The 72,089-nt window shown below is 41.9% G+C and overlaps 3 protein-coding genes across 3 annotated transcripts; all 3 read left to right on the top strand.

Moving 5' to 3' along the window:
* Window positions 1-13,443: 13,443 nt before the first annotated feature.
* bdkrb2 (bradykinin receptor B2) lies at window positions 13,444-20,783 on the top strand (the record flags this gene model as incomplete). Its single annotated transcript, XM_079574203.1, has 2 exons — window positions 13,444-13,487; window positions 19,757-20,783. 2 exons carry the CDS (start codon window positions 13,444-13,446, stop codon window positions 20,781-20,783), a joined length of 1,071 nt encoding a protein of 356 aa, XP_079430329.1.
* A 31,786-nt stretch (window positions 20,784-52,569) lies between these two features.
* On the top strand, window positions 52,570-53,634 carry bdkrb1 (bradykinin receptor B1; the record flags this gene model as incomplete). The annotated part of the gene is made up of 1 exon (XM_079574249.1): window positions 52,570-53,634. One exon carries the CDS (start codon window positions 52,570-52,572, stop codon window positions 53,632-53,634), a length of 1,065 nt encoding a protein of 354 aa, XP_079430375.1.
* Window positions 53,635-59,253: 5,619 nt separating this feature from the next.
* LOC306976327 (uncharacterized protein) lies at window positions 59,254-60,457 on the top strand (the record flags this gene model as incomplete). The annotated part of the gene is made up of 6 exons (XM_079574247.1): window positions 59,254-59,263; window positions 59,308-59,568; window positions 59,655-59,727; window positions 59,799-59,859; window positions 60,103-60,168; window positions 60,248-60,457. 6 exons carry the CDS (start codon window positions 59,254-59,256, stop codon window positions 60,395-60,397), a joined length of 621 nt encoding a protein of 206 aa, XP_079430373.1. The 3' UTR covers window positions 60,398-60,457.
* Between the last annotated feature and the right edge of the window lie 11,632 nt (window positions 60,458-72,089).

Genomic DNA, 72,089 nt, shown 5'->3' with positions numbered 1-72,089 from the left:
GAAGCCTGACGGATCCATAAATGAAATCCTTGGAACCTTTTCAGTGGAACGTGAGCCTTTCCCAGAAAACAATTCTTACAATATTTATATGCTGAAAAATGTACAATGTTGGTTCATCTCCAATGTAAAAAAAAATCCCTTCAAAAACATTGTTAAGTCCGAGACTGGAAAGTTTGGAGTTACTAAAGTGGTGAGATGGTTGAGAGAGTAGAATGAAATCCTTATTTGGAGAAACACGGCCCTAAAGTTTGGTCACAGGTTTTCACAGAACCTATGGACACAAAATATGTCAATAATTGCGAATGAATGAATAAGCGCGGTCAAAAAGGTTGTTGCCACACAATGTTGCAGTTACTTCTTGGAAATCTTGGAATTTAGGTCTTAAATGTCATGATAAATCCACTAGAGCAGGGGTGCCCAAAGTGGGGCCGCAGGCCAAAGTGACCTACTTTTGCACTGTGTGTGGTTAATACGCAGAGCCGGTGCTGGCCCTTCTGGGGCCCTAAGCAAAAATCCACACGGGGCCCTACAGTAGCTATTCGATGAAGAGAGAATCCATTTATGGTCAAAACAGTTCCACTGTTCCAGGGCAGAAGCAGAACATACAGACCTCAATTCAGGCCCTGCCCCCTGTGTGAGAGCCACTAACCACTAAGCCACTGTGAGACTGGTATTTAGGACGACTACTAGTCTATTTCCCTTTTTAAAATAGTAAATGGCAAATGGTCCCATTCTCTCACCTCTGGTCCCTGACCCACAGTTTGGGAACCGCTGATTTAAAACTAACTGAAACCTGCTCCTGGCGGTTGTTTCTGTCTGAGCACTGAGAATTAGTCTGTGAGTCGCCCAATTCGTTTTAGATTGTGCACATTCAGAGAACCATAGTTACTGTAAGTTACTGTGCTCATGAGAACCATGTGGATTCAACTCAACAAAAAGGCCACTGACACGCTTTACTCTCGCCTACTCGCCAAACTACTGTCCTGATGCTCCAGACTCACCAGCACAATAAGAAGAGAGTTCAACCTCTTAACTCCCGCCTGAACCGAGAGCATTTTCTCCAGTTCAGCTTTACCCAAATCCTGTAGGCCAGTGTAACACCTCATTTGAAAGCTAAGACCTACAAAACTAAATTGATCTTTTTCCTCACGTCATCAGATTTTTTTTCATCATTTTTTTTGTTGGGCAGTCTTCTCATTTTTGTCAATTTTTTGTGACTTTTTTGTCACTTTTTCGTCCAATTATTCGCATTTTTTTTGGTCAAATTCTTATCACTTTTTTGTCCATTTTTTGTCACATTTCTTTTTCAAATTTTTGTCCATTTTTGTAAATGTTTTGTCCCTTTTGTCACATTTTCATCCTTGTTTTCGTTTCAGTTTTATTGCTATTTTCACACCTTTTTTCCAGAGGCTTTTGGATTGGGGTTAAGCTGGAGAAAATGTGCTCGGTTCAGGTGGGAGTTAAGGGGTTAAATGAGAGAGAGGCCCAGAGTTGCAGCCCAGAGTCCGCGCAGAGAAAACATGAGAGCAGCGCTCGGGACACGGGTGACATGATGCAGCCGCGGAGGAGCCGCACATGAGGCGAAGCACCGGGAGACAGACGGCCGAGCGGGACACGAGCGGAGAAGCACTCGCGCTTTGGAAGAGACAGGGGGAAGGCGGTCGGGCTCTCCTGCTCATCCACTTCACCAGACTGCTCCGTGTTGATTTTATATGTGGCAAAGTAGGCGGAGAGTGAGTGCGCGCTGTCAGAGTCTGTCCCCGTAACAACGCGTTGATCAATCAGTGAAACAACACCGTAGTTTGACTGAGATGCGGGGCCCTTGCAGCCGCGGGGGCCCTACGCACCTTGCGTAGTCTGCGTATAGGAAGAACCGGCTCTGTTAATACGAACTCTCTTCCATTCATTCTCAATGGTAAATGTGGATGCAGTACAGTTTTTGACCACGAGCGTCAAATTGGGGGCGCTGTTTCACTCCTTTCGCAAAGTTAAGGAAACACTGTTGTGGTGTCTTGGTATTTATTAATCATTAGTGTTGACTTATTGACTTATAAAAGAATTGATGCTGAACTGACACTTTCAAAATAATCTAATGTGGCATTTTCTTTGAGTTAACGAATGAGGTCAAGTCACTATTGGTGCTGTAGATGCAGGTGTTTTGTTTTTTTTTGCACTAAAAATTGCTACAATTGTTAATTTTGTTCTCCTAAAACTAGGCTTTTGCCATAGTTACCATTCGTTTTAGTATGGCATGTTATTTGCATAGATAGAATCAAATGCACATGTAGGATATCGAAAAGATAAAAAGTAAATAAAATAAAGTAACTTTATAATTTGCAGTTATATGTGTTCTTTGTGCTTGACATCACCGTGTTTGGCAATGGTAAATGTGGATGCAGTACACCTTTTGACCACGAGCGTCAAATTGGGGGCGCTGTTTCACTCCTTTCGCAAAGTTAAGGAAACACTGTTGTGGTGTCTTGGTATTTATTAATCATTAGTGTTGTAGCATCAACTTTCACAGTTTTCCAACTTTTACTGCAAAGGTTGTTGACCTCAACAACAGTTTATGTTAAAAATTGACTTGTGTTTGGCCTGCGACTCACAGGCACTTTTTCATTTTGGTCCTCGGAGACAAAAAGTTTGGGCACCCATGGCCTAGAGTGAGTTAAATTGTGTGAGAAAGTCAGTTGTTGATCAGGTGTTTCAGTGAGGTCATCTCCCTGAAGCTCTATGGGAAATCACATTGATGCAGCCTCTGATTGGCCAACTCTTGAATGTACTGAGGCTCGGCATCACCGCAGAGGACGGGATGTAACACCCACCAGCTGAATTCTGATTGGCTGCCTCCGGTCTGACTGACAGCTCTTGCTCCTCCCCCTAATGCACCTACTCTGTGTCTGTGAGAGCAGCATTAGCATTAGCTTTAGGAAACTGAAGCTGCTGAGACCAACATGACAGGGGTGGACTTTATTTCCGTCATGGGCGACATGTTTTATGGAAGCTTTCAAAGGAATGCACTTTAGTGGACAAGAGACTTCTGTGGAGAGTAAAACATGTGTTCTGGCGTTAGCTCCTCCTGCTTTAGCTGTGATTAGCCACATACTGCTACGTCATGACACAAGCACAGCAGCTCAGAGTCAGCCCTAATGTGGACCTGGTTTCTTTGTTTAGTCCTAGTTTGGACCTGGTTTAGGTCTGGTTTAGTCCCAGGTTTTCTTTGTTTCGTCAAGTTACGTTTTGTTCCAGTTTAAACCCTGTTATTGTTTCCCCTAGAGTCCCCTTGAATTTTGCGTGCAGAAATGGTACCATGTTGGTACCAATGGCCGCTGGCTGCTCTGCATTTTGGTCACAACACGAGGGGCCGCCATTGCTGCAGTACCTCCATATCGCCGCTGGTCCCCCATTGAAAAGCATTGGACCTATTCCACTTCTGATAACGCTGGGTTAGTTACAATTAAGGGGACCAGGCTGGTTTTCGGAAGAAGAATTTTTGAAATCTCGTACTTAATGAGGGTCGGACTGTTAGCATTGGAGCAGCACGAGCTACACGTCACACAAGGGCGGAGTCTACAGTGAAGATCCCGCCCGTATGCCCTTTTTAGGAACATGCTTCGTCAGAGCTGGGGAGGGGGAGTCTGTAAATCTGACATGATTTCCCCCACGAGTGTGGTCATTAGAAGAGAAGACGTCTTTATATTTTATTATACAGTATATACAGTCTATTGTTGGTGTAGGATTACGCAGGTCCGTGATAAAGAACTGATAATATCGTGAGCTTCCCCGTTTGAAAGACCACCAGCCGCCGCTGCTGTGTCAGTAGTAAATAAACTTTCTGTCGCTCATTTGTCTTTTTCCTGTGCTTGAATTTGGTATTGGTATTTGGAATTGGAAACACTTCCAATCAAAGTGAATGCTGAGTGCACCAAATGTAAATCTAATAACGTGACAGTCTCAAAGGTTCAGTCTGCCCTGACCTGTGCTGCGTTCACTGCCCTGGTCAGTCCGTGTAAACAGCATTGTTGGAGCGCTGCCACTGTGAATGGAAGGTTTGTTCCATTGTTTTATCACTGGTCATGATGAGGGCCTTTGCCACACAACGCAAGACAATGCTGTGAAGGGAACTGCATCTGTTAAAGTGATCAACTGGCCTTCAAGCACTGACCGCTATTTTAAGACCTGGAAATATCTGATCTGCACACACAGATGTGGATACAACCTTTCCTGAAATGTATTGAATGGCATTTAATATTGATTAATATTGTTTACTGGACTTTGGACATGATCTACTGTATGGCAGGGGAGGGCAATAGAGGGGTCTCAAATTATGAGAGGAGAAGAATTAGAAATTGTCAGAATTTAAAGGGCCTAGACGGAGTTTAAAAATGTTAAAATCATGTATTTTCCTCCACCTACATGTTCCAGCAATGTCCTAGAATGAGCCCAGACCTGTTCACCACAACTGCCTCTAAAATCACTCAAAAAGTTTGGTCCGAAGCTCTGTCATGCACAAGTTTAATATAGAACCTGCAGTTTTTCCCCATACATGCTCCAGCCATGTCCTAATGTGTAGAATGAGCTCAGACCTGTTCACCACAACTGCCTCTAAAATCCTTTGACATTATCGTTAGGTAAGACAAAAGAACAGGCGTCCAGAGTAGGTTAAGAGCTCCTTATTCACAACCTTCAGTGCAAACATGACATCTGTTCCGACGCTCCGGGGGTGTGTTTGTTTACAGCGCTGATCTGTTTTTAATTAAAATTTTTTTTGGAAAAAGCTGTTTTCTAAATTAAATCAGGCCGTAAGGCATTACATTACAGACGTCGGGCTCTTCCTGTTTGACACTATGACGTAAAAAACGTCGAGTGTCACAAAAGAAAATCAAATTTAGTAAAATGCAACCCACACAATTGAATAAATGCATCCGTTCATACCATTCGGGGCTGCCAAAAAAAAATTCATTCTATGATTTTATCACGTATTGAATATTGTTTTACAAGTTGGTCATTAACTGGCATAAACATGCTCAAATCAATAGAATCGCTCTATACAAATTCCCTAGAAGTGTTTGATAAAAAGCCAATGTCCTTTGATATTTGTGATATTTTACAGAAACATCTGAGTCTACAGGATTTTAAACATTTTAAATGCATTTTTTTGTTTTCAAAGGCAAGGCAAGTTTATTTGTAGAGCACAATTCATACACAAGGCAATTCAAAGTGCTTCACAGTTGAAAACAAATAGAATCAATAAAAACATCAACATAAAATGAATCAATTACAGTAAAAGGCGAGAGTGCAGATAAAATACTTTCAGTCATATGCATCGGTAAAAATAACTGTTTTCAGCCTGGATTTGAACATTGTCAGAGTTGAGGCCTGTCTCACATCCTCGTGAAGACTGTTCCAGATTTTAGCTGCATGAAACTGAAACGCAGCCTCACCACGTTTATTATTGACTCTGGGAACCACCAGGAGGCCCCTCCCTGAAGTTCTCAGGGCCCGAGGTGGTTCATACGGCTGTAACATGTCAGAGATGTACTTTGGAGCTAAACCATGAAAAGACTTGTAGACAAGCAGAGCTGTTTTAAAGTCTATTCTCTGAGTGACAGGAAGCCAGTGCAGAGACCGGAGCACTGGACTAATATGGTCGTATTTCCTGGTTCTTGTCAGGACTCGAGCAGCAGCGTTCTGGATGTACTGTAGCTGTCTGATAGCTCGTTTAGAGAGGCCAGTGAGCAGGCCATTACAGTAGTCTTTTCAAAGAGTTAAATGGATTAGCCCTACCTCCCATGTTGAGCTTCTTTAAACCAGAGACTCACAGTGGTGCAAGGACACGGGCCTCCTCTAGAGGCAACAGAGGTCCATTCAGGGGGGCCTTTTCGTTGTTTCAATGCAGATTTTCATTAATGTGCATTGTCCCTATCAAATAAATACATAAAATAAACATGACAAACCTGAACTGAATCAGAGGCCGCACCAACAATAGCTGAACTTATTCTGGTCAACATAACCCAGCTGTTACATTCCACTAAATGATGTATTTTAAATGGCTGGTACTGGTATTCGGTAGAACTATAAAAACCTGTAAGTATTTAGTCACCAGAAGCAACAATGTTCAAGAAATCAGGTGGCAAAAAATGAAGGGTTTTATTTTTTGAAGAAGTCTTCAGGGCTGTGTGGACTGACTGTGTGGCACTGTTGAGCTCCTCAAAGCGTACACGGGCATGTGCCTTGACTAGATCCATTTCAAAGTTGAAAGTGATCAATCTAAAAATAAAAATTCATTATAAAAAAAAAGTTTATGCACAACATGGTTAGTCAAAAAGCTTCTTTGTATCTCAAAATATATATGCAGTAACAGCTACACTTCATATTTTATCCTCTTCTTCTATTATAAAGCTTCCCAAATGTATTGCAAATGCCCACAAGCTTGTGTTTGAATGTTGAAATAAGGAAATAAGGATTACACCATTAAAGGAAGTTTTGTCCCAGTGGGCGGCGGTGGTGATGGTGACTTCCTCATGATCTTGTGATGACCGCTCACGGGTCCAGTGGTGGTGACACAGATCCCTTTTTCCAAACATTATCATGACAGTTTGGCTAATTCCATCTATTCGCCGATATGAAACCCCAAATGTTTGCCCAATTTTAAATAAACGCGTCCATTGGGAGCATGATCTAATTTAGCTGAGCCGGCTATGAGTGGTCACTCAGTGAAATGGCCACATTCAAGTGCATTAAGTGCATTAAGCTCAGCGGTGCAGCGTGAGCCATGCTGAAAGGAAACCGCAAGGAATGGATCAGGGCAATAGGAGCAGTTTACAGTATTTGGGTTGTGCTGTTTGTAGTATTTGGGTTGTGCTGTTTGTAGTATTTGGGTTGTGCTGTTTGTAGTATTTGGGTTGTGCTGTTTGTAGTATTTTAACTTTCAAAGCAAGCACACATGGCTTTTCATGGACTTGTGAGAGGGATGCAAAATTCCAGGATTTTTTCCACTTTGGAAATAAGAAATTTATGGCAATATATGAACTGAAGGTTGTTTCTTTACAGACTAGTAGAAACTATCCATCCATCCATCTTCTTCCACTTGTCCGTTGCGCGGTCGTGGAGGCAGCTGTTGGACCTGCTCAAATCACATTGCACAAGCCCCTTATGGCTCCTCCTGCAGGTGGTGGGTCCACAGAAGGACGGCCTCATGATTCTAACCGGGCCTGTTGGTCTCTCGTAAGGGGCTTCTGAACCGCTCTTTGTCTGACCCGTCACCTAGGACCAGTTTGCCATGGGAGACCCTACCAGGGGCACAAAGCCCCCGACCACAGAGCTCCCAGGATCATTCGGGCACTCAAACCCCTTCACTAGGTTAAGGTGGTGGTTCCAGGAGGGACACACTGACATATCTATCACAGCAGAGATGAAGAGAATGATGAAGAAATCCTCTTCACCATCTAACACTGGGGTTTGAAGAGAACAGTGCTTTAGGTTGTGGTCAATACAAAAGAGCTTTTGGAAATGGAACAGACTCAGTCCATGTTTGTAATATCTATCTTGCATACATTCATGTTGTCTGTGCAGTATTACCATATTATATTGCTTTAAAAGTCCACTTTTGCCTCTTTTTGCTTTGTCTCGGCACTTCCGTTGTACAGACACTTCCGGTCGAGCGCGAAGCCCGTTCATTTAAACGGAGAACGAGGGAAAATATTCAAATCGGATGTTTAGTCGATTGATTTGTGTAAAATGGCCAATGTTCATTTGCACCAACATGTCAACACTGCACCGTTTCTCAGCGCGACCGAAAATCAGCTTTGTTTTCGTGTAGTGAGTGATTTTATGTGGACTTCTCCAGTCCCATGTTAACAGATAGGAGAAAAGGGGCGGGCACAATTAATGGCGGCGCCCGCCCGAGTCTCCGGAATAAGGTGAATGGTTTAGGTCTGTTCTGTTGAATGCAGCACTGTGTCAGAAAAAGGCCCCGCCCACTTCTCCTATTGGTCAGAATCTGTCATGGGCCATCCTGCCTTTGCACTGCCCAATCCATCAGATCCTGAAGCTCAGCAGGTAGGTCCTGGTTGGTACTTGGATGGGAGACCATTTGGGAGCACCAGGAAGCTTTGGTGAATATGGTCCTCGCTAGGGCTGTCACGGTATGAAAATTATACCTCACGGTTATTGTGACCAAAATTATCACGGTTCTCGGTATTATCGCGGTATTTTTTTTAAATGTGTGTTAATATGTTCAGAAAGCATTGATAGTCCTACACAAACTGAAATAGTTTCCAAAAAGTTTAACAGTGCTTGTTACATTAAAAAATACAGACAAAGCCTTTTCACTTCAAAGTAAAGGAACTATAACGATGTGTTGTTGATGTTTCGAGGGTATTACATGTACTATTTATAGCGTCAGAAACGAAGATAAACCGTTTACATCAGGAAAACTGTTGTTGTCCTTCCAGTGAGCTTTGGCTTTGCAGATTTGGGAAAATGCCATAATTAGTAATTCATAAAACTGCAGCAAGAGTGAATCTATTGCAATCTGCCACCGGGAGCCCCGTAACGCATTGTGCGGAGGTATCCGGACACGGCTTATGCTGGCGGTGGCGCTGCAGCCGCACTATGGGGCGACTCGTTACATTCTCCTTCAACCCAAAGTCCCACATCAGCATTTCAGCTAAAACGCTAACGTTAGCTTACTGCTATAGAGCTGTGGAGACGGTCACGCAGGTGAATCAAGAGGTTCGAAGTATTGCTGCATTTGCTGACACTTTTTCCTGCACGCTCCGCAAACTGAACTCTGAAGGCTGATAGATCCTGCGCGCTGTCGTGTTGGACATGATTCCAGCTTCGAGAAAGTTTTGTTTGGGTTGCAAACAACAAAGTGCGCATGCGCGGAAACTGCAGCAGATGAGACGGTGGCTGGTGAGGCTCACAGTGCCTACACCGCGGGTGCGGTTATTCACCGAGATAATAATAAAAACACAAAACAAGACGGTCATTTTCACCGTCAAAATTTTTACCGGGGTTTACCGCTACGCCGGTTACCGTGACATCCCTAGTCCTCACACTTCTTGCATGGGTCGGGGTGTGACATCACTCAAATGCAGGTTATCTGCCAACTTATTTTGTGAAACTGCTACTCACCTTTTTTGGACTTGCCCTTATAAGGCCACTTTCTGGAAACCCTTCGTTAAATATATACAAAGCAAGACTCTAAAAACATTCAAATTCTTCTTCAAGGATATGCTGTTCGGCTTCTACAACAAGTCAAACAAACGATTCTTCATCATCAACATGCTTATCATTTTGGCCAACCTCCACAAAGCAAAATTCCACAACAAAAAGCCTTTCTTTTCTGTCTTATCTCAATAACATTCAGTACAGTACAGAACTCAAACTGTCAAACCTTTTTGTTGTTTTTTGCTCCACATCTATGGGAAGTTGTATCTTGTACATATATGGATTGTGTTTGTACATCTATGGAAATGTGTACATACTATATGGAAGTCTGCTAAAAGAAAAATATGTACATTATATGTAAGTGTGTATCAAGGTAAACAGAAAAAGACGTTATCTTTCCTTTTGAAAGGAATAAGAAAAAAAAAATCTGCCAGTTTAGGGTTAAGAATTATCCAAATGCATAATGTGAAATCTTGTGACGAGGAAGGACATAGAACTACGCGAGCTTCCTCCAGAGGAGACTGTTCTGTGAACTTTAGATCCTCTACTTTGAACAAAATTGTTTCTCTGTGAAGCTGCAGGGATGTGGAACTCGTTGCCATTAACTGTTCGAGAGACTAGCACCTTGCAACAGTTTAAACTTAACCTGAAGAAGTGGTCAGATTTGTGATCACAAAACTGGTTGATCTGGGTAGTGTTAAAAATGTAAGAAGGTACAATAAAAAATAAAAAAAAGAGTGTAAATACTGTAAATATTGCATCTGAATGTTTGTTGACGTGATCCCTTTGCTTTTTATGTTTTTTTGTGAATGAAGTAAGATGTTGATAGGCCACTGCATAAACCTGCTGTCACTTTGCCTCTGCCCAGGGAGGACACATGAAAATGACCTGGTAGCTATCTATGGTCTGTGCAACACGCTTGTTGTGCAATGTCCTTGTCAAATAAATAAATAAATAAAATCTCAAAGTGTATTGACTGGAGAGCTTGCAGCCTGTATGCCAGTGTGATACCTCATTTGAAAGCCAAGACCTGCGTTAGTGAAACACAATTTACGTCACACTTGCTGTTCTTACCCCTAATCCCTGACCCTAACATCCTGATCAGGGGTTATGGTTCATAAATATTATTAATGGGTAGATAAAGTTCAACATTTTTTTAATTCAACAAAAAGTGGAAAACTATCATAAGCATTTTGACGGTTTTTAATTTTTTTTAAAAAATCCCAAATTTTCCAAACCTTTTTATGTTCTGTGCAACACTACGCTTGAATACACTTGAATACTATGGTCAGTCCATTATTATATATTCTTCACTCAGTAGGATGTTTGCTATGATCACATTGGGAGATCCTGAAAAGTGGTATCGAGACTATATTCATTTGAGCAGGTATCCAGGGGCGGACTGGCCATAGGTCCATTCTGGAGGAGCACAGAAGGGCTGCTGGCTCGAGGGCCACCAGCCTGCAAGGGGTGCACTGCAAAAAGTGAATATCAAGCATTGGCTTAAATGATTTGAATTGAGGAAATGTATCTTGTTTTGAGCGGTTTTCCCTCATTTAGACACTTTTCCTGATCGGACCAAGTTTACTTTGCTTGTTTGAGGACATTTCAGACTAGTTCTAAGGTAAATGTCGCTTGAAATAAGAAAGTTAAATGGCCAATGAGATAAGACCAATTTTCTTACCCCATTGGCAAAGAAAATGACCTGAAATAAGGACGTAATGTATCGAAACGAGTCAGAAACATCTCAGAACAAGTGAAATAATCTAGGACAAATGCCCAAGAACTTCTTAAATAGTCAAAACAACTAAAATTTGGATTATTATGCTCAAATTGAGATGTTTATACTGATCAGTGTGCAGTGTGCTAAGATAAGATAAGATAAGATAATCCTTTATTGATCTCACAAAGGAGAAATTCACTTGTTACAGTCGGCGTTCAAGAAGATCACTCAGAGTTAATAAAGTGCAGCTGATACAGAGATTATTGCACATGTTACTTTACAGTCTTATTGTACAGTCTGACAGCAGCTGTTACCCGGCCTTGCAATTGCACAGTGAAGCAGCAAAAAAAACAAAAAATCTCTATTCTATTTGTTTAACAGCTCCGTTGTTAATTGGTGACACAGCAATCGCGCAACAAAAATTAGGCCTATTATAAATTGATGTCAAAAGATGTCTTTGTGGACGCGTGTGTTTACACTAACTTGGGCCGGGCTGGTCAGAGTCCAGGGACATTTTTTAGTCCCAGTCCGCCCCTGCAGCCAGTGCACATGTGCATTGCAAAACGTTACCTCCAGGATTTTTATTTATTTATTTAATGTATTTATTTGACAGGGACATTGCAACAACTGTGTCACACAGACCACAGATTGCTGAATGTTTCTGAATGTTACTAAAACTCTCAATAAAGTTATAAAACAAAATGCGTTGTCGAAGTGTAACTCCTGCTTTTTTTATCAAGACTGTTGACTTGGCGAGTGTAACTGTCGTTAGTTTAGCAACCCATTCATTCCTATGCGTAGGTTCGCCTAGCGGCTCCTATTCGTCTACGTGTATCAGTTCGCATTGGATATTATGTTCTTTTCCCTCATAATTCTCAGTAAAATGAAGTGATACCAAAGCCAGATGTGTAGTTACATGTTTACTATTGTTTGGTGCTTTGAATGAATGCACTGTTCATGAAGACAGTGTTTTAAATGATGGTCCGGTCTCTAAACAGTTTATATTGCAGGTTATATTATCAGTGAGAGGCTCCTAATGGAGGGGGTCTCCTTAATCTTGAGTGTGTCATACTCATTGTTAAAGCTTCCGATCTAAAACGCAAAAGGGAAATGATGACGTCACCATGACTTGTTACTGAGACTCATTCAGTCGTATAAATATTTCCGAGGCGATTTCTGGTTTGCCATAATACGAACGTGTCCAGCACTGATGTCCTGAAGAATGTTAGCTCTCTGGAGTAAATAAAGGTTGTAGAGTTTGACGTCATGTACACGACTGTTTGGCAATCTCTTAACGATTAGTTAGGCACGAAGATCTTTAATAAAATCCTGAATAGGACATGGCCATAGTAATACGTTGGGACAAATGGCAATGCTGGCGACCATCTTGTGACTGGCCCTACTAACCCAGTGCAATGTAATCAATAATAATCAACACCACTTATTTCACCCTCAGTGCAGGACGGAGCGCTACCGCAAAGCCTTCATCCCCACTGCTGTCAGACTGTACAATAAGACTGTGAAGTAACGCCGACTGTAACAAGTGAATTTCTCCTTTGTGAGATTAATAAAGGTTTATCTTATCTTATCTTATCTTATCTTATCTTATTTCCATGATACTGTTTTGATCAATTTTGAGTTATTAAAGGAACTTGTCTAACATTCTCACTTAACCATATTAATATGACTTTATTTTTTGTAACAGTCTCTCTTCTGATGTCCCCGTGAAAGATCTCCACATGAAGTTGGTGGTGACAACTTGACCATCCTTAAATATTGGTGGGGACATGTCCCCCATGGTCCCCACACAAACTTGCACCCATGATGCCAACCACTGAACCCTGGGAATGAATGGAGAAAACGATGCTAATACAGCTAAACAGCCGGACTAAAAACAAAACGAAATCCCATCCAGACTGAGATACCTGGACTTAGAAGTAATACAACCCTGTCCCAAACAATGAGTGTATCCCACATTCTGCTCAATGTTACTCCTGGTTTTGTATTGGTTGCTAAAAGGATTAGCCTTGCCAGCCAGCCACAAGATGGCCACCACATATATATAAATGACATCAACATCATAGGTCATTAAAATGAAAAAGCCTTCTTCAACAGGTTTAAATCAAACCTATGTATATTTTCATATATATATATATATATATATATATATATATATATATATATATGCACACACACACAGATTTACTCAGTGGAAAGTGTAACTAAATGCTTTACTCCTACATTACCTACCTACTTAAGTACTGTTATTTCAATATAATATTACTCAAGGTAAAGTACAATAAAACAACAGTTCATAAAGCTACTTCAATACTAGAGCTGTGGATCGTGTGGGCAGAGAGTTATGACGGTGTCCAGGGAGGAGAAGGCTTGGTTTGAGGTTTAGGCTGACATCACAATAATTACTGTTCACATTTACGCTGCTCCCCGCACTACACACTGCACTCTGCACTCTGCGCTGGAAGCAGGGGAAACATCAGTCCACACTGTACGCTCCGCACTGACGGAGCAGCGAGCAGGGGAACATGACACATCTGCAGCCAGACATGAGCAGCCCACAGCCTGCACTGTGAGTACACGGGATACTACTGCCTAACTATATGCTATGCTATGTGCTGGACAACTCTTGAAGTTTTTCAAGAGTCGTTCGTCAGTTTATATCTGTCTATCTTTCTTTCTCATTTTTGTACTCAAACCTGAACAGTATGAATTACAAAGTGCCTCTGCAGAGAAATGTTAAGTTTTATTGATTTTGAAAACATGACTTACTTAGATGAATAACATCAGTTGTAAGTAATAATTATCTTTTATTTCAGGGAAACAGCAGTTTTAATGAAGAAATGTTAGGCAGAAAGTTATTTTTACTTGAATTTTTAAGCTACTGACAGGAAGTGAGTCAGATCGAGGTAAAGTGAGTAGTTTCCCATTGACATAACATGGTTACACTGCAACACTTTTTTTTTTTTATATCTTTATTTGAATTGGGACAGTGCACAATAATCAACATGTGTTTCTTCAACATGTAAATGTGCCCGAGTTAGCCATATAGGCTCATTTTCATCCATAGTCCCATGGCAGGTTGATGTCATGACAGATAGGACAAACACAGGCACAAACATACAGCAAAAACACCATCACAGAGACACAAAGAGACATTTAATGATGAATGACAACATTAAATATGTAAAAAATAGGTAAATTACCATAGATAAAAGATCCGAAAGGGACAATACACAAAACACCACAGTCTTCCACACAGCCAGACATGTATCAGTGGTGACTCTAGACCATGGTGTGTTCACATGTCTGATTGTCCAAAAGCCACTTCTTCACAGAGTTTCTAAAAGTGGGGAGTGAGGTCAGGTTCCTCAGTTCTGTTGGGATAAAGTTCCAGGAGTGAGCTGCACGTACTGAGAAGGCAGATTGTCCAAAAGAAGTCTTTCTAAATGGGATTTTACAGTCTCCTCTGCTTGATGAGCGTGTGTTTGTATTTACATTCAGCTGTATAAACTCCTGTAACGGGGGCGGGGCAAGTCCATTTAGGATTTTATAGACCATAATTACATCTGAATACATTAACACATTTTCCCACTTTAAAAAAAATATATTTGGTAAAGACTTTACAGTAATGATAAGAATTGTTATTTTTGTCTAATGTTTTTACTGTCTGTTACTTTAAAATTGTTTGCCTCTATCTACTGTATGTCACTTCCTGTCAGTGCCAAATAAGGAGGTGAAACTGTAAACATCACAAAAATGGTCAAACTAAAGAAGGCTCGGTCTCATTTTTCAGCAAAATCTTAAATATAATTATGTTAACTATGTTTTAACAAAAATTGTGTCATATGCACTTAAAGCATTTTATGTTGTGAATTCTTATCAGTGATGTATTTTTTTTTATTTTTTTAGTACCTGTCACTCTATCCATCTATTCAGCTATTTATCGATCTGTCTGCATTTATCGGTCTTTCTGTCTGTCTCAATCCACATATATCATATCACATATTGGCAATTATTTTGTAAACTGTCTGATGTTGCTGTACGTTTGTTTGAAGTGCCTGATGAGGAAAGGCTTAAATTCTTGTTCAAGTATAAGCCATTTCATTTGTCGAAGTTTTTGTTAAGCGCTTGGCTTACACGGAAGAAGACACTCTTTGTTTAATGCTTTTCTGATGTCTGCCTGCATTTTTGTGTCATATAAGCCCATGCGGGCTGGGCACCTTTAGGTGCACGACACCAAATAAGAAATAAACTAAACTATCAAAGCAATCCATAAAACATAAATATCTAAAAAAAATATTGATTAATTACAGTAAAAGCAACAAAACATGTTGAATAATAGGGGTCCCAGGATTGACCCCTGGGGGACTCCACATGGAAATTTCAACAAAGTACGACGTCCTCCTGTCCTCGAAATAGGACATGAACTAGTCGAGAGCTGTACCGGAGCTTCTCTCCCAGTTTTCTGACCTCTGTCAAAGTAAGATCCCGTGGTCCACTGTGACAAAGGCAGTGCTCAGATATAAGAATATCATTTGTCTCCTTGATCAGAGCTGTGCACTGCCATTATACTGCTACAACTACGTGAGGTGTGAGTTACGTAAATAGGAAGAAGTGAGCACAAGAGGTTTATTAATATGTTATGGAGTTACCACAGGCGGATTAGCTGCTGTTCTTTTAAAGTGAGACACAGCAGGTAAAAACACATCTTAGTTTTTTATGTCAGAGTATAAAACAGCAGAAGTTTCAAACTGATATCACTGAATTATTTTTTTTACCTATTCACCTGAAGTGTCTCGCCTTAAACCCTTGGTATTATTTATCTATTTAGTTAGTCTACCATACTTTGAAGGGTTCATCGTCATGAGCATACCGCTGTTTTCTGAGATCTGAAGGGACGTGTGGTTGTCGTGGTTCATCAGCCCGGCTCGTTAGCCCGTGTTTGGGTTGGATTAGTCTGATTACCGGGGCCATATGGAGATGAGAAGAGTGATTGCAGATGTGGGATGTGCCCAGGAGCGTGTGACACTCGCTAATGGAGTCATTCTTTAAAGGGGCTGGAAGCAAGTTCGCCATTTTATACTCACTACTGCCACCTCAGGCCATATGTGTAACTGCACCTTCTATATTAAGCTCGTGCATGACGGCAATTCGGGCCGAAGTGACACATTTTTGAGTGACCGTACAGGATTTTAGAGGCAGTTGTGGTGAACAGGTCTGAGCTCATTCTACACATTAGGACATGGCTGGAACATGTAGGGGGAGGAAAATACTTAATTTTAACATTTTTAAACTCCTTATAGTCCCTTTAAGTGACTCTCAGTGGGTGAAATAGGGGAAATGCTTTAGTTATGTTTTTACATTCCTTCTGAGTTTTACATTTTGCATTACCCCAAAAATAGCAGTAGGAGTATGGTAATCATTTGAAATAGCTTAACATGGAGGGTTAGAGATGATCAGGAATGGGAACGGGAGTGCCTCTAGACTCCACAGGTACCTATGTTCCCCAGCTGCATCGCTCTATGCAGTTCTGCTAACCATCCATTCATATCACGTTCTTGTTATCGTTCTTGCCATATTATTAAATGCATACATGCAAATCTTGTGTTAAAAATGACCTGTCTTGACTGCTGATCAGAGCCTGAGGCAAATTCACCAAACCTGAAGCAAAATAAGGGCCAAGTCAATACAGGTTAACACATGTCATTAAAAACTAAAATGAAACAATCTTCATTTCTATAAACCTTTTGAAATGGTAAATGGTCTCAACTTGTAAAACCTATACACCAAAGCAAAAAGACAGAAGGCCTACAAGACATTAGTACTACTGTGGGCCTGACCGTTAAACTCCATGTCAATTAATTACCCCCACATTTGCACTATAAAGACATGGCTTTTTGCAATGCAAGAAATTACAAGAAATCTGTTCAAAGCTTTTTGCAAAATTGACAGGCTGTCGACGGATTATCGCACTGATAGTCAAAATATGTTGGTTCCTTTTGTTACTTTGCTGTCATATCTTTCCAAGTTTGAGTTGATCCGTCTCAGAAAAACACTCAATATTGTGCTGTACTTGTCCCAGCACTTAGCCGACCACAGTAAACAATGTGGTCCCTTGTTATTGACACAATATTTCAATGTGTATGTGTCGTTCCTGGATTGTTATAGCACTGGCTGAGTGTGGAAAACCACAACCTGCCCGGAGTCACTCAATCAAATGGAAACGCTAACAGTGTTTACCTTACATTAGCGGCACCTGTGTCGTGGCTAATATGAAAAGCAAAGCTGCTCACACATATGTAAACTCTCAAATGAAGCCAGTGGACAGTTCTGAGCAAATGTTAACAGAGCCCGGAGTACAGTGGTCATGCCATAGGCTCTTCAGCTTCATACTTTGTGATTGCTCGAGGCATTTGCTGTTGCTCCTTTTTCCCTCATCCAACACAAATCCAATTTTAGTTGCCCCTTTTATCTGCAATGCAACTAAAAAATAAGTTTTGCTATAAGCAGAGGTGTAGACATGAAGTCACTTAATCCAAGACTAAAGCCTGTTAAGAGGATTTTAGAATCTCATGCGATTGTAAAACACCAAGAGCAGAGACTACACACTGAAGGGCATTTTTCCACAATCAATAATCTCTCAATCGAATGGACCCACAGACTAAACGATTATGATAATTGCAAGACATGATGTGAAATCTGAAAAGATTTCCATCACACGTCATGCGATCGAAGGTGAGGCTCGGACCATCAGAACGCAAATAAACATAACAGATAGCTACTGGACATGTCGTGCTCTCGTGACTCGTATCTGCAGCGTCAGGGATAAATCGGGCTCAAAATGTGGCTAAAAGTCCTCTATAGCAAAGAAGATCATGTAGATGTTTAAGTCCAGACTAAAGACTTAGTTATTTAGACAGGCGCCGGGCTCACATTGACTACTGAATTGCTTCTGCACAGTTTTCTTGTAAAGTGTGACTCACATTGGGCACAGTTTTATGTACAGCTTGTTTACGGTGTGGAGCCCTCACAGAACACGAGTCCACGAGGTATCACGTGATAACAACTTTGTACATAAAGAAAAACAAGTAAACAGAGCATTTATGTGGAAAAAAGACAGATCAAACTTACTGCTCCTGTCTAGATATCTGCCCTCAGAAATGATCCCAATACAGCGATAGTTTTAATGGTTGTCTGGGTGCACAAATATCCTCAGTGAACCTCTGCAGCTGCTCTGTGGCCTCGTGTGTCTGTTTTGCCCATTTTGCCGTATTATTTACCAAGTTAGAGCATGTGTGTTGCTCATTTTATTCTGAAATTCACCGGATTCTCCTTGCTGCACACGGCTATCGTGAGCCACCAACATTTATTTCTATGACTTTGGATTCCTTGTGATGGCTGCACTGCAACTGTTACGCATTCGATGTGGGCCTGGGGTAAAGCTTTATTTGTAGAGGCTGATGTCTCCGTTTCCCACAGTGTGACCCAACAGTGGGAACAAATAAGATACATACATATGGGCTGGCTCGAAAAGGTTGAGAACCACTGATCTAGAATCTAGCGTGGACTTTTGGAGAGCGCACCTCCAGAATGCTGCTCAGAAAATCAACGGCGTCGCAGTGGAGACTTGACTTGGACTTTTGAGTCAGGCTTTGACTTGTCTGTCCCTTGAGACTTGATTTGAACTTGTGTAAACCTCCATCTTGAGACTTCACTCACGTTTTAGGCTAACAACATGAAATGTACCTGTGACTTGAAAAACAAGGACAAAATCCTTTCTTATTGTCACCAGGAATCCATGATCTACTGCATAACAACAGTAAAGGCCTCTTCATACTCCACAAGACGCGAGAACTTTGTTCTTGTTCTTGAGGCAAAAAGAACGAGAACAAAGTTTGTCTGGGCTCTGACATTTCATACTCCACAAGACGTGTTTCTGCCGAACTGCCACGCCCCCTTTTTCCGCAGCCAAAACAAACAAGGAATGACCGAAATAAAACGAGCTACTTGAGTTTAAACTATTATAAAATGTATCAGTCACGGTAATTGCAAACATTTTGAAGATTGACTTCATGTTTAGCTGGTTTATTATGTTAGAAACGTTAGCGTTAATGTTAAAAGCTTACCTCCGTGTCACTCGGTAAAACCATGTTGTTTGACGTCTGTGTAGCTCAGTACAGGTTTTGTCCATCCCAGAACCTTCACTGAACATGTTGGTGACGTTTCCCGGTGTTTGATGAAAGGGTCTAAGATTTACAAGCCTGGTATTCCTCCGTCCACAAGCCTGAACCACTTTTTTCTTAATCACTCGCTTCTTTCACGCAGGTAGCGCCAGGCTCTTCTGTTTCCTCTTCATCCTCGCCCAAACATCCGCGTGTTTCTCCCCAGGACTTTTTTGCCATTTGCGTGTCCTTGTAATCCTTCAGCGAACTATCCATGCTGTCTCCGTTTTCCGCAGCGGTGTTAGGACGTAAACATTGGATTCTCGCTTCCCGCTTCCGCCAAAATAACCCCGCCCACTAAAAATCCAGCCAATCACAGCCAGAGTTCTCGCAGCCCTGCCGAACAAAGTTCTGCTGAGCGGATGCGTCGGCAAGAGCTGCCGAACAGGAGCTCCGAGAACAAAATGACGTAATTTTGTTCTCGCAGCTCTGGGTGCGAGAACAAAGTTCTCGCGTCTTGTGGAGTATGAATAGGCCTTAAGCCTTGCACGCACTTGTGAGGTTTGATTGAATTGGCTCTCTGGCTGTTTGGCAAATGCTTAACGCTTCCCTGTGCAACCACACAAAATCACAACTACTTGTGCATATATTAATCTTTTTTTTCTTTGTTTTTCAGCTCTAACTCCACCACCACAGCTTTCCCTAACGTCAACAACAGCGATGAGTGCCCTGACATGATTTCATGGGACATCTTCACCGAGGGCCTCCCAACCTATATATTTATAATCTCCACTTTGGGAATCCTCCTAAACGTCTTTGTTATGCTGGTCTTCTGTCTCCACAAGAAGCCCTGCACAGTGGCCGAGATCTACCTGAGCAACCTCGCCGCAGCTGATCTCCTCCTGGTCTCCTGCCTGCCGTTTTGGGCCCTCAACATCCTCAACAATTTCAACTGGCCTTTCGGATTGTTCATGTGCAAAGTGGTCAACCTGGGAATCAAGATGAACGCCTACTGCAGCATCTACTTCCTGGTCCTTGTTGGCATCGACCGCTACATAGCTCTGGTGCACGCCATGTCGCACGGGAGGATGCGCCGACCGAAGTATGCCAAACTCGGGTGCTTGCTAGTCTGGATATTCGGCTTGGTCCTGGGAAGTCCCATACTGTTTTTCCGCAAGGTGGAGTATTACGAGCAGTACAACGTGACGGCGTGCTATTTGATATACCCAAATGTCAAACTAGCTCTGTTTAGCGACGTCATGCTAGCCATACTTAGCTTCCTCATTCCGATTTCAGTCATCACGTACTGTACACTGAAGATCATCCAGGCTCTGAGGAACAAAACTATGGATCGGTTTCACGCAGAGCGCACGGAGAAGAAGGCCACCACCCTTATCTTGGCAGTGCTTGTAGCATTTTTTATTTGTTGGGTTCCCTTCCACTTGATCTCAATCCTGGATGTCCTCTTTAGAGCCAATGTGATACAGGACTGTTACACGAGCAACGTGATCGAGTTCTGCAACCAGATCGTCTCCTACTTGGCCTTCTTCAACAGCGTCCTCAACCCGGTTCTCTACGTCTTAGTGGGGAAGAACTTCAGGAAGAAAATGTGGGAGGTGTTCCACCAGTGGGCCATCGTGAGGCCAGTAACGTCCGATTCAACAAGGTCGCACCTGTCGTCTACTCTCAAGACCACAGCGTGAGGACTGGGGCTGGAAGCTTCAAAAGTTCAAGTGAGATTAAAGCTATGATAATACATGTATTTTCTTTTAGCAAAATAAACCAATGGTCTACATTGTAACTGCAACATTTGAGAAAGAAAAACAGTAGCACACTTAGCACACATTAGCATCAGCCTTGGTCACGTCTCAACTCTGTCACGTTACGAACTCTGGCTGAGGCAGGCTTTCAGTTATCTCAAGTGAAGGATGGGGTTGTGCGAGAAGGTCTGTCAGAGCTAGAAACAAGCCGAGGCAACAGCAAACAGATTTTACTCTAAAAGTCTAACTAACGGTCGCGTAAATTGTAAAGGACTGTGGCCTAATAAATAACAACGGCCTACACTTACTGTACTTCATCAGCCTGTGTCACACGTTTCTCAAAGTGCTACATAAAGTCATTCTTCATTCACTCCACTCGATGGCAGTAAGTTACTATTGTAGCCACAGCCGCCCTGAGGCAGACTGACCATTTATCAGGTGGCTATAATATGCTGTTTGTATCCTGTTCTCTGCTTATGTCAGTTCCCTCTGCTGGACACGTGTGGAATTCTTTCCTTTTTTTTTAATTTAAGCTGCCCCCTAGTGGCTGGAGTGAGCATTTAGGCTGTTTCTTTAAAAATCCGTAACTCCGCACAGGAATGGGCTAGAGACTTTTTTTTTTTTACATCCTCAGAAATTCATGCTCCACAAAGGCCCACATTAAATCATCTCGCGGGCCTTGTGTTTGACACATGTGGTCTAAATAGTCTAACGCAGAAATTCAGGTAATACAGCTTTAAGGGCAGGATGTAAATATTTACTAGAAAAATAAGTGTATCAAAAAGCTGTTGTAGGCTAACTTTTTGGTTGTTAAAAATGCAGTTTGCACTTGTCATTTATTTTTAAAGAGACGGGTTAAAGAAAGAGCAAGCCGTCTCCCCCTTGCTCCCCTTCGCTGCGCAGCTGTTTCAGTAAACAGAAAATAAAGGGGGGGAAAAGTCAGTTCGGCTCATGTGATTGTAGTGAAGCGATGCGAGTGTTTTTACTCCACAATGAGAGGATCAAGCTGAGCAAGAGATGAAGAGGTGAGGAAAGTATATCCTGGGTACGTCGGACTTGAGGAGTGAGACGGTGTTTTTGTAAATACATTGTAAATTGCGCTGCCTTCTGCGCACATGTTGCCTCCCGGGCGTGCACAGTCGTCCTTAGCACTGGATACGTAGGACGTCAGCTGTTTGTTTTCGTGAGCTGCTAAGAATAGCCACTGAAGAATGAAGAAATTACAATTGCTTACCCCATAGTCATTGATTAAAGATGAACATTTGGTTCCATGGATGTCCGCAATTATCTTTGTGATTTGTCATGTTGAAAATACTGCCTTATGCTTTATGCAGATTTGTATTTCTTGTTTTCACCTCACGACAAAGCTCTTGAGCAAGAGACAGGCTGAATATCTAGTGCTGGATCTCTGGATGAGAACTACATTAAAAGACTGAGCAAAGCGTTTGTCTGATCAGAACTTATTCAGTGCTTAGGCCTCTGTGTAACGTGCTTGACTCTGAGTGGCCAGGGAGACAGGGTAAGAACCTCAGGGACAGGTCTGGTCCCAGAGTCAGGACTAAACACGGTGAGAACCTCAGGGACAGGTCTGGTCCCAGAGTCAGGATTAGCACTAAAGGTCTTACTGAAGGCGCTGACAGGTGACTTGTGTAGCAGCTATAATCAATTGTATTTATTGCAAATGGTAACCAATACATTTTTTATGTTTTTGTTGTTAATCTTTTATTGATATTTTACTGTATTGATGTTTAAACATTGTTTGGGTGTTGCTGTAACTCACATGGGGTTGTTTTTTATCTGAAATGTGCTGTCTAAATAAAGTGGCCCTGCATTGCTTAAGTGAACACTGGTGTTTCTGAGTCACTGTCTGCAGCTAAAAACAGGACTTTCCAAAGGAGGCACAGCACACATGGCTTTGTGCTGCTGTCCCGTTATAGTGAACACTCCCAAGCCACGGCGGAGTTTATGGGCCATTGTCGACTGGGAGCGGGCTGTGGTTCAATTCTAAACCCAAGAAACCAGCCTTCGTCGTGCCAAACAGGAAACCACCGCGGTCAGCTCCACTGTAATTACCCGTGCCAAGAATCCAATGTAGAAATGGATAAATAAATGATATTCCAAGTTCATTCTCTTTAAAATGACTTCTCTAAAAAAACACCCAAACACAATCCTACTTGCTAATCACACTGAAGTTGTTTCAGCTCTGAGTTGAAGGTGCAGAGAAGCTGATGGGAGGGTCGGCGGTTCGAGTTCTGCAGGCGCACACTGGTCAAGACACTTGACCCCCCTTACCTCCAGTGTCTGACTCTGGTGTATGAGTGAGAGGTTCCTTGATGTAAATTGCTTTCATTGCCTAATGCAGGTAGAAAAGTGCTACACAATGCAATCTTTTCCAAGTAGTACGCTTCAACCCAGCACTGTTTGGTCGCAGAACCAAACACTGTAAGGTTTTTTCACATGTAGCATTTCCACTGCAAATGGACCACAGTCGTTATGGGCGGTGGTGCTCTCACCCACAATGGCTGAATTTCACATTACTGGGGGAAAAACAGAACAGCAATAAAAGGTTTTGTGAGTCGCCATGAGAACAATGTGGACAAATTCTTCCTTTTGTTGGGGTGCCAAGGCAAAGACTAGAAGACAGAAGCAGCTAAAACACAAACAACGAAGGTAAGCTAACAGAGGCTATTGATGGGGAACTGCATTATTTAAAGGGGGGGGGGGGGGGGGGGGTATTATGCAAAATCGACTTTTTCAAGCTTTACATCATGTTATTATGTCACTCCCTCATTAAAAACATGCCTGAAGTGTTGTCTTGGCACATTCACGTATTTTTGAGTAATCTGTAAAAACTCTGATGGCGGCCATTTTAGGGATAGGTTTGCCTGAGTCCTCCTAGGAACGCCCCCACCTCCTGGAGACGCCTCCGAGCTTTCGTCACCAGCCGAGTAACCAACCACTGCTCCTCAGCAGAACCCCCTCCTCACTGATGCCACAGACAGCGTGTGGAGGGGGCGTGTCTGAAAGGGTCAGAGGTTCTTAAAGAGACAGAGGCCTATTTCAAGACATTCACTACAGCCATTTTGAGAGAGCAATTTTATACAAGGCAGTTATTCTAATTTACTGCATTTACAGACCAACAGAAGGTTTCGGCATCATTGTAGTGTGATATAGACTGGTGCTATGTGATTGAAAAAAGCATAATACCCCTCTTTAAAAAACAATAATGGTCATTTAGCCTAGTCTTCTAGAATTACAATTAGGCTACAGCGAAGGCTCTGTCGCCTCTGCTCGTCCGCTTAGACCTGGAATGGTCTAGAAGTGCATTTTGTACCATCTGGAAGCGCTGAATCAAGGATTGGCTCAGACCAAAATAAAGTAAATAACAGTGGTCCAAGGGACTGGTTACAAGGGCAAGGACGACAGTTTCGATTTGGTTAGAGGGCAAGCAGCGTTCACCTTCCCAAGAAGCCTAAGATGAAAAAAGCCAGCTCTAACCACTGCGCTTAGCTGCTTTTTCAACTTAAAGAGCTATCAATAAAAACACAGAGCTTTGCCACAGGACTGAGACTTTTGCAGAGACTGAGGTTGCCAAAAACAACAATCTCTGTTTTCTCCTCGTTCAAATTTAGAAAATTAAAGGACATCCAGTCCTTCACTTCCTGAAGACATTGATGCAAACAGTTTGACATTGAGGGGAAGACACATTTGCACGTCATCTGCAAAGCAATGGAATTGAATGGCATATTTTTTTAATATGGAACCCAAAGGCAGCAAGTACAACGCAAAAATAATTGGTCCTAGAACTGAGCCTTGTGGAAAGTTAAGGGGGACCTTTTTGAACTAAAATAATCAACATACACAATGAAAGAGTACCTCATTATCCCACACAAGACTCAAGATCGGAAATCAAAATCTTGTGGTCGACAGTGTCGAAGGCTGCAGTTAAATCTAACAGCACAAGAACAGCAGAGCTGCCGGAGTCTGTTATTAAAAGATGGTTGTTAGAAACTTTTAAAAGAGCATAGTCCATAGCTGTAGTCCATTGTTGTCCTGAGCTGTTAACAGACGTAGGAAGCGGTTCATGTGTTGTGTGCAGCTCAAATGGACTGATTTTCTTTTCTGCAACTGTACACACTGATGTACTGTTGAAAGAAATTTGGAAAGAACCCTAAACTAAAACAAAATATATTCCTTTGAATAAATTATAAGTCATTTGAAATTGTTGTCCTCTTTATTTTTCAACCTACTCACCTGTGTCCTTTGTAAAACATGAGGTTGAGCTCTGACCACTACATTGACTTGTTGGCGCAAATGAACATTGGACATTTTGCACAAATCAATCTACTAACACCTGAACACAATTTTGTTGTGCACGTGCAATGACAAAGCACTTACTTACGTTTTATTATGTTATTAAACATCAGATTTTTGCTGCAAACATTTTCCCTCGTTGTCTGCTTAATGAACTAGCTTTGTGCTCTACCGGAAGTGTCAATACAATGGAAGTGCCAATCCTGAAGCAAAAAGAGGCAAAAGTGGGCGGGGCGGAATAAGGTCAATAATTACCAATGTTAGCTTCTTCTTCATGGTTCCATTAGTGTGTATTGGGGCCTCCGGGTCGGCGCAGGGAAAGCTGCAAGTGTGGTTTTCTGGCCAGAGACACCAGGGGGAGTTGAAAGACCCCCCCGAATCATCCCATTATCACTTGTATTAACCCCAGAGGGACTATGGAAAGGATGTATTATGGTAAACAAGTTACTTAGTACTAACCTGGCTAATGCCATGCTGCTGTGTGCGCTCGAATTATTTCGAACTGCACAACAGCCTGGGGACCATGGCCCAAATTTTCCGGTGGATTTGGGAACCAATCACAGAGCGAGGAGGGACGACAAGACGATGACGCGCTATTCGATATACGGAAGCTTGTAGTTTATTTACGGATAAAAAAAAAAAGTTTATTTATGGATCCAACGTGACAGCAGCAGACACGGTGGTATTTTTCGATCAAGCTTTAGACCTTGTTCTAAATAATTTAGCTCAAAAGTTTACAGCGGGTACGTCCTACGTCATCTCATACGATGATACGATTGGCCATGGCTACGTGCAGACGCATGATAGACTTTTTTTTTTTTTTCGTATCGCCCAATAAACGAGTATGGACGATCGTAAACCACACCTCTCCTACGAGAAAATGAATTGGTGGTCCCCAGACTAAATATCCCTTGTGATTTTAGTCTGGTGTTAGCCAGGCTAACTTAGTACTGCTTTAAGTTAAGTTTAAGTTCTGTAAAATAAAAACCTACATCTTTAGGCTGTACTTTACTATCTTATATCACATTTGTAATCTTGAGCTCTGTGTCATGTCTGATATGTTTATTCTTTCACTTTGTTGGAACACCCGAGCTGGGGATCATCAGTACCGGGTAACATCAAGGCGTTAATTCAACCTGGTAGACTAATTTCAGCATCACCTACCTCCAGCCAATGACTGCTTCGGAGAGGGCCACACCTCCACCTCAGCCATCAGCGTAAGAGCCGCACCTCCGTAGGAGCAAATCATCGCCCTCGGTCCCACTTTTAAGCCCCAGCAATTATAGTTTGTTTGTTTCCCAGCTGTGCTGCGACCCACCTCCACCCCATCTCCGCCCCTTCCGTCCATGGCTTCTCCCTGCTGCATCTTCACGGGTCTTCCATACCACCACCAGTGTCCAGGCTCCGGGGAAGACATCCCTAACTCCAAGATGTTCATCCATACTGACTTTCATACATCGATGTAAACCACCGAGGTCTGATCGCCCAAACAAATATACATGACAATAGATCTTCCTGATTGCTGCATGTGTCTGTTTGAGTCTATCCAGGTTGAAATAGGGTTGACCCCTTGCTATCTGGGGCAAAATATTTTTTTTCGACAGCAGTATGATGCTGTGAAACATTAAATCCGTATGACCCGTCTGTTTTTGTGAGGGCAGTCCTCTCTCCTCTGTTCATGTTAGTGTCAGTTCAACGCTAAGCTCGGTCGCAAAACTTGTACCTGTTTGGCCCTGGTCTGGCCCAGTGGAGACACTCGGCTACACGGGTCGACCTTGTACTGGACTGAGCAGGAATTGCCAGTGACTGTTGTCCATTTCTTTGTGATTTTAAAGAATAGGCCACCGTTTTTACATACAGTGACATGTTCTTACCTGAGCTTAGACGAGTTGATGCGTACCTGTCTGGTCCTTCTGTGTGAACTCAGTCACACAAAACGACCAAAGATGCTATTAGCCTTTGGCCTCTCCCAATGTTTTCCTTTAGCTCCAAACGGGGGTGAAGTGAGAAGTGACCACGCTCTTCCACGGGCACAAAGACCAGACAGGTACGTATCAACTCGTCTAAGCTCAGGTAAGAACATATCTCAGTATGGAAAAACTGTGGCCTGTTCCTTTAAGCCCCTCCACCATCAGGTCTTTTTAGGGCCATAGGTACGACTTTATTTCATTTTCATTTAACAGTGCAGAGGACGACCAGCACAAAACTCTTCCAAATCTTCCAAAATTGAAGAAAACATAAAATCCCAGGACTGATGTGTTCTTATTTGTCACGGCTGTGTCATTGCCTCCACAGTTATTAGAGTCTGTTTGTCTCGTCTGACGTGTTGCTAGGAGTCGCTGCTTTCAAACAGTTATTAGTGTGTGAGCTCAGAGATAAACAACATCTGGTCCTTTCAAAACACATCACCATGAAACCTCAAAGTGCTGCGAGCAACTCAGAGATGTGTCCAAAAAAAAAACGAAAAAAAAAAAACGTAATCACATCACCTGTTGCCGACTGACTATTCTCTTTTTAAGTTTCCTTTGCTTGTTCAGAGTCAGGTCTGTCAGTCCAAAAATGAATCGCAACATAAAGTAAGTCAGTAAGTGCTTAAATGCAACAAACAGACTCAATTCAGTGGGTGTTGTGCTTCTGTAGCCCTTTCTCTTTTGCTCACGGCCCCCCAGGTCGGGAACCACTGCATCTAAAAAGTGGATAAAAGTAGGGCTGTGCAATTAATCGAAATTCGATTACGATTTCGATTACAACAGTAAACGATTACAAAATTAGCATAAACACAAAAAATCGATTATATATATTTTTTCAATTTTTTTTTTTTTTTTTCAATTTTTTTTTTTTTACATTTTTTTTCAAATTTTTTATTTTTGGATTTTTGTCACTTTTTTGATGGATTTTTGTCACTTTTTTGATGGATTTTTTTCTTTTTTCTGCTGGATTTTTGTCTTTTTTTTAAATGGATTTTTGTCTTTTTTTTGATGGATTTTTGTCACTTTTTTAATGGATTTTTGTCATTTTTTGGATGGATTTTTGTCACTTTTTTAATGGATTTTTGTATTTTTTTTGATGGATTTTTGTCATTTTTTTGATGGATTTTTGTCATTTTTTTGATGGATTTTTGTCATTTTTTTGATGGATTTTTGTCATTTTTTTGATGGATTTTTGTCACTTTTTTGCTGGATTTTTGACACTTTTTTAATGGATTTTTGTATTTTTTTGCTGGATTTTTGTCACTTTTTTGCTGGATTTTTGTCACCTTTTTGCTGGATTTTTGTCACTTTTTTGATGGATTTTTTTAAAGGCAACAAATAATCGTTTGAATAATCGTGATTTCAATTATGACAAAAATAATCGTGATTATTATTTTTTCAATAATCGAGCAGCCCTAGATAAAAGCGTCAGCCGTGACAAGGAGCATCCTGAATCAGTGCAGTTAGGAGGGAGTTAAAGGAGGCGCATGTTTCCTTTAATACCTCATACAAGGAGCTAAGAACAATCCCACAATTCACTGCTGCCTCTTGAAGGTTCTGGCCGATCTCCTCATGAGTGACAGTTTTGCTTCGTGACATTTCATGAAATTAAAACAAATAAATGTATGAAAGTATAAAGCAGGTCAAGCAGCGTCTGAAAGTTTTATTACAGGAAATCTATGAACTTCTGGCAACGTTACTCACTTTTGTTTACATTTTACAAGAGCAAAACGTAATCCTGCATGGCTCATTTGTAGTAGATGATTCCTCAAAGTATCTGTCACACACTTTCAAACTTGTATCACACTGTGTTGGCAGGCTCATAGGCGCCATCTGGTGGTGAAAAAGCATTGCAGCAGTGAGTCTAAAAATACAGAACTCAACACTTACTGAGCTCATTTAAGGTTCAGAAATGTGAACCAAATCATCAGGACTGAGCTGTGTAAGAGCTGAGAGTGGTGATGTAGAAAGAGGAAAACTGCTCAGGATTATGAGAATAGAAACTATCCAAGAGTTAAAGCTGTCCTAAGTGATGTCTTTTTGATTGATTGATTTTTTTCATCAGTAGGTGGAGTAGTGAATCCTGCTCTGCTCCACCACCACCACCCTCCCCTCACCTGGCTTTCTCCGTCACCCATCACTCCCCTCCACACTGTTTAGACCACACACTGCTCTGATTGCATTCAGTGAGATCCGGAAATCACAATAATCATTCATCAGCATAAATAAGATATGTAGTAAAAAAAAAACATTTTGAGACTTACAATTATTAACTTAATTATAAACTGCATCTGCTTTTTTTTTTGCATTTAGAACATAATACTTCCATTAAGAACTAAGTTTACAGTGCAGAACTTTTTTTTTCCCCCGACCCTTGAACGCCTCAACCAAATCAGTATGAAGCATGTCATTGGAGTTCTTGCCACACATCAGTCAGCCTGAGTAATCCTGCTGTGTCTGGAGAGAGTCCGCCTCACTGTCTTAAATCTCCACTCAGAGTCTCGTCACTATGTAGTAGTGAGGGCGTTGCACACAAGCAAAGCTCCCCTGTCTTTTAATGATCTGTTTACTTCTCTCTGTCGCCAGCAGAGGGCCACACACTCAAACATTTAATAGAGCAATGACAGACAACATTATGCAAACAACCCTACAGACACGTTAGTTTACCTTAAAGGAGACGTATAACAAAAATTCAGAAAACTTAATTTATCCCAGGAGGACAAGTAAGTTTGCTACTGCCACTTTTAGAAAGAAAAAATACTTCTATTGTAGTCATCACCAAAACGCTGCATCCCAAATTAAGCCAACGAAAAACTAAGGCACCACCTGTCGCTATGACTGTGAAACATGAAGAAAACATATGACGGAGAATAAAGCACTGCCCTGTTTTCTGACAAAACACCGACATGAGGAGGGTTTTGTAGCTGTCAAGCTGTAACTGTAACTGTGCGGTTCCTCTGCTCGACAAGAATGAGCAACGCTTCTGGAGAATTTTAACTGGAATTAACTGGAACTTTCATTTTCAATATACCAATCAACCTTAAACAAAAGAACTAGAGGTGGGCCGTTATCGGCGTTAATGTGCTGCGTTAACGCGAGACTGTTATCAGCGATAAAAAAATATCGCCGTTAATCTATTCTCAAAGCTGGGTTGGGAGCTGGGTCTATACTCTGCATGCTATGACGACTTTCACCGAGATATTTTTTGGTCAGCACACATTACACGACTTTTATGCCCAATTTCGGACGCACAGGAGAAACGTGAGTGAATATAGCGTCTCCAAAGCGACACACAGAAGCAGCGGCCAATGACATAGTGAAAACAAGACAGAAAAACACCGCAGCGCCTCCATGTTCACTTCTCTTTCAAAACAGCGACATAAACATCTCATTTCATGGCCACAGCGAAACAGCCCCACGCGAAACAGCCCCACGCGAACCAGCCCCACGCGAACCAGCCCCACACGAAACAGCCCCACACGAAACAGCCCCACCCAAACCAGCCCCACGCGAACCAGCCCCACGCGAACCAGCCCCATGCGAACCAGCCCCACGCGAACCAGCCCCACACGAAACAGCGCAACTTTATCACCAAAAGTTCACGAGAGCCTTTTCCAGCTACATTTCAACCGCGAGCAGAGTTTAACCGCGGCACTTACGGAGTTTGGAGACGAACTTTCCTGCTCCTTTTCTCCGAGTCCGTTAGCTTCTCTTTCTCCGCTCCGCCCGTTTCCTTTTCTTATCAAATCCAAAGAAATACGTCCCGCATCTTCATGTTGTCGACGTTTATCTCCATTTTGACAGAACTATCGCCTGGTTGAAGCTCGTAGTAGCAGCAGCTGCAGCAGCATGAGCTGCGTTGTTGTGACAGTGATCACGTGACACTGTTGACCAATCAGGAGACGCGCACATGTTTCCCACGCTCACAAACAGAGGCCTATATTTTCTGATCTGGTAAGATGGCCCACATTACCCGTAGATAAATACTTGGGGACTCCTGCCACAACTGTCCCATGTTCTTTAGCAGGTCATAGTTGCAGAAGAGGAGATTTAGTTTGTCACCAGAAAATTGATAGACACAAAGCTACTGACTGTAAACCGTTCATCAGGACCTCTAATGTCAGCCTACAGTTCAAAATTCATGTTTAACTGAATAAACAGTTAGTAAACACAAGTGCATCTTCTTGAACATGAATTATTATCATCACCAATTATCATAGTAGAACGTTCTCAAGCAGTTTGTGATGCATTTTGGAAACAGGAGATGAGCCCCTGGTCTAACGCACCACCTGACTTTAGTCATTATTTGGGTAGCAGACATTCTGAATGGCTTCTGCAGAATTCAAGCGAGCCATATTAATCTAGATTAATCTAGATTAAAAAAAATAATCTATGCCCACCTCTAAAAAGAACACAAAACACCAGTGCAAGTATGCACCGATACACAATATTACTGTGCACAATTCAACCAAATACGTGCTCTCCGCTAGCATTAGCCGATGCTAAACATGTTGCTGTTGGTCGTCGTCAGGAAGCAATGTGTTGGAAAACTTTGTAGCGTTTCTGTGTTAAACGTGTTAAATAAAACGGAATCGAAATACCAAAAATAAAAATAAATAACCGCAGAGATCCTGGTCGCCAAGTGCATTATGGTTCCCTTTCTCTCTAAAACAGTCAAAGGTTCCATTTTCAGTGTAGTTGCTGACAACCTTGGTGCTCATTCATTGTCAGGCTTTGTGGAAAGTTTTTTCTGGCTCGTACATCTGTGGATTTTGTTTAGGAGAAAGGTCAGAATTCCAACAAAAGGAAGTACGGTCAGGTGCTTTCCCCATACGTACTAAAGGCATTTATTCATCTCATGTCCAGGCAATACAGGAAAACCCTGCTCTAAACAATGTCTATGGTGTGAAAAAAACATGTCCATTAACAGCAAGATTGAGCCATTTTCACGTGGTTGAAGGGTATCCCCCAGATATCTTACACAACCTTTTTGAGGGGATTATTCCAAAGGAGTTAGCACTGTGCTTTTACGACTTCATAACCAAAGGATACGTCACATTTGAAGAGTTGAACAGCACAATAGCATCATTTCCATACAAGTGGGGTGATAAAACAGACAGCCCTCAGACCATTCCCCGTACATATGCAACTCGGGGAAATATCGGAGGCAACGCCCATGAGAACTGGCTTCTCATCCGATTGGTCCCAGTCCTGGTTGGGCACAAAATCCCTGAAAATGATTCAGCCTGGAATGTTTTAATGTGCTTGAAGGATAGTTGTTGACATTGTGGTGGCCCCAGTTCAGAGTGAAGCAAGTATAATGTTCCTTGACTCCAAGATCTCTGAGCACAGACGAAGCGTTCCCTCATGTGAAGTTGATTCCCAAACACCATTTTTTGGAACATTACCCCACCCTCATGAAAGCTTATTCACTTTTGGACCATGCGTTTTGAAGCGAAACACCTTTACTTTAAACAAATTGTGAGGCGCACTGGCAATTTCCGAAACATAATGAAATCACTTGCAGAAAAACACCAGTTAATGATTGGACACCTTTTGATTAGTCTGACCAGTACTCCTGTAAACATCTCAAGAGTAGCAGATGTTCCAGTTGATGTGCTACATCCAAATGTACAAGAAGCCATAGAACAGGTGTCACCAGGTCAGACAGAAGTACATGTGTCAAACACCGTGTCGGTCTTGGGAACAACATATACCAAAGGCATGATCTTGCCTTTTGGGTCCACAGGAGGCCTCCCAGATTTTGTTCAAGTTCTTCAAATAGCAATCTTGAGAGAGTAAGTGTATTTTATTGCGAAAAAGTGTATTTCTTGGTATGATGAGCACTTGAGAAGATTTGAATTGGAGCTTACAGAGCAGGTGATATTTGTGGAACATCAACAGCTTACTGACTCTTGCCCATTGGCTCTTTATAAGGTTCGAGGAAGACTGATGGTGATCCTGAAAAGACACATCTGCTTGGAATAGTGAGTATGGCTGGGTCGCACGGGACATCACTACATTTTATAGTCTGCTTACTAGTTATGGGGCTGTCACACCTTGACGATCAAGCCAGCGTATGCCGAGCGCTGCAAAGGCTGAACTTTGTATTTCAGTTTTGGGCATATGCATAGAGTTTTCATAACGAGTCCACAACTACAGCCTAATTTATGCATAACACACGGCAGCGTAATGCGACAAGCCAGTGTAGAGACAGACGCAGAGAGACAGACGCAGAGAGACAGACGCAGAGACACAGACGCAGAGAGACAGACAGAGACACAGACAGACACAGAGAGACAGACACAGAGAGACAGATGCAGAGAGACAGACGCAGAGAGACAGACGCAGAGAGACAGACGCAGAGAGACAGACAGAGACACAGACAGAGACACAGACAGACACAGAGAGACAGACACAGAGAGACAGACGCAGAGAGACAGACAGAGACACAGACAGAGACACAGACAGACACAGAGAGACAGACACAGAGAGACAGATGCAGAGAGACAGACGCAGAGAGACAGACGCAGAGAGATAGACACAGAGAGACAGACAGACACAGAGAGACAGACGCAGAGAGATAGACACAGAGAGACAGACGCAGAGAGACAGACAGAGACACAGACAGACACAGAGAGACAGACACAGAGAGACAGACAGAGACACAGAGACACAGACAGACACAGAGAGACAGACACAGAGAGACAGACAGAGACACAGACAGAGACACAGACAGACACAGAGAGACAGACGCAGAGAGACAGACGCAGAGAGACAGACAGAGACACAGACAGAGACACAGACAGACAGATACACAGACAGACAGAGAAACAGGGATAGGGATGTGGACAGGAAAATAACTTTAATTGACTGATTTCACTGAGAGAAACACAGAATAAGACACTTCGTCCTCATTTCAATTAACATAATTTCATAAACATTTCATAAACTACAGTTAAAAAGCCATTATTCAGCTTATTAAGTGGAAGAAAAAAAAACACGTTTTTTGTGCATATTTGACCTTTTTAGTGACTGAGTGGCTTTTGTGTTACTTTGTAAGTTTAAAATTCGAATCAGGAATTGAGTGAATCCTTCCACTCTTTGAAAAGTGTGGTCTGAGCCTGCGCATATCTCATCACTGATGTGTGCACTGCTTATAGCATTGTGATCATGGTGTCGCAGGGAGGCATGCAGAGACTACTCTCAACCTAGGTGTTTAAGTGTTTAAGTCTATTAATGTTACTCATGTCATTTCATTTCTTGTCTCAACAGATCATAGCAACTATGGATGCACATGTCAAGTTTCGTGTCTTATTGGACCATATCGCAAAAAAGGTGTCTTTTCCTGAAATGCCTACTCTCCAAGAGTTAATAAAAGGAGTACAGGAAACCTTTGCAGTTTCAGAAGACACAAGCCTTCAATACAAAGACGCAGATTTTGATGATTTCTTTACATTGACTTCGACTGATGACCTCAAAGACAAAGACACACTAAAGATAATATATGTCGAGCCACCAACATTGATTCTCTCCAACATTAATCGTGACTCAACTCTCAATAGCTCACTTGTAGAAATGGCGTTCGAAAAATCATCCCAGTGCTCTTCCTCGGCTGAGTCAGATGATACAGTAATTTTACCACCACCTCATCCAACCACATCAATGCACCAGCCATGGCCCAGAGAGTTTCCCCTACCATCTTTTCCCTACACCATAGAGATGGCGCTTAAACAAGCGATGATAGAATATGAAAAAGATGGAACCCTTCTGTGTCACAATCAATGCTTTCCTCGCCTGAAAACAAACATTCTTGAGTGCTTAGCGGACGCAATGTATACGCACACAGCCTACGCCAGTGATGCCCAGCGGTATGTTGTTGCTGACGCCCTCGTGAAGAAATACCCATGCTTGAAAGAACCAGGTTCCTTTAATGGCATTTATGGATGGCAGCAGAGTTTAAAATATAAAGTTGGAAATTACAGGACGAAACTGCGTGCACTTGGTGTTCCTGAAGTCATGATTAATACTCTAAAACAAAAGTCATCAGACAAACCAGCAAAAAATGTCAAAAAGGCAAAAAAGTGTGAAACGAATTACTTTCCACCTGTACCTGCTGGGGAGACACCAGATTCGCTTGAAATCATAAGAGTTCAGCTTGTAGAAGAGACAAAGAAGAAAAACAATGACCAAGTGATAAATGGTGTTAAAGAATTATATTTCTGGGCCCCTTTCAAATTGGGGCCTCTCAGCAAATGCCCAGTTGTCCCCCTTCATCGCTACAGCCCTGCCAAAAGGTACAGTGACACAATGTCTCACTCATTCCAATTATTACCAACAAAAAGCAGCATAAGCTTTAGAAAATATGAACATTTGATCCCTGTATTTTGCAGCATGTTAGAGCATGTTTGATGATTAAACTTTGAATAGGATTATTTAATGTAAGAACTACTTTTTCTCTGCCTATCTCTCCCTTGCGCAAAAGGGGGAAAAAAAACTTAAGTTAGAAGCTAGACCTCTTTGGTCTAGCTTCAACTGCAACCGTTGTTTATTATGTCAATAGGACTTTTATTTCTCAAACTCGTTGCCTTATGCTGCTCACTTTGAGCTCCTCGTGGGGCAGCAGCAGCGGCGGCGGAGGTGACCGGGGCGGAGGAGGAGGCAGTGGGCGGTGATGTCGCTTCGGAGGCCGCCTCGTCACTCCCGGAACCCACGCGCCTTTTTCTCTCCCATGACCCGGGAGAGCTGGCGCCAGTGGGGGTGTCCGCCCCCTTTACTCTGAAATGAGTACGTGCTAGTGGCAGGCCGTGGTATTGCAGCCAGCAGCCCAAAAAGCCCTTTTTGTCATAGACACTCATGTAAAAGGAGCAGCCTGTAAAATGGTCCACAGGCATCTGGAGTTTCAGACTGAGGCAAATATATTTCTTTAACATTACTATTTTTAGGATATGGACTTTTTTTTGTAAAGCATCAAAAATACATTTTTAAAAGTGTTCTAATGACGTGACGTCACCAGGGCCGCAGACGTGCGCGAGCGTGTGCGTGATGACTCATGAACGAGCAGATTCTCCCTCGTGTGATTTAGCGGCTGAAGTCTGAGCAAAACAAATGAACGGACTGGACTAAAAACAAGGATAAACGCGAAATAACAAACATCTCAAGTAAGTTTATGTTTCTCTATTTAGCCCAAAACTAAATACGTTTGTATGATGAATATAGCATGTGTTTATAGCATTGGATTATGGTTATTAAGAAACAACTACATGTTATTGGAAACTCATTTCTGAAAATTAAATAATGACACTAATAATTTTCATTTATTTATTCATTTGAGCAGAAAAAGTATGTCAACATTTTACAGAACAAAGTTAATAACCTGTAACTGTTAGATTAATTAAAAAAATACTAGCAGCATTTAATGTACTTGGTAAGTTTACTACTTACATTATTTGTGTAAGTAGACTAAGTAATCTTTATAGCACCTTTCACAGACAAGATCCACAAAGTGCTTCACAACACAGTTTAAAATCTGAAAAATACACACAATAAAAGGCCAACGACAATACAAAAATCATAACGGCCCAAGAAAAACTAATTAAATGCCTGAAAAAATATGTGCGTCTAAAGTTCGCTCTTAAAGACGGTTGTAAATCAAAGTGTAAATCACTCATTTGTTTGGCTCCTAACGTCAAAACCTGTTGACTAACATGAAGCTCCTCAATCTCTGCAGGTCCAGCCTGAAGCTCCTCCTGATGTTCACACTTCTCTGTAGGATATTAGCGCTGCTTCCCAGCACCACAAAGAAATCATTGGATATAAGGAATATTGCACATTAAGGACTCTCACGTCCTTATTATGTCTGATGCTAACAGGGCTCACACAAGGTTGTTGTTCTTTTATAGACTTTTGCAAATAGACATGTTATTTTACAAGTCCATTAGTGTTAAGATTCCAAACCACACTGCTATGATTGTGACAAAAAAATGTGATTTATAGGATTTTGATGCAAAAAAAATCATTTCATCTTTTTTTTTTTTTGGAACAGCTGAGCATTCAGCTCATAACATGACAAAACAAATGTAACATGCCCAAACATTATAACCTTGATTTCTGTTGTACTAGATTTGTGTTGCCAAATAAAAGTAGATTTTTAATATCTTTGTATTGAATTGCTTCATAACTACATAAAGGGTTTGTACACTTCTAAATATTGTTTAATATTCATGTTGGTATAGGAGAACATGAATGATAGTACTAAAATGATCAATAAACTGTAACCAACAAGGCAATATTACGCGACTCCTACTGATGCTGCTGCTTAAGGCAGAGAAACAAAACCACACAACGGTGCAGTCGTTTAATTAATACAGTAATGTCATTTACACCAACGCCAATGAGGATGTACCTTGCAGATAAGCAAATTTACAAAACTCTGGATAATTTAACACAAACCAATAATGTCATTCATATTCTTTCACCCAGTTTAAAACAAGATTCCTGGAATATTAGCCAGAAATACTGAGTCATTAATAATATGAGAAAATAATTATTAGAAAGTCTAAAGGCCCTTTTATGGTCAAGCGGCTGGTCCCGCCCACCACAACTCCATCCGCTCGACGCAAGCGAGAATCGTCTCTTATGCAGACACTGATGGTGGTGGTCAGTCCTCCAGTGCAGGCCCTGATGGTGGTGGTCAGTCCTCCTGTACAGACACAAAGGACATGCACATATCAGAAGAAGTGCCACAGGCAGTGGTTTTGTTGGGGATAATTTCTCTCTGTCATTTTGACAGACAGGGTGTAAAAAAAAAGTCCACCATGAGCTATTGTTATGTATCACGTCACATGTCCATGACCCACCTCTGTTCATTTAAAGCTCTCCTCACTGATTACTGAAGGATCCTCTTTGGTCATCAGGACGGTGAGCCCAAACAGTCAACATGACACCAGTTAAACCTTCAGTGACACAAAATCCATACTAGATTACTGCAAATCAAAGGAGTAAATGTTGGAAATATTTTACAATATGTTACCTTGGACAGTGAAGCACCAGCAGCATCAGGAAAGGACTGGATCTGTACGACCCCAGAGCATACTCTTTCCGCACATGCTTCATGTCTTCTGTAAATGAATAACATATAAAAGACGTTTATAAAGTGTATTTCCAGAAACCTACTGTATAAATGTGATCCCAGTTTCCCTGGTTGTTCTGGCATAGGTCACCTGTTCATTCACCCCATCTTCTGCTCCCCACTAATATATATATATATATACTAGCTATTCTCCACATTTGATATTCTGAGATTGTGAGTGATTACAAAGAAATGTCCAACCCGTCACACAGTTCAGCTGTAGACCAGTGGTTCCCAACCCATTCCAAAAACTATGGCCACTACAAATGAGTAAAAGAATGAAGGCAAAAAACAATTTCAAACAAACTGCAGTGTTTGATGCACCCGTACTCCTTTCTTATAAACTACGACAATATTTTCGCTAAACTCGGGGAACAGGATTCAAGAGACAGTGGAATAATAATAATATATAATATATAATATATAATTATTGATAAATATTAGGGGTTCAGCTTTAACGGTTTGGTTTGGTGCAGGACCCGTGGTGTGGTCCATCACGGTAGTGTACAATAAAAAAAATAATGAGTAGGTTTTGAACTGAAATAGCCTAATGATCGTTATTAGACAGTATTTATAACCTTACAATAAAATTGGCAATGCGTTCAAAGCTGCTTTAGAATAAAATGTACCTCTGGGCTCACAATACGTGAAAGCAAAATAGAAAACAAATGGTACAGCAGCAAAGGAAAAAAAAAAAGAAAAAAACTACGCAGTGCAGGCCATGCGCTCGTGAAGTTGTAGTGTCATGTTCGCTTTTACTCACACGGAGGCTAAATCAGTCGGAGCAGCGCGTTTGATTAGAGGCTCGTGTTTGAGCAGGTTTTGGGCACGCACGCACACACATACACACACGCACACACACGCACACATCGCCCTGTTTGGATGCGCGCGCACACATACATACACACACGCACGAACACACACACACGCGCGCACACACACATCGCCCTGTTTGGATGCGCGCACACGCACGGCAGTCAGATCTCGTGCACTCGCGTTTTTGTGACAGCGGGTTGTCCTCGGACAGCAGCACCACCAACCACGCACACACTCAGTACTGTCGCCAGGCTTCCTGGTGTTCCCAAACGGTCTCCCATCCCAGTCCTAACCAGGCACTTCCCTGCTTAGCATCCGAGGAACTGTCTCCCATCCCAGTTCTAACCAGGCACTTCCCTGCTTAGCTTCAAAGTCGGTATGGGAAATAAACATGGCGGCGCCCAGACGGCGGCCATTGAGATTGCGTTTTCTATAATAGATATATATATATATATATATATATATATATATATATATATATTACATCAGCTTACCTTGGATGTTGTGTATGAACTTAAGGACCATCTCTGAACTCCCCCTGAGCAGGTCTGCCTCGTGGGGTCTCAGTCATGTCTGAGGATAATTTAAGTTACTTCAGTTTATACTTTTCTTTTCAGATAACATAACTATAGTACCAATAAAACCTATAATGAAACACATAAAATATGCATGATTTCTGATCCAGTACAGTACAGTACTGTACAGATAAATGATATATAAAAAACAATATCTCACATTTTACCAATGAAAATGTAATATCAATCACTTTTGCAGCGCTCATTCTTTGTATTTCAGCCAAACAATTCTAGTTGTGACGTTATACTAGCAAATACAGTGAAGTAATAACTCGATTTTTATCAATTCTATCACAACAACAAGACTTCCAGCACTTACGAAACTTCCCAGAAAAGTGACCGAGCGTAAGTTCATGAGCGCGGCTACGTACGTTGGAAGGGCCGCTAAGCGCCCGGTTGTTCCAAGAGCGGCTAAACTCGCTTTTTAAGCCTCGCACTTACAAACTAACCCCCAAAGTCATCGTAGCATGGCAGCTTATTCGCCTGAAATGGCCTTAAAAAAACATTTTGTGTTTAAAGAACGATGATATTAAGAGATTTGACTTACAGCGTAATGGCGTCCGCTCCGCTCTGAAGCTTCGTCGGCAGCCGTGCGCGCTCCCGCTGACTTCACCCACTTGGGCCGTAGGAGCATAGATACAGGTGACGCGTCATACGGGTACTTTGGGCCGTTATGGCAGACGAAACTGTTTTCATGCGCCACTGAGCACCTCTATGTAAAGAGATAGGAGCTGGGACAGCATGCCTTATCCAGTTTATAATAGATCCATGGCTGGAGCTGGGAGCGTTCGGGCGCGCTCTCTCGCTGTTTCCCCGGAGCCGCGCTCACGTCCCGCGGGTCGTGCATTCAAAAGAGCCGGATCGTTCACGACCGACACATCACTAGAGCCGCCGACAGACACACACACACCAGAGGAGCCTGGACAGGCACACAGACAAAATAAAGCATCTTCAGCCGCTCACTGCAAAAAGTCAGGGATATTTTTTGGTTGAGCGTGAGAGCGTGTGAAGGCACTCAAATGCGTGTGTCTCACGGTGAAAGCGTGAGAGTTGGCAGCCCTGTAGTCGCTGAATCCTGGAAAGAAATTCCAACTTCTGGCGAGTGTCCTCTTCTTTAGGATGGTTGAAAAAAGTCCTGCACCTCTCGTAGCCAAACACAGTTTTCTCTGCGACATGATCGTTAGGTAAGAATGAAGAACAGGCGTGTCCAGAATAGTTTAGAAAGAGCTCCATCTTCACATCCTTCAGTGCTAACATGACATCAGTTCAGACGCTCAGGGGTGCGTTTCTTTTGTGTTTGTTTTTAGCCCTGACCTGGAAGCGCTCCTTTTTTTTTTAAAGAATTTTTTATGAAAAAATAATAATAATAAAGCTGTTGTATAAATTAAAATCAGGCTGTAAGGCATTACATTACAGAAGTTGTGCATTTCCTGTTTGACACTATGACATAAAAAAACGTCAGAGTGTCACAACTCGGTCGTTCACCAGCAGAGGGCGGAGCAGCTGCTCAGAGGGCAGGATTCAGGAGGATTACTGAGAACTGCTAGCCTGGATGACGCCCGACTAAAATCACAAGTGTTATTTAGTCTGGGGACCACCAATTCATTTTCTCGTAGGAGAGGTGTGGTTTACGATCGTCCATAGTCGTTTATTTGGGCGATACGAATGTCTATCATGCGTCTGCACGAGGCCACAGCCAATCGGATCATCGTATCCGATGACGTATGACGTACCCGCTGTAAACTTTCGAGCTAAACTATTTAGAACAAGGTCTAAAGCTTTATAGAAAAATACCATTGCGTCTGCTGCTGTAATGTTGGATCCGTAAATAAACTTTTTCTTTTTTATCCGTAAATAATCTACAAGCTTCCGTATATAGATTTTTGAATTTTGGCCATGGTCACCAGGCTGCTGTGCCTGGAAATGATTCGAGCGCACACAGCAGTCTGGCGTTAGCCAGATTAGAGAACTGCGTGAATGAAGCCAAAAAACACTCCGGGGGTGTTTTTGATAAAGAAATATCATAACAACATGGCTAGTTGGCAAGTTCCAAAAAGTCGATTTTGCATGATATAGGACCTTTAATGTGGTTTTAAACTGTTTGTAGCTTGCTGTGTATTTTAACTTTGCATGTTTTTAATGATACTGCACCACCCACAACTATTGCTGTAACAATTAAAGGAAGTCACATGACCTCTAATGGAACCAGGAGTCACCACACCTGGGAGACAAGAGAGAGGACAGACGACAGAGCAACCAGGGAGAGCGTCAGAGCGTCAGGAGCACACACACGGGGGACCACGAGCACCCGGCCTGTCATGTGAGGATGGCTCTGGGAATATGTGATATATATGTGAAAAATGACAGGCAGATTGCTGTTTCCACTTGTTCCAGTTCACCACAGAGCCAGCCGGGGGGGATCGGGACAAGTGAAGGAATGTTGTGACGCGATATACACGCTGACATGGATCAGAGTGGAGGAACTGTACACACCACACTCTAGCCCAGTGGTAGGCAACCTCATACCCATAATGAAACCTCTGGCCCTTAAGATGATTTTGAGGAATATTATTACCCAAGTCAGAGATCAAATGCCTGTTAAAAACCTCTTCCCCCCACTTTAACTGTGCACATTTTCTCCAGTTCGGCTTTATCTAAATCTAAAAGCTTCTCGACTGGAGAGCTTGGCCAGTGTAACGCCTCATTTGAAAGCTAAGACCTGTCTTTTTAGTAGCGTTCCTGCAGCGTGTTTTGGTCATGTTTTCATCTATTTTTTATCATCTGTTATTGTGTTTTCATCAGTTTTTCATCACATATTTGTGTCTTTTATGGTGCTTTTTCATCAGTCTTTACTTTAGTCGTGTTTTTGTCACTTATTTCGGCACATTATTGTCATTTTAGATTTTAGATTTGGGTAATGCCGAACTGAAGACAATGTGCTCGGTTCAAGTGGAGGTTAAGAGGTTAAAGTTCTCTAGAAATGTGGAAAAATACTGTAAATCCCTTTCAAATGTAGGTCATAGATGATGTACAACACTGGCATCTGTAGAAATTGATACTTTGGTCTTTTGGCGGTGAAGAAAATCGGCCATCCACCGAGCAAACTTGCCGACCCCTGCTCTAGCCCCTGCCCCTGGATGGTACCATTGTTTTGTAATAACTTTTTCTATTAAGTATTGAATGATTAAATGCCCTGGTCTTGTCATTCCTTGACAATACAAAGTGTGCTCTCACCTGGTCGTCTCACAATTTTTGCAACAACCTCTCATAGCCCCCACTGCTAACATTCATCTTCATACTTTTGCTTTCAGTCCTGTATCCTGAATCTAGCTTAACTAAACACTGATAAGACCATTCGTCCGCTATGTGCCTCCTGATTATAACTTGTTTTTACAGACCATTGCCCAAAATCGAGTGTATCAGCCACGGCTTCCTGCTGCAAAGAAATATCTAAAGCAGAAATAGGACAAAGCTGCATATGTGTTACACAGGCATACAGTTTGTGAAGTAGTATCTAATTTATTACTTATTTGCACGCCACACTTTAGCCCCTGCCCTTGGATGCTGCCATTTTTTACTTTCAGAACTTTCAACAGTTTGTAGCATTTTAAACCTTTTTAGCCCACTTGATATTTTACAGTCATTCTCCACTGGTTTGGCTCATTCCTTGAAACAGAAATGACAGTCTTAAAACTCTAAGATCATTTGGCAAAACAGTCTTACAGTTCAGCACAACACTATAGCTCACTTGCAAAAGCTCCTATCTCTCCCAAAACATATCACTCATGCTTCAAAACTGAAGTTCCTTCTCATTTAAACAATCAGTGACCACAAAATGGCAAAGATCCTTCTCAATTGCTTTGGCTCATTTCTTGAAACAGACCGGACGTTCTCAACACTCTTGGTGCTTTTGCCAAAATAACGTGAATGGTCCGGCACAACACCATGGTTCACCTGCAAAAGCTCATACCTCTCATTTTGTCACTATGGCGTGGTCGAACCATCATTCCTACACCATGCCAATTCGACGCACCGCCATTGCTACATCCCTCCATTGCGACATCCCGTCAATCCGACACTTTTGATGCCGCTATTCCGACAGTTGGTCCTTAAGTCCTCCACTATCCTTAAGGTTAGGGCTAAGGTAAGGTTAGCTTTAGTTTGTAAACTCCACTATCCTTAAGGTTAGGGCTAAGGTAAGGTTAGCTTTAGTTTGTAAACTCCACTATCCTTAAAGGTCCTATATCATGCAAAATCGACTTTTTGGAGCTTTTAGCCATGTTGTTATGCTATTTCCTTATCAAAAACACCCCCAGAGTGGTTTGTGGCTTCATTCACGCAGCTCTCAGTAATCCTCCTGAATCCTGCTCTCTGAGCAGCTGCTCCTCCCTCTCCTGGTGAACGACTGAGTGTTCAGTTGTGTCGTAACAGCGGAACGAACGGAAGTGCTCGACGTCTGTAATGTAATGTCTTAATTCTATGCTTACGGCCTGATTTTAATTTGTAAAACAGCGTTTTCATTATTTCTGTCGTAAGAGAGAAACAAAGAGAAAAAAAAAAGAAAAAAGGATGTGCCCGAGGTGCTTCCAGGTCAGCTGAGGCCAAAACAAACACATCGCGTCTGAACAGATCAGTCATGTTTGCGCTGCAGCTGATGATGGAGCTCGTTGCCTATTCTGGACACACCTGTTTTTTATTCTTAACTAACGATAATGTCACATACGGAGAAAAAGAAGCGCGTTTGGCTACGAGGACGAGGAGTTTATATTCAACCTTTTTCAGGAAGAGGCCACTCGTCTAGCTGTTTTTTTTCTCCGGGATTCAGCGACTATCAGCCAAAATATTGTTTTTCTGTGATTGTCTCTGATGGATGTTTGTGAACCTTCGCCAGAACCAAAGTGGATTAACTTTTATAACCAACGCAAGTCCAGTCATGTAAACAGCGATGGACCAGAGCGGTGAGTCAGTCCAAACGCGGGTTAGCTTGTGTGTTAGCATATTAGCATGTGTGTTAGCCATTTATGAAGCTGTGTTGCAGATGTCAACTCCGTATAACTGCATCGTGAAGCAATTTCACTTATTGCTGTTTATTTATATTACGGTAAAGTTGTATGTGCGGAGAGAGGGGGCGGAGTTAACTGAATCGAAGCATTTGTCTTCCGGGTTTGAAAAATACCTCCTGAAAACACTTATATTTATCACAGAAATGAGTGCTCCATAGTGGTAGAGGTAAAATATATCATATAAATGCCTATACTTAACTTTGGAATGGCTAAAATAGCATGATATAGCTCCTTTAAGGTTAGGGCTAAGGGAAGGTTAGCTTTAGTTTGTAAATTCCACTAACCTTAAGGTTAGGGCTAAGGTAAGGTTACGGTTCGTCAACTAACAACTAACGTATGTCGGAATGGCGGGACGTTGCACAAAAGATAAAAGTGTCAGCACTCCGACAACGGGGGAAAAAAATGTCGGAGTGCTGGGACGTTTGATAACAATTGGAAACACCCGTATTCCAACAATTAGACCTCAATGTCAGAGTGGAAGTGAAATCTGAAGTGGAATATGGAGTTATAGCAGACACTTGCCTTGGGTTGTAGGTGAGTGCGTGTGCCAAAGGGAATCCGAGGTTCCGATGCAGTTTTTCTCCATTGGTTTGGCTCATTTCTTGAAACAGTAATGACATTCTCAAAACAACATGGACAAATCTCCAAACCACTTGGCAAATGTTCACAACAGCATTGAATTTCTCATTCATTTCATCAAATTGCAAATGTCTAAGTCCATGTCTCAATGTGTCAGTACATCTTTGCAAATGATTAAGTAGGTGTAGCTATTAATGTAGCTATTAAACAAGTAGCACAATTTCCAAGTGAACAGATCTTGTTGATCTAAACTGATTGTTGATTCTCAGTTTAATTTTTTGCTCCAAAACGTGTCAGCGTCATTTCATTGTATAAGTTATCACATGCACAATAGTTTGTTTAATTATCAAAATTAGTGAAGAACACAATACCATGAATACTATATATGACAATTTATTACAGCAATTAACAGTCAAGTGAAACTAGAACTTGACTAACACATCTTTGTGTGAAGATATTACAGGAGATCAGTGTAGGGGATGGTTGTGACGGGCACACAGTTTCTTCCCTCGTTGCATCGCAAGGAAGAACATACCACATGTGATGTGGACGAGAATCTTTGGCCAGACAGACAGCAGCATGTGGATGGCCAGGATGGCCAGGTTGTTTGGAGTGAACAACCATTAGACTGAGAATCAACAATCAGTTTAGATCAACAAGATCTGTTCTCAAGAATTGTGCTAATTGTTGGCTACATGTGCTTAATCATTTGCAAAGATTTACTGAGACATTGAGACATGGACGAAGACATTTGCAATTTGACTAAATGAATGAGAAATTCAATTCTCTTGTGAACAATTGCCAAGTGGTTTGGAGATTTGTCCATGTTGTTTTGAGAATGTCATTTCTGTTTCAAGAAATGAGCCAAACCAATGGAGGAACACTGTAATAACCTTAGTCCGCTGTGTGGTTCCTGATTAATGGCGCCTCAATGAACCCCATATCAACTCAATCCGTCCACAGTCTCCTCGATTAGCCATAAAAGGTAAAAGAGCGAAACTGACAAAGCTTTCAAGGGAAAATGAAAATGACTGCAAATTCAACAGAGGCTCCATCCACAGTTGTGTAATCGCCCGTCCTTCCAAGAATCACACAGAAAAGGCAAGAGGTCAGCGTCTGCGCGGCTACATCACGTCTGGACACGTGACACATTTACAATAACAAAGTCGGACAGGAAGAGCTCATGAGAAAGATTTTTTTTTTTTTTTAAACACTGTCTTTGAGTGACGTCCCCATGCGAGCGCATCTGTGTTTTTGGGTAGACAGTGGAGTGTTGGCAGGCCCACAGGCTGCACATTTGGCCTGTAAACACGCGGGCCCCTGTGAGTGCCGTGGGGTGTGGTGGAATGCCGTCTGTTTATACTGGGGTCCCTCTCTCCTAAATGTACCGAGGACCTGCTGCAGACATGTGAGCGTCCACAGAGCGTCTTACGGACCACCACAGCCGCGGAACACCAAGTAAGCGCTTTATCTTCTGTTTTTAAATATTTTATATTCATCTAGAGCTACACTGATCGTGAGATTAAATATAGATGTTTAGATCAAGTGTCTTCTTTTCGCTGGTGTAACATAATTATTGAGACCGCGTGATCGAGTGAACTTTTGCACCCACCTGTCCACACTGCTCGGCTGTTTATTCACCGTTCATACATTTTCAAACCCACCGTTCATGCCGCTGTTTGTTAGAACATGTACATGTGCATTCTGTATTCAGAGTTTAGGGATTATGACTATATCTGGCTTCTTCTTTAGCTTTATTTGCTTGCTCTGATTGATACATTTCTTTATTTTATCACGTGTTTATGATTTATGTTGCTGAATTGCTCTGGGGGGGATAAAAAAATCCTAGTTTGTGAATGCACCTTCACTGACAATGGCAACAATCATGACTTAAAAGCAGTCCCTCCAGGATTCAGGAATTTGTATTTTACATCCGTTTTAACCAAAGATTCTCTGGGGAATAAAAAAAAAAGACTTATTTTAAATACTTGTATCATCGTTCGCTCCCTGAGCCACATTTGTAGTCCACCTTGTGTGCCTATGCCTTTTCAGCTCTGCCCATATATTTTCAACTGGACTGAGATCCGGACTTTGTGATGACCACTTCAAAACATTGACTTTATTATCCTTAAGCCACTTTGTAACCAGTGTGGCAGTTTGCTTTGGGAATTGTCCATTTGGAAGACCAATCTACGCCCAAGTTTTAACTTCCGGGCTGATGTCTTGAAATGTTGCTCTAATATTTCCACACAGTGTTCTTTCTTCATGATGTCTTCTATTTAGTGAAGTGCACCAGTCCCTGCCACAGCAAAACAACCCCACAGCATGATGCTGCCCCCCGTATTTCAAAGTTGGAATGGTGTTCTCAGACTTGCAAGATTCCCCCTTTTTCCTCCAAAGGTGACCATGGTCATTATGGCAAAAAAAAAAAAAAAAAAAGAGTACAATCAGACCGGGAAGAAAAAAATGAAAGTCTTTATCCTTTTTTTATTTGCAAACCCAAACTGTCTTTTTCATGCTTCTTTTGGAGTAAGAGCTTCTTCCTGACAGTTCCCTCTCAGTCCATGTCAGTGCAGGACTTGTTTCACTCTGGATAATGACAAACTCTGACCATGTTCAGCATCTTCACCAGGTCTTTTGCATTTGTTCTTGGGTTGATCTTCACATTCCAGACACAGCACGTTCATCTCTGGGACACAGAACCCGCCTTCTTTCTGATCTGTGTGATGACTGGACATTTCCATCATTGTTTTAACCAATGAACCTGGACCTTCAAGTGTCTTGAAATTACACCCAAGGATGAAACCAGACTTGTGCTTCCAAGGTCATGACATCATCATCTGAGCTTTCCCAAATTGTTTAAAGGTTTAGTAATCTTAGTGTATGTAAACTTCTGACTTTGTACAAAGCAACAAAAACATCTCTTAAAAAATGTATCTCTCATTCTTTTGGCATTTAACAAATACATTTTTTTTTAATTCTAATTGGCCAAAAAAAAAAAAAAAAAAAAATACAAGTAATTTCCATGTCAGACAGTGAGGAAAAAAATGCAAATGTGTCTTTTTATACATTGTATGTTAACATCTGGTTCCCACTGTAGGTATCGAAAAAGGATCATTCAGGTATCGGTATCGAAAACCAAAGGACTGGTATAAAGAAAATAATAAAAACATGGTAGGTGCGCAGCCCAATGTTTTGTTGCTGACTAAAAGTTGTCCATATTTTGTTTAATTTCTTCCGTATCATTGGCAATATTTAACACAATTTGTGATGCTACAGTCTACTGGTTATTAGTTTAGTGTGATTTGCTTTCGGCCCTGTTGGCACAGCTAAAACACATGGCCTTTTAATGCGAGCCGTATCCTGGGGATGTGGTTGTTTCGACCCGATGTCCGTGTTTCTTCAAACAAATGTGTTTACTCCACACCCAAGCACTGAGTTTACATTTGGGCTTTGGAGAGGGAGCAATCTGGACAGTACCCAGTTTATAGCAAGGATGAAAGAAAAACATAGTCAGAAATCCACAGACTTTACTTTTTATCCAGTAGGGGGCAGTTTAGAGTCACCATACCTTGGCCTGAAATTTTTCATCTCAGGGGAAAGAGAGAGCATTCAGAAGAACAGTAGTATCTGGCTTTAGTCATGCGGCTATTTTGAACTTTGATGGAAAAACATTAGGTGTTTTTTAGTGATGAGTTTATGAGCAAAATGTGAGCCAACATACAGGCTGTGACAAATGAACACTTCAAAGTTTGTCACATTGTTCATTAAATTAGTACTTTAATAATATTTTTTTTAAAAGGTTGTTGGATATTAAAGGTTGTAGACTCCTGTCCTAAAATCATATAGGTTAAAGTAAAACATGAAATGGGTCAACCATTATTTTAAAGGCTTGTGTTAACAACAGCCACCTCGTAGAATACCTGAAGCAGTCTGATTTTTCTATTGGCTTCAGTGCTGTTGTTACCATTCTGCCCAACCTGGTTTTAAATAAGTAAGTTAGTAAGTGCTTTATTTTCATTGTACTGTGTGTCAACCTGATCCGCATGTTCTTGGAGGTCGGGGAGACTGTAGCACTCACAGAAACCTGGCTGGCCGCCCTGTTTCTCCTCTGATCAGAGCATGGCACTGGTCAGCTCCACCTCCTCCTTCCTCTTCCTCCTGCAGCTCCCGCTGTGTAGGTCAGTGTTGGGAAAGTTCATTTTCTACATGAACTAGTTCAAAGTTCAGTTCACAAATTTCAAAATGAACTAGTTCGTTCATAGTTCATAATTGTTTATAGTAAATAGTTCGTTCAAAGTTCTTTTTTTTTTTTCTTTTTTTTGTTGCCAGCTATTATTCAGGCATGAAAACGGGTCGGGGGGAAATAGGTGAGAAGTATATTTCCCCTCTCAGGGAAATATTTTTATATTCCATAGGGACTGCAGGTGGAAATTAGCACAAGTGCTATAACCTGGTACAATGCATCTCTCCCTTTGAGGTTAATGTATATTGTACACTGTCCCTGTTCAAATAAATAAATAAACTAAACTAAACTAAAGCAACAATCTGAAGTATTTTGAGATGCATTTTTGCCAACCTTGGGAGAGCTGGAGAAAGTTGATTTCAGCCATGAATTCAAAAATATTATGGCCTCCTCACTTAGTGTCATGCAGCTCTCTCTTGTTAATCATATTTTATTTTATGGTTATTAATTTTAAGTTTAATTTGTAAATTCTTAGTGGAAAGTGAAACTACAAATATTCAATTGCATTTGTGTTAATTTGGTAAATTAATCATGTGAATAAGATTGTTTTAGGAGCTAATTTGTAGTTAAAAAACTCTATTTATGTAAATGAGTGGCACAGCGGAGCAGAGGAGTTTGGAGCGACAGACGTTACACAAGGGAAACTCACTTCGTAACTTCACTCTGTGGCTGCTCGCGGGCACCGTGCGGAGTCACTGGTTACCGGTGTGCCAGGGCATGTTCCAGAGCCATAAACAGCAGAGTCGCCGACTCGCCGGTGGCGCGGGGGCGGAACGGATCTAGCGCGAGCTACACCGTGGACCTGCCAGAGTTTAGAACCGCTGGGAAACTCTGACGGCGCGGCGGGGTTTTATAATCACTGATAAAAGAAATCTGGCACCATATTGAACGAACGTAAATACACAGACAGACACCAGAATGAACGCGTTCATGGTTTAGTTCATCAGGCAGTAACACTGTGCGTTCAGTTCACGCTCGCCCAAAATATGAATGCGTTCATGAACTTTCGTTCAATGAAAGCGTTCAGGTTCATCACTGGAGTAGGTCTCAAATGGGTCTACCTTATAAGCTAGCATTACATTTACCTTTAAAAGCTTTTTTTTTTTTTTCAGGACCATTTTTGACTCTCAAAAGAAACAAATCCACCAAACCTCCACAAAAACACAACAAAGACGTACAGAAATACCCAGAAAAACAATGTGGAACACAGAAACCACAATGCAGTTGGTAAAAAAATGAAGCTGTACCAGGAGAGAGGGAGGCTGCTTCCTGTTCTCACATGGCCATGACTCTGAACTGTGAGGGAGCTGTGTTACCTGCCGCGCCAAATCCCTCATAATGGCATCGTAAAATATGGCCCAGCTCTCTGCACGAACACCGAACAGACACAGCCCTCAGGCCCGTTTACAGTAAACACATGCTCACTCCAGCTCAAATTGTTTATCTGGAACAGGCTTTGTAGGAGGACATTGAGCAGCCATGTTCATTTCTAAGACCACTCGGGATCATTACTATGGATGGGGCTGAATCGGACCCACTGATCTCTATTGATCTTTTACACAAACTTCCACTAAAACAACACAAACTATCCACCAGTGTCATTTAACACAGAAAAATACCTTTGCCTCATCTAAACTCCAAAACTAGGTGCTGTTTCTGCCACAGACATAGCTGAAAAGCTGACAATTATAAAATTACATGACAATTATTGAGATCGTCCAGCCCTTAGTAAAGGACCTCCTTTTCATTCAGTATGATTCAAATAATGTTCCTTATATAAAGTATACCAGTACAGGGCTCCAGACTATTATTGTAGTAGCGCTGGTGCTACCAATGATTAAAATAGTGTTAAAACTTATTAAAATTGAGTTTTTCATATTAATAATGACTGAAATTATATAATTTTATTATATTTTTTTTGCATTGTTCTGCTTTAATTTTGTGTTTTCAATCCATTATTATTCATCTTCCTTGACAATTGTTTGCCTCTTTCTTTCCAAATATGCAATATCACTGTCACTTATTTAACCTAAAGCCTAAATAAACACACATAAAGGCCAAGTGGGAATCGAACCCGGGACCTTCTAGCTGTGAATTGAGAGCGCTACCCCCCCCCCCCCGTTAGCTTTATGTTAGCTCTCTGTTAGCTTTTCGCTTGCGCTCTAAAACAAGCTGTTTCTGACCGCGAGGAGATCAGAGCGAACTCAGGAAGGAACATAAACCGCTAAACTTGTTCTGCTCCTGTCTCCTCCTCTCCAGTCGCTCCTGTCTCCTCCTCTCCAGTCGCTCCTGTCTCCTCCTCTCCAGTCGCTCCTGTCTCCTCCTCTCCAGTCGCTCCTGTCTCCTCCTCTCCAGTCGCTCCTGTCTCCTCCTCCTCTCCAGTTGCTCCTGTCTCCTCTTCTCCAGTCGCTCCTGTCTCCTCCTCTCCAGTCGCTCCTGTCTCCTCCTCTCCAGTCGCTCCTGTCTCCTCCTCCTCTCCAGTCGCTCCTGTCTCCTCCTCTCCAGTCGCTCCTAATAAACTGTTGGAAAGTGCGTATTGGCAGAAAGTAATAGAAGGTTCATTCATGTCGGGACACGTGGCTTCTGTCGCTGTCTGTATTTCATTGTCTCTCAGACAAACAGGGAGAGCGGGGCACTTGACCGGACAAAACGTTTAGCCTAAACACCAGCTGACCTCTTCAATAAATAGAAGCTTGGGTGTGTGCGTGCGCGCGTGTTTGTGCAGTGTGTGTGTGTGTTCTCAGAAGAGTGCTCTGGAGACGATGTTTATAACATTGTTTGTAGCACTCCTGATAAAGCCTATTAGACTTTCTTTTTTTTTTTGCCCGCACAGACGCTGCCACTTAACTTTTTTACTCGGACATTCTCTAAAAAATAGTCGCATATGCAAGCATTTTTGTCGCAGTCTAGAGTCCTTGTTCTTCTTGTATAATTTTCAGAAGGTTTGTCATCAGGATGTTCATGAATCGATGAATGAATTTAACTTATAAATAACATAACAGCTGTTGTTTTAATCTTATATTCCACAGCTCATCATGGAACCTTGGACGTCTTTTACCAACAACACCAACTCCTCCCTCCCGCCTCCTGAGGAATGGGATCTCGTCTACACCCTGGTCCCGCCGTACGTCTTCGTCATCTCCGCGTTGGGCCTCGCGTTCAACAGCTTCGTCCTGTTCGTTTTCCTCGCCTCCAGAGACCGACTCACCGTCGCCGAGATCTACCTCGGCAACTTGGCGCTGGCCGACTTCCTCCTCGTGTGCGGTCTCCCCTTCTGGGCCACCAACATCCTGAACGAATTCAACTGGCCCTACGGCGACGCCATGTGCAAAGCCGTCAACTCCGTCATGGTCGTCAACCTGTACGTCAGCATCTACACGCTGGTCATGATCAGCGTGGATCGGTACCTCGCACTGGTCAAGACGATGAAGGCTCTGTGGCTGCGCCGGACGCTCTACGCGAAGATCGTCTGCTTTGCTTTGTGGATTTTCGCTGTTTCGTTGAGTCTGCCGTCTGTCGTCCACAGGAAAGTGCTGTACGTGGAAGAACTGGACGTGGTCTGTTGTGTTTTGGAGTACGGACACAGTAGCTCTTGGAAGCTGGCCCATCAGATTCTCCTGAACTTGGCCGGATTCCTACTTCCCGTTATGGTCATTGTTTTCTGCAGCGCCAACATCGTGGTTTCGTTATCGAGGAGAAGAGAGGCGGCTTTCTGTGACAGGACTGACAAGAAAGCCACAATCTTAGTCTACCTAGTCACGCTGGTGTTCCTTCTGAGCTGGAGCCCTTTCCAAGTCTTCACTTTCCTGGACGTCCTCTGCGACTTAGGCTTGTTAGAGGAAGCGATTTGGTTCCACGCGCTGGATATAGGGGGACAGGTGTCGGTGTACTTGGCGTTCCTCAACAGCGTGCTGAACCCAGTGCTTTACGTGTGCTCCGGGAAGTATTTCAGGAGGAAGGTTCGCGCCATCTGCAGGCCAAACAGGGGCACGAGAAGGGGATCAGACATGACCCTGTACCAGAGGTCGGTAATATCCACCTATATCAACAGGACGGAGCAGATCAAGCCTGTGGTGTGGTTCAACAAGGAGCACATGTGAAGTAGGGGACAGTCTCTGAAGTGTTCAGAACCATTTTAGGCCTGGTTTAGTTCAAGATGTGTTTAAGGCGAGACGCTGCTGGTGAATGGGTAAAAAAAATAATTTAATGATATCAATTTGAAAAAGAGGGTTAGACTTAGGCGTGGTGCGTTTCCTCTTCCTGTGTTTTTCTTTTCTTTTTTTTTAACAATGCACCTAAAACAACAACATTAGGGAAATATGATTTTAAAAAATAGGTTTTAGAGCAGGGTCCCCAACAAAATCAGCTCATCTAGGGTCCAAACATGAGCAGTAATTGCTCTTAAAAATCTAAAACATGAGCACACTTTATCTACTTGCATAGCAGAGCTGACCAATGAATCAAAAATTGTCCATAATGTTATTAATATTGTTAAAATAACTGTTAATTCAGCCTGAGATATTAAGCACAGAGAGGATGGAAAGGCCTCTGGAGGTCCGGATCTGGACCCAGGTCCGCAAGTTGGGGACCCCAGCTAAAAGTGGCCCATTCATAAATGTGGTCCAGTTAAGGCGAGACACGGCAGGTGAAAGTATTGATTTTTCACGCAGTGGAGATTTTTTATCTATTTTCCTCCCTCTACATCGTAGTTTTCATTTTTTAATAAAAATGATAAAACTCACCCTGTGGGTTTTTATTCACAAATATTGACAGATTTTACATCCACGTGTGCTGCGAAGCGTCCCCGGGATGACGCTGTCACTCAAATATGGTATTTTTCCTCCTACCAGACGCCTGGTGCGGAAGAGCCAAAGAAGGTTCTGCGCATGCCAACTCGGTACAAGACGCTCAGGGCTGGTTTTCTCTGAATGAGACAAGGCCGCACTCGGGCAGCGGGTGAGCCCTTACAGTAGCTCCCACAGACTCCAAAGTTTCCAGTCTTGAACTTAACAATATTTTTTCTGAGGGATTTTTTAATATCTAATTCCCAACCTGATATATTCAGCTTTGAACCCCAAAAAAGAGGCGGAATTTGAGGTTTTTTTACAGATTTTTTTCACTTATCATTAGTTAATTGAAAAACTAAACAATATATCCAATATCCCCTCTGAAAATATCTTAGTCACTAATACATCAATAAAATAAAACCATCAATTTTAATCTGGCTCAATCCATTATTTACATTTCGTTGCCCAAAATATAGGCAATGTTTTCTCATATATTCACCTGCAGTGCCTCGCCTTAAGAGTGCACAAGCAACAGCTGAGATAAAAGGTTGGGCTTTGTGGATTTTACGGACTTGTTCCGATGTATCAATTTGCAACACATTTGTCTGTTTTGCTTTTGTTCACTTGCTGGGGAGAGTGCATGTTAATGAACACTCATGGGACTGCATGGGCTCATCTCGATCCAGTGTATCTGTGAAAGGATTTCAGTAAAATCATTTGTAACACTCATCAACTTGTTATTTATCAAAGCTTTTCTTACCATGTGTTAACCATTTCTAAGGAGCTTGACAGAGGCTGTTTGTGTTGCGGTATAGTAACAGCGCACCACGGGTGTGTCCGGTTAAGATTAGGCATAAGTCTGGAATATTGAAGTCATAGGAAAAGGATTTAGGGCAAGTGTCAGACATATTCATGGTCCAGGCAATAACTTTATTCTCCAGATACTCAAGACTCTAATTGTTGGAAGCTGATTTTCCAGAATTGCACTTCATTAATTCAGACATTTTACTTCTACTTGAATAATATTAAAATGAAGTATACTCATACTTGAGTAAAAAATAATTTTAAAAAAGTGCAGCTGTGAGTACATGTTTTTGTTAATTTTGACACTTAAAATAAATGTGTTTGATAATTAATTTTTAAAGTTTTGTTGTTTTTAGGATTACCTGTTTTGTTTATTTAAAGGGGCTAGATGTAAGTTTGCCATTTTATACTCACTACTGCCACCTCAGGTCATTCGTGTTGCTGCACCTTCTATATTAAGCTCGTGCATGACGGCACTTCGGACCCAATGGCCGCTGGCTGCCCTGCTTTTTGACCACAAACGTGGGGGCCGCCATTGCTCCGCCGTTGCTGCAGTACCTCCATATCGCCGCTAGGCCCCCATTGAAAAGCATTGGACTTTAGACACGTTAAAAACTACTTTAAAGCCTGGTTTCAATTGTTTCAACGCTAGACTAGGCTAGATCTTCCTCCTGAGATAACGCTGGGTTAATAACAATATATGAAACCAGGCTGGTTTTCGTAATATGATTTTTTGAAATCTCGTATTTAACGAGGCTCGGACTGTTAGCATTGGAGCAGCGCGAGCTACACGTCACGCAAGGGCCGAGTCTACGGTGAAAATCCCGCCCGTATGTCCTTTTTAGGAACATGCTTCGTCAGAGCTGGGGAGGAGGAGTCTGTAAATCCGCCATGAATTGCCCCACGGCCGTGGTCATTCTGGTAAACGGGGAGGAGTGAGCATAAGACGTCCATTATTTTCTACAGTCTATGTTCGGACCCGAATTAACACCTTTTTGAGTGACAGTTAATGATTTTAGAGACAGTTGTGGTGAACAGGCCGGGGCTCATTCTACACATTAGGACATGGCTGGAACATGTACATACATAATTTTAACATTTTTAAACTCTGTATAGTCCCTTTATGTCACTACTGAAACAAGAGTCAAACTTTTATGCTCAAACTCATTACAGTAAAAAACACTACAACACAGGAGGAAGTGGACGTGCAGACCAGCTACAGATTGGAGCAGGTTTTAAAAAGGCTTCATCCTCCATCTTCCTCTCTTTCTGTGAACTGAAACAGGGCTGGACAGGGACATTTCCTGGTGGGCCAACCAAAAAGAAAGATGCATTGTACCAGGTTATAGCAATTTTAAATGGGGGTATCTTATGTACGATGAATATTAAAAACTCTAAAAATTAAAAAAAAACATAAAAAGGGGGGTAAAAATACTATTCCTCTGATCTTAGCCATGTTTTTCAGATGGTAAACAGCTGCTGATGTTATTGCTTTGACGTGGCTGTTTAAGTTCAGGTCTGAGTCCATGATTACTCCTAGATTTCGAATCTGAGTTTTTGGTTTTAGAGAGAGAGACTCAAGGTGACTCAAAACACTTTGTCTTTGTGTCTGTGGGCCAAAAACAATGATCTCAGTTTTCTGAATTTAGTTGGAGAAAGTTGTTTTGCATCCACAAACTGATCTGTTGGATGCAGTGACAGAGAGCATCTACAGGCCCATGTTCACCAGCCGTCAGTGACACGCAGATTTGAGTGTCATCAAGTTGAATAAGAGGGGTCCCAAGATTGACCCTTGGGGGACACCCAGGTCATGGCAATTTTGTCTGAGATACAGTGGCCAATTTCAACAACGTACGTCCTGTTCTTGAGGTGAGAACAGCAACAAAAACATGCCGGAAAAGCAACAGAACCACGACTAAGTGTGACAAAAACGTGACGAAAACTTGACAAGTAGGAAAAAAGCGTGAGAAAGCAACAAAAAATAAACTATAAAAAAGATTTGGCCTTAGCTTTCATATGAGATGTGACCCTGGCCTATAGGCTGTAAACACTTAGATTTAGGTAAAGCTGACCTGGAGAAGGAAGGAAGAGATTCAAAGCATCAAAAAGTCAACCCAGTGCAAAGTTGACAGTCAGGTGATTGATAAAATCCTACTGATGCAGAGGTTTTTGCACGGGGTTTTGCATAGAAGTTATTGCACATGAACGGGCCCAAGTTTCACCTCAAACAGCCCACAAAAGAACCAGTGATTTATAGGATGTAATTTCACCCTCTCTTCACTGATACAATCTGGATGCTTTCTTGGGTAATTGTTCCCAGATATTCTCTTATAATGTGTTATACAGTGCCTCTCGAAAGTATTCATACAGCTTGAACTTTTGCACATTTTGCCATGTTTACAACCCTAAACATAAAGATTTTATTTCGATTTTTTTACTGAACGTTCACACACAAGTACCAGACAACTGTGAAGTGAAAGCAAAATGATACATGATTCTGTTATTTTTCAAAAAATAGAAAAGTGAAAAGGGGGGCTTGCATAAGCATTCATACAGCATGCATGAATACTTTGTGGGACCCCCTTTTGCTATAATAACAGCACAAGTCTTTTGGGGTCTGACTCTACAAGATTAGCACATGTAGAGACTGACATTTTAGCCCATTCCTCTTTACAAAACAACTCAAGCTCTGTCACATTAGAAGGAGAGCGTTTGTGAACAGCAGTTTTTTCTTGCCATTTCCGAATGATGGATTAAACAGTTGCTCCGGGAGATGTTTAAATCTTGGCAAATCTTTGTATATCTTAATGCTGCTTTAAACTTCTCCAGAACTTTATCCCTGACCTCTCTGGTGAGCTCCTTGGCCTTCATGATGTTGTTTAGTGACCAATACACTCCGACCACAGCTCCGAGGGCCTAAAAGAACAGCTGAAATTAAACTGAGAGTAGATTACACACAGGTGGCCTCTATTTAATGGTTAGGCCAAGGTGTGGACATTCTGGAGTCATTAGGAATGTTATAAAGGCAATTTAATGCACTCAGAAAATGCTGTATGAATACTTATGCAAGCCCCACTTTTCTATTTTTTGAAAAATAACGGAATCATGTATCATTTTGCTTTCACTTCACAGATGTCTGTTGCTTGTGTGTTCAGTAAAAAAATCAAAATAAAATCTTTATGTTTAGGGCTGTAAACATGACAAAATGTGCAAAAGTTCAAGGTGTATGAATACTTTCGAGAGGCGCTGTATATAATTTGGTTTTGTGAAGTCTTTGAACCACGGTCGCAAGTGGAACCTCCTTAAAATGGCGCACATTTTAAGATTGCTTAATTTTCGTAATGTTATAACAAACTGTAAAGCTATGAGGTGTTCACTTGGGTTCGGCAGAAATTACCTGTATCTCTAGTCCTGTGTTTTGGAGCATCTATTGTTTTGTACTTTAGCCTTTTGTTTTGCTAATGGCCTCCTGACCCCATTTTTGTTTTACCAATCTAGTTTTGAATAGTTGCTTCACAGCTCGTCTGAATCATTGATGCTGAGCTATTTGTGCAATATTACTGTAGTAATAGTACTAAATCACGGATTTATGATGGAATTCATGGTGGTATGTTTCTAAACTATTATTTATTTAAGTCCAAATCCACACAGCCTGGACATTGCACGGCTGATAATGAGACATGCTGCACTACAGACTGTTCACCAAGTCTCCACCCAGTTCATCAAATCTTCAGACAATGGAAGGAAGTCGTCGCACTCTAATGGGGAGGACATTTTCTGCACTCACGTAGTAGTCCTTACCACAAGAAGCTCTAACAAATAGGCCGCATGATCTGAGAAACTCTTGAATATTGCAATTACGTTACGGTACTGCGTACATTCCATCCACTTCAAAAGAAAAACAAATATATATATCAAGATCAAAAATGTAAGACATTCGGTCCAGTCATACCCTGAAAACTGAACACGTTATCATGCTATCATGTTTAAGGTTGGCTTGAACAAAATTAACACGCCCCTTTTAGCCTTAATAAATCATGAACTAATATGTAAGTTAATAATAAATAATAAGTGTGACTCATACTTAATTACTACTTAATTTTAATTTTAATCTATTAAGAACTCAGTATGTTACAAGGTAATAGTTAATCACAAACAGAACAGTCTCCATTGTGTGTCCAGTTGGTCCAAAGCAGGCGTTGGTGTTGAGAGCAGAGGAGGAGCAGGGCTCTGATGGCAGCAGGTCAGTGGCTCTGACCTGTAGTAGCCACAGCTTCCCCATCAGCCTCTACACCTGGTACAGGTCCTCAGAGGGACGAGCCACCAAAGTGTCTGAGAACATCAACTACACTTTACCGTCCACACAGCCTGGAGTCTATTACTGCACCGCCAAGAACGAACTGGGCCAGAGCACATCGGAGCCTGTCAGCCTCTTTCAACAAGGTCAGGAGCGAGACCACAAATATATTCAACTAGACCCAACTAGACAACATGAAAAACTCATAAAGGTTATGTATTTGTTTCTACAGAAAAGTACTGGAAGTTCATCTCCCCTGCTATTAAACTGGTACTCATTGTATTGCTTACTGTCTTCCTTTACAGGTATGTTATATGAGGGAATACAGGTTTTAATACATATGTTTCTTTTTAACCACTCCTTTTATACATTACAGACTGATGAGAGATTTATGTAAGAATTCAGACACTGAAGAACCCACTTCAAGCAGATACGTGGTAAGAGCTCTGCCAAATCAAAATACACAAATACAGGGATCACCAACTTTTCCTTAACCCGCTGTGAGCTGTTTTCACACACAACAGAAATGGCAGAGAGCTGATAAAGCTTCAAAGACGCTTCTGTAACTGTGTCACTTATGGCGGACTTTACTTCGGAGTTTGTCACCAAGATATTTCAGCTCAGTTTGAACAAAATGACTCGACTTTGCTCTCTTGATAAACCTTTTGTGCATGTTTTAGGTTGATGGGAGAAACCAGAGCTCCAGGAGGAAACAGGGATTCAACCCGGAGTCTTCTTCCTTTGAGGTGAGAGGGCCTCCTTTCCTTCATTCTTCTTCCTGAAGTACTTCTACACACTTTTTGTCCCCGGTTTCTTCTTGTTTAGGAAACAGCAGACTACCAGAACATAGACGAGACACAGGAGGAGACGAGTCCACCTCTGACAGACAGACGGGAGGAGCAGGTGCAGGTGGACGTAAGCCGGGCCCAGGTCACTTTCAGGACCGCGGCACCAGACGAGGAGGACGAGCAGTAAAAACAACCTGATCCACTGGACAGCAGCTCCATCAGCGAGGACAGGGAACAGAAGCTAAACTTGTACATAGCAGATATCTCACAGATGACCTGTGGAGTCCCCCAGGGGTGGATATTGGGACTTGTCTGTCCACTTTCATGCTCCTGTCAAACCTGTGCCCTTTTTAAGCGCAAATGGACACAAGCACAGTAAGTCAAAAGAAGAACATTCTGGCCCTGCTAGATTCGGGACAACAATTTTGCGTAGAAACCACAGAGAGCACCTCACAAGAATGGTTCATTCATGCCAGGATGACAGGTGGCATGAAGTTAATGAATCCAAAAAGTCTTGCGTTTTAAAAGGAGCTTAAGTCTACCTCCACCTCTTTTGTTATGTCCATGGCTTTTAAATTACATGGAGTACTATGTCCCGCAGATTTGAAGTGCTTGGCAATGGGACAGTACGTGCTTTGTGTGCGGATTGCATATTTGTGGTTTAGTTTAGTTAGTAATCCAAATGTGTTTTTTTGTAGGTGTCCTCAGTGGTCTGCAGGGGCACAGGCCCGTTGCTTCTGCGGTTTTGCTTTGTCCTGTTGGCTTTGCTCTGTGCTCTGTTTGCACATTTGTGTTTTAAAGAGGGGGTATTATGCTTTTTTCAATCACATAGCACCAGTCTATATCACACTACAATGATGACCAAACCTTCTGTTGGTCTGTAAATGCAGTAAATTAGAATAACTGCCTTGTATAAAATTGCTCTCTCAAAATGGCTGTAGTGAATGTAATGCATTATACCCCCCCTTTAAGAAACTGACACTTCCTCCTGCGGTCTCTGGAGTGCCTGGAGGTTGGCACCGCAGTCCAGATCGCTTGTGCGTCCAATACTCACGCCCTCGGTTTTGTCTGCCAGGCAGAAGGGTGCCAGGCAGGAGCGCTCCTTTTAAGCCAGAGGTATTTTAACAATCGACAATTATAAATACATTCAATACAAATGAAAAGAACTGAGATGACATGTTTTCTACCTTCAATATACTTACTTGCACGCCTTCTGGCTGTAATACTTTATTTCCACAGGAAGTCTGGGTGGCCTTGTTGGATAGTTTACAGTATACAAAGGATTATCATTTATATTCTGTTGACCCCTCAGCTGCGACATAAGGAAGATCCCAGTAGAGCCATGCATTTATCTATCTATGGATTATTTCTCTACAGATCACAAAAAGACGCAAATTGAAGCCTCCCACTGATGTTTAAAGTAACTCAGCAAAGATATGTCAGTGTTAAAAGAAGTCACACATACCCTTAAAGTGTTGAAAACAGGCCTGTATTTTCAGCTCTACTTCTTCTTCTTCTTTTTCCAGCTCTTCTTCTTTTCTTCAAAGCGCCCTGACACTTTAGTTGACTTACGCAGAAGGGACTCATTGCAGTTTTGGGTGAACAGGCAAAATACTTGAAGTCTGGATAGAAAAAAATAAGCAACACATTTAAACAATCTTTAAATGTTTTACACATCGATACAGAGCCTTCAGGGGTAAGTCTGATATTTGCTCATTCATTTTATATTAGAGATTCTGTTCTTTCTACACAACACTTTATAATCAGCAACTTATATTTAACCTACAGTTTGTGCATGAGAAGAGGCCAATTTGTCTTTACAAAAACAAGAATATAAGAAGAAGCAAAACGGTGATATAACATTGAAGTTTTGTGAGCTGATTCAGGACAATTTTGAATTTTTTTACCTCTTGGCCTATTGTTGCTGAAGGATATTGTCTTTATAATGCCTTCCGCCCAGGTGCCTGTCTGGGGTTGGTTGTATTGCATTTGTGCAAATATTTTGGTACAACATCATTAAATCAAATGAAAAATACTAAAATTAAAGAACCCCTGAAATTAAAAATGTGTCCAATTTAGTGGAAAATCAATTAAGCTCTTAACCCCCACCTGAACTGAGCCCAATTTCTCCAGTTTAGCTTTACCCAAATCTTAACAGTCATAGATTATAAGCCAATGTTATGCCTCATTTGAAAGCTAAGACCTGCAAAACTCATCTAAACAGATGTTTTTCCTCGAGTTGTTGCCATGTTGTCACATTTTAGACTTTTTTGTCACTGTTTTATGGCTTTTCGTCGCTCTTGTTGTATTTAGGCCGAGCGCCATCAGGGCTGGCGAAGGGCCTCTTGTAATCGTATAGAGTCCCCCAAAGTGCGCGGAGCGCTCGCCTCCTATCAAACATGCACTAACGCACTCTACTTGTCGTGCACGTCTCGTGCACATACATGTATAATGCAAAAATCAACATTGTAATTGTACAGAGCCCATAAAAGTCAATGGGCGACTGGTCACTGAAGTGCCCGTTAGTGACCCAGGACCTCTACCATGAGGTAGGAATGCACGAGCACTTTCTGAAAATATATAGTTTATGGCGCCCGCGTAAGCGGAAACACTGTTCTCGTGTGGGAAAATTATTCTTTCTTTCTTTCTTTCTTTCTTTCTTTCTTTCTTTCTTTCTCTTCTTTCTTTCTTTCTTTCTTTCTTTCTTTCTTTCTTTCGCGCCGTCGCGATTTTCACCCAGTGAACATCGATGAAAAGTCTCAGATTTTGGCCCAAAATTCAAACCCGATCCGACGAAACTTTTGACTGTTTCCAAATTTTTAATTTCAAAATAATGGCGCGATAGCGCCACCTCAGGTTTTTTTTAACATTGCGAGATAGGACGCGGGCAAAAATGAAGTTTGTCGTAGAATCCTAAAAATCGGTACAGACGGGCATCATGACAAGTTGAGCAAAAAATATTACAACGGCAACGCCGTCGGCCATATTGGATGTCGGCCATTTTGGATGAAAGCCCGCAAAGCGGGAATCTGCCTCTATTTTTCTCTTCGTACAATATCTATCTCCTCCTAGACCGTTTATCGGAACAAGCTAATTTTACGTTTTTAATGCGGCGAAGCCGCAAACTGAACAAAGTATTTTGCAATTAATCGCAAACAATAAATGGCTCCCATTCGCGCATATGAAGCCCGATTTTGTTCATTTTTTGTCAGGTGTTAAAGTCACAGTCCTAAACACTCTCATTAAGCAAAATTCAAATTTGGCACGATAGCGCCACTATATGAATTATATGGTGAGTACAAATTTTAGTTTTACGAAAATTGAAATAATTTGGCACAAAAGTCTATTTGGTCGCTCCGATCAGAAAAGTCAATCACACCTATGCCATATTTTTCACGGTGTTGCCGTAGCGATGACCAGAATGTTACATTTTATTCTGATGGAAAAATGTTAAACTCCATAATTCAGAAACATGTGCTTTTTCTATCTCCTCCGAGGAAAACCTGGTGAAGATCTAGAGAAGTGAGGAACCAAAGGTTATCCAAAGTACTTGGATAAACTAAGTATTTTCAACCCTAAGTAAAATTTTAAAATATGCTTCAGTTTGCAGATATAGTGTGATACAAATTCATACACCACACTCCAAATTATTATGCAAATTGTATTTCAGTATCAAAAAGGTAAACTCATGGATGGTTTTGTGTCTCAGGCTCTTTGAATCACTGACATTAATCTCAGAGACCTGGGATGATTAGTTTTCAGGTTAAGCCCAGTTAAGGGAGAAACTACTGAAAAAGGGTGTTCCACTTTATTAAGCAGATCATCATTTTCAAGCAATAAGAGAAAGAAAAAGGATCTCTCTGCTGATGAAAAGCGTGAAATAGTTGAATGTCTTGGTCTAGGTATGAAAACCTTCGATATTTCATGAAAGATGAAGCGTAATCATCGAACTGATAAGAGATTTGTGGATGATTCAGATACACACAGGTTTGTGCAGATAAAGGCACAATGAGGACGGTTTCAGCCAGACAAACACATCAGATAAATAGAACAGCAGCTACAAAGCAGCATACAGGTATTTGAAGCTGCTGGTGCCTCTGGAGTCTCCCGAACATGAAGGTGTAGGACCCTCCAGAGGCTGCAGTCGCGCATAAACCTTCTATCCGGCCTCCCCTAAACTGTTCATTGAAGCTGAAGCAGAAACGGCTGCAGTGGCTCAGAAATACATGAGGACTCATTTTCAAACAGTCTTGTTTACTGATGAGGCCGTGTGACCCTGGATGGTCAGATGGATGGAGTAGTGGATGGTTGGTGAATGGCCACCATGTCCCAACAAGGCTGTGACGTCAGTAAGGAGGGGGCGGAGTCAGAATCATGGGGAGAGAGCTGGCCGGCCCCTTTAGACTCCCTGAAAGTGTGAAAATGGCCACTTTCTTTTATGGTACAAAAAGAAGAGCCGTGTTTTCCCGAACAAGATCCTCTTCATGCATGACACCGCACCATGTCATACTGTAAAGAAAACCTCTGCATCACTGGCTGCTATGGGCAGAAAAGGAAAGAAACTCATGATGTGGACCCCCTCCTCCCCTGACCTCAGCCCTATTGAGAACCTTTGGAGCCTCAACAAAAAAAACTTCTATAAGGGTGGGAGGCAGTTTTCATCCAAACAGCAGCTCTGGGAGGTTATTCTAACATCCTGCAAAGAAATATAACTTGACCTATTGAGATGCTTTTGATTGAAATATCTTTTGATTTCAGTCAATATGACCTCCTAATGCTGCAAATTCAACAAATGACCATAATTAATTACAAGCTTTAAAATGTATTTCAACAATGAGTTGCATAATAATTTGGAACAGTAGATTGAGTTTTTTTTACTATATTTATTTTTGAAATAAATAGTTATCACTGGGAGATTTTTTCAACCACATTTAAATGATCCACTACCAGTTAAAGACTTGAAATTATGCTGACTCTGATTTGAGTTGACAATTTAGGAAATCAGAGAAAAATGTCATTTGCATAATAATTTGGAACGCGGTGTTCGCAGAGTTCTCAGCATTGTCAAAAAACTTTTTTTTTTTTTTTCGGACAAAAACTTCTGTCAGATACCGAGATGGCACATTAGCGCATTCCAAAAATCCTAAAACTAAGACCCTCGGGAAAAAACGTAAAAAATAATAATTGCCGCTTGCGGCTACATTTCTATCTGATTTTCTCTGTTCTTTATACTCATCTTCTGAGAGAGGTGAAAATCTGTTTGTTTCATTTTAACCAGCATGTTGACTTTGCTTTGGCCTAGCACCAAGTTGTCTGTGAAGTTTTGGGAAAGTTATGGTATCATCTAGCTTTAGGTTGCAAGTATCCGTTTTTTCAGTCTTCCACAGGGAGCGTGTCATTAAGTCCTTTTTCCGTCTCTAAGGCACAAATCTTGTCCCGTAGTAAGCAAATTTCTTTCGTTTGGGTCCATGTGGAGAGGAGGAGAGGCTAAATGCTAGCAATGCTAACAACAAGACATATCTCGGTATGCAAAAACGGTGGCCTATTCCTTTAAGACTAAAATGATGTTGTTATTATAAAAGGTAGTAAATCTCAGCCAGATGAGACCTCAGTGACATTACGATAGGCCTATATTTTGAATTGCAGCATCTCATCTTGCAATAACAGTCATTTGGTGTTATATAATGCAGCTCTAATCAAACACTCAATCAATCAGCCAATAAAAACCCAACTCAATTCCTGCCATCTCCAGTGCTGTGTCCTTCAGGTGTGGAGGTAGATCAGTACCTCTGCATTTCCTGTCCATTTGCTCAGGTCTCTTCAATTAAGTATATTTGACATGGACCAAGTGCAAAATACATTAATGAAGGATATAAATAAAGATCTTCTTCAACATTAACGAAAAGATGCTTTGTACCAGATTGAGCAACTTTCCATCTGCAGTCTCCGGGGCGGTAACTGAACATTGGGGGGAAAGCTCGTTTTAGTTTAAACTTGGTTCAGCCTTGGGTTAATTCTCGGTCAGTTTTGGTTTAGTGTAGACCTGAGTAGACCTGGTTCATACAGTGTTTTGCTTGAGTGTAGTTTCTGGATTAGTTACTTTGAGCTGGAGGGAGGCCGAGGACGGAGGGAGGGAGGACAGAGTTCACACATTGTAGAAATTGGATCTCGCTCCCCCCAAATTCAGTGCCTGGAATAACAATTCCATCATTATTTATCTTCAGACTTTACGAGTTTGGGCATTTTTTGTTGTTCATTATCTCATTTTCTTATCGGAAATGAAAACAGGATGTGAAATAAGAAGAGTAGGCACACACACATCCACTAAAGCTAAATAGTGTGCTAAAAGAGGAACTAAAGAACTAACTACTGCCATATAATCACACTGTACTTAAGGAGCATGAACCGTTGGCACTATACACCTTGCCCAGGATCAAGTTCGTTTTTAGAACAGAAAATGTGCAACTTTATTCTAGATTTATTTTTTTACAAAATTGCCCTTTCGCTGGTGTTAAACTATGATTAATTATTTAACATGAACAACTATCATTGTGCACTTTAAATGTCACATTTAATCAAATTCTTAAAATACAAATACAGTAATATGTCAGCATATATGCCACATATATTCCCACTTTCAGTGCAAAATCTTTGTATTTTAAATAATTTTTCCTCATGCGATATACTCTACTTTGTTGGGATTCTCTTTGAACTCTGCAGCCATGATGATTGAATGTTTTTCTTTGCCACACAGGAAGCTAGCAGCTAATCACGGCGCTCCCTAGTGTGTTATTACTGGTTACTCGTCATTTTGTGGAAATGGTTGTACAATAGTGTGCCATGTTTCCAGAAAGACATTTATCTTGGGCGGAACTGAAATAATGGACAGTTAATGGGCGATAATGTGCGGCCATTTTGATTGAGATGTTCCTCCCGCTAAATGAGCGCTAATGACTCGGGAACACAATGAGTAAACGTTGGGACGCAGCCTGGGTGCTCTGGTCCCAGACATTCACCTTTTCTCATCTGTTCATGTGCTATAGATTACATTTGCTATAAATGACATTTGCTATAAATGACATTTGCTATAAATGACATTTGCTATAAATGACATTTGCTATAAATGACATTTGCTATAAATGACATTTGCTCTCGATTACATTTGCTATAAATGACATTTGCTATCGATTACATTTGCTATAAATTACATTTGCTATCGATTACATTTGCTATAAATTACATTTGCTATAGGTTACATTTGCTATAAATGACATTAGCTATAAATGACATTTGCTATCGATTACATTTGCTATAAATTACATTTGCTATAGGTTACATTTGCTATAAATGACATTAGCTATAAATGACATTTGCTATCGATTACATTTGCTATAAATTACATTTGCTATAGGTTACATTTGCTATAAATGACATTCGCTATAAATGACATTTGCTATAGATTACATTTGCTATAAATGACATTTGCTATAGATTACATTTGCTGCAAAGGCCAGCAGCCCCAGATAGCAGGTGAGCTGTGCTTCTTAAAGGCGTGGCTGCAACAGGTGTCCAAATGACTGGCCCGGTATTCCCGACGCCGTATCAGTCAGGAGTGGGAAGCAGCAGCCAACCAGCTCAGAGCGGGAAACCAGTCCTCCAATCCCGGGCAAGGGCTCACACAGCCAGGGCTGGATTTAAGTAAAATGGCTCAGGCATGTTGGTGGGACTATGTCTCTGAGCTGGCCTGGGGTCGCCTCGGGGTCCCCCCAGAACAGCTGGAGGAGGTGTGCGTGGATCAGGAAGTCAGGGCATCTGTGCTGAGACTGCTGCCCCCGCGACCCGGCCCCGGATAAAGCGGAAGAAAATGGATGGATGGATGGATGGATGGGCACCGGGGCTAAAGTTTTTTCAGGGCCCCCATAATCAATCAATATTTATTTATATAGCGCCTGAACAACATCTGTACATATACTGTACGTCTGTCTGTCTGATTTCTAACTCTCTACAGTGATTAATTTATGAATTAATAAATGAATTACGTTTTAAAATTTGAACATGCAGAAGTAACGTCTTAAACATAGCACAGAGCACTGTTTTTAAAAAAATGACAGATTTGTGAAATAATTGAGCTCCATGGCCCTTGCGAGAGAGAAGAGAGAAGCTGAAGGAGGATGGAACAGACCCGGGGAGGACGGGGCTGCAGCCCCCGCTTCAGTAGAAGTCAGATCCAGGGCTGAGTGAGAGGCGGCCGGTAATGTGTGGCAGCTAATGTTGATTCTGTGGAACCGCCACAAATTACTCTAAATGCCCAGATGAAATGCCCAGATCGTGACAAAGGTTTTGATCGTCATTTATTTCAGTTCTGTGTATCACAGAGCTCCCACAGATCACACATAAAGTGTAATTAGAGTGTCTAGTTTCGTAATAAAAATAAAATAAAATGCAAAGATGAGTTTTTGGAACTCAACGCATAGGGGCGAAAAACAAATTATTTTGTTTTTGGCACTCAATGTGTTAATATAGGGTTTTAAATCATAATGCCCCTAAATCTTAAACTTACATTTGGTTTGGCCAATGTCATCGTTGTGAGGATTCATCCTCGTCATGTCAGCTAGTGAATACTTGCCTCTGTTCTCCTGCGGATTTACCACCTTCTTTAACAGAGCAGAGAACATGTTATTGCCCCTTTGCTCAGGCCGCACACATCGAGCTGCCACTGAGTGAAAAGCAGAGGCAGGAGAAAGGAAGCAAAAATTCAAGCAAAATAAACCCAAGGAAAATGGGCTTGTGTTTGAGCAGTAATTAGTTTGTTTGTATACTTTATTGTCCCCAGTAGCAGTAATTAGTGTCTCTTTAAACCATCAGTGAGCCCCTTCTGGGCAGTTTAGCAGCTGAACTGTGTCTATTACCGCACCACTGATTTAGGAGAGTTCCCTAAGCTGAATTTTCTGGCTCCATGACAAACAGGGTCAGAAGCAGGCCGAGCCAGAGAGGCAATCACATAAATAACACGATCAAGACAATTGGTCTTTTCCTCACAGCGGCCTTCCTGTTGCTCAGACCGATGCAGGAAAGACGTTCTTGGAAAAGCCCAGTGTAAACAGTCAGGGTGAGAGTACTTCTGTCCTGGATTGTAAACAGACTAAGAAGAAAAGATGAATCAATTCCAAACCACATCCGCGGCCGTTATGGACTGATGTCATCTCTCAGTGCACTAAACGCTTTACGAACAATGGAGTAAACCCGCAGAGGAAATGGCTAAAGCAACGTGCATTAAATCCCACACTAGGTTATTATCTATGATGTGAAACTGTTTGAGTTCTACAACACTTGCCTCTGGGGACTGTAAGGGCCAGATCTTGTGGTGGTGCACAGAGGGGCGCAGCCTCTTGGCGAATTATTTTCCGAGTGGCGGAGCTATTTGCGCCATTCACCTCCACCATTTGTGAGGGGTCGTCAGAGGAGGTGACTGCACTGATGGCACCGCTGACATTCATTTCCTCGTTTACATAGCACTGCCTTGCACACTCCATCATGAGCTAAACAATGTTAATGTCTTGAGAGAGACATTAACGCGGACCGCACTTAGGATGAACGCCAAACAAAACAAATGCACATGTTCCTCTGGTTGGAGGAAAATGTGTCTCCACCCACTTAAATGTGCTCAGTCCAGAGTGGCAAGATCACAAAGTGCTCCTACTGAGCACAAAATGTCACGCCATCGTCTGCGTTTTCAGACACAAGATCAGACTCTTTCCAGACTTCCACAAGACCCAAGACCGTCCAGTGGGAAATTAAAACAATTCCAAAGAATGTTAGAGGCTGGCATACATGGGTTTTTTCCACAGTAAAATACTGGACACATTTTTAACGCCTTTTGTGGTAACCATGCTGTAACCACTCATTTAAAAAGTTCAATTCAGTTGGTGAAACAACCAAATTTCAAAAGCTATTTTGTACAGTAAGTGTATTGCTCTTGAAGTGTTCCTCCATCCATCCTTCCATTTGTTTCCGCTTTATCCGGGGCCGGGTCACGGGGGCAGCAGTCTCAGCAGAGATGCCCAGACTTCCAGATCCACGCACACCTCCTCCAGCTGTTCCGGGGGGACCCCGAGGCAACACCAGGCCAGCTCGGAGACATAGTCCCACCAGCGTGTCCTGGGCCTTCCTCTAGGCCTCTTCCCACTAGGACATGCCTGGAACACCTCCCGTGGGAGGCGCCCAGGAGGCATCCGAAACAGATGCTCTAGCCACCTCAGCTGCTCCTTTCTACGTGAAAGAGCAGCGACTCTACTCCGAGCTCCTCCCGGGTAACTGAGCTCCTCACCCGATCCCAAAGGGTGCGCCCAGCCACCCTGCGAAGGAAACTAATTTCGGCCGCTTGTATCAGCGATCTTGTCCTTTCGGTCATTCCCCAGATATCATGACCATAGGTGAGGGTGGGAACGCAGATCGATCGATAAATCGAGAGCTTTGCCCCCCGACTCAGCTTCACCACGACAGATACAGCGACTGCATCCTATGTATTTTAATTTAAATAGGACAAGTGCCAGACAGCTAGAGTGAGAGTCTTGAGGGTTTCACACTGGCTCTGGTCAGGTCGACCTAAACCGGCTAGAGCGGTTGCACCAATGCCTGCTTTGCGACGACAACACTAGGGGCCGACATTGCTGTAGCACCTCCATATAGCTGCTAGTCTCCCATTGAAAAGCATTGGACTTTAGACACGTTATAAACAACTTTAAAGCCTAGTTTCTCATTTTAATCTAACATTTTCTACGGCTAGATATTCCTCCTGTGATAACGCTGAGTTAGTCACAATTAAAGAAACCAGGTTTTCGTAAGAAGAATTTTAGAAATCTCGAACTAATGAGGGCTGGACTGTTAGCACTGGAGCAGCGCGAGCTACACGTTCACACAAGGGCAGAGTCTAGAGTGAAGATCCCGCCCTTATGCCCTTTTTAGGAACATGCTTTGTCAGAGCTGGGGAGGGGGAGTCTGTAAATCCGCCATGATTTCCCCCTCAAATTGCGTCATTGTGGTAAACGCCATTCCAACACCCCCCCATTCCGACATTGAGGTGCAATTGTCGGAGTGGGGTCATTTCCATTTTTTATCAAACGTCCCGGCACTCCAACATTTTTGTGGTGACTATCTTTTGTGCTCATAAGATAATTATTAAAAATAGGTGGGCCTACTAGAACTAACCCTAACCCTACCTTCCTTTAGTTAACCAGTTTCTTCCATAGTTCATTCTTTACTTCTTGTAGTGTCTTTTCATTTGTTTGACTTTTGCAGGGATCAGAGCGCTGTTACATTCTCCATTGATAACAAGTTCGTAAAGTACTTTCCACTTTTTCTTTTTACTGACATGAACCCTAAAGCTGCAATCCTCGGTAGTTTTTGACAGAGTGCCAGTCGTATTTCCGAGGACACAAACATCAAATTGATTGGGTATTTCTACATTCAGAAGATCTGGTATAAAACCATTTACAGCCCCCCCAGGTGTGCCAGTCCGGCCACCTCCATGCCAGATCAAATCCGACAAATTCATTCATTTTCAAAGTTATGGTGGTGACAAACGTTCTGCGAATAATTTTCATTTGGATAATTTTATAATGTACACATTTTGAAACGCAGCTGGATTTAAAACAAAATTGTATCCCATTGGTCAACAGTTAATGACGATCCAGTGTCTTTATCCCATTGCAGTTTTGTGGTTGTGGTGCTATACTTTTATACTTGTATATAAGATACTCTTTTGTTGACAGCTGTTTTTATTCTTTCTTCTAGAATATTTTTTGCAGCAAGTATGATTCCTTTTGTCAGATAACTTTCCATGATTGATTTTAACTGAAGGTATTGGAACATTTTCGACT

Source organism: Gobius niger, assembly GCF_951799975.1.
Source record: "Gobius niger genome assembly, chromosome: 16".
Lineage (NCBI taxonomy): Eukaryota > Metazoa > Chordata > Actinopteri > Gobiiformes > Gobiidae > Gobius > Gobius niger.
This window is presented reverse-complemented; position numbering and strand designations above follow the sequence as displayed.